This window comes from Rhinopithecus roxellana, chromosome 1, assembly GCF_007565055.1.
Source record: "Rhinopithecus roxellana isolate Shanxi Qingling chromosome 1, ASM756505v1, whole genome shotgun sequence".
In the NCBI taxonomy this organism is placed as follows: Eukaryota; Metazoa; Chordata; class Mammalia; order Primates; family Cercopithecidae; genus Rhinopithecus; species Rhinopithecus roxellana.
Genome location: NC_044549.1, coordinates 53,146,684 through 53,216,626, shown reverse-complemented (window position 1 = coordinate 53,216,626; position 69,943 = coordinate 53,146,684). Strand labels below are relative to the sequence as shown.

The following is a 69,943-nucleotide window of genomic DNA, read 5'->3' as shown; positions in this document are numbered from 1 at the left end:
GTGAGGCCAGAAGTTGAATGCAGGGACTCTGCTCTTAAAACCCCACTTCTTCTTATTACTAACTGTCTTCCACCCAAAGAAGGATTTCTCAGTCAGCCATGGAGACAGAAAACACAGCAGGAAGGGAAATTGAGAGTGAGACAGAGGAGACACAGGAAAGGGGAGTGATATGGTTTGGCTCTGTGTCCCCCCCCAAATCTCATCTTGAATTGTACTCCCATAATTCCCACATGTTGTGGAGGGACCTGGTGGGAGATAATTGAATCATGAGGGCAGTTTCCCCCATACTGTTCTCGTGGTAGTAAGTCTCACAAGATCTGATGGCAAGGGGAAGACTGTTTTGCTTGGCTCTCATTCTTTCTCGTCTGCTGCCATGTGAGACGTGCCTTTCACCTTCCACCATGATTATGAGGCCTCCCCAGCCACATGGAACTATAAGTCCAATAAAACTCTTTCTTTTGTAAATTGCCCAGTCTCAGGTATGTCTTTATCAACAGTGTGAAAACAGACTAATACAGTGAATGAGAGGAGAAATCCACGAAGGCCTCCAGGAGGCTGTGACAGTTGGTTTTGAAGGTTGGTTGGGGGTTGTTTTTTGTTTTGTTTTGTTTTTAGTAACTTCTCCCACCCCCTAACAGAAGCAGCATCAATTCCTTACAGCAACTTGAGTAAAATACTGGTAAACAAAGAAATCAAAACAAACATTTCCTGGAATTCCCACCATCCAGAAATAACCACTGTTGATATAGGTGTATATATCCCTTCATCTTTTTTCTATCCACAAATACTTACTTTGTTACGAATGCAAGCTCAGGCTGTACAGTCTGCTTTATGAGGTTCTAGTTCAGGTTTCCCCCAGAAAGCCGGCAGGCTAAGCCTTCTTGCAGTTTCTTCCTAAGGGAGAAGGATGGAGCATCTGATAGAGGGGGGATATGTGAAGGAACCACACATACTCAGACCATTCACTTGGGTGGGGATTGCTTTCTGCCCTCCAACATCTGGTAGACCAGACATGTTCTCTAATCCGGGAGTGCTGAATTAGTAAGACTCATGGAGCGGGTGTCTAAAACCACTTTCTCTAATCACCCTCCTCTCCATCTGTCTGCTTGTCTCTGTTTCTCAATTCATTCCACATTGTGAAAGGGAAAGGGGCTGTTGTTTATTAACACCCTAAATTGAAATCACCAAATAGTATAAAGAATTTGACATTTTAGTCAGTTTTTCTTAACAACTTTTTAAATGACGGCTTTATATAGCTGCATCATAGTTCACTTGACCATTCCCAAGTGTGGACATCCAGGCTTTCTCCTCAGTCTTTTGAAATAAAATTAATCCTGTTAATCTGTGTGAAAGATGGGAGTTAGGAGGGCTGTGCAGAGCAGCTAGGCTCAAGGCTTGGCAAACCCTTTGTGTAAGTGACCAGAGATAAAGTGTTTTGAGTTTTGCAGGCCAGGCAGTGTCTGTGGCAGCGTGGTGGCGGCAGGGAAGCATTCTGGACACACAACATTGTTCCAGAAACCTAATTCTCTGCAAGTCCGTTGCTGAAACTGCCTGTGGTAACTTGATAACAGTTTTATCTGTAAGTACTGAACTTGTCATAACTCTAGGACTAACTTTGCCCACCACTATTGCTCACCAGCCAGAGCTTGCCAGCGGTTCCCCAGAACCTTACTGGTGCCAATGAACTTTTTCAAAGAGCAATACGAGTCTCCTTTTAAAAAACACCTCCAAAGACTACCCAGGCTGTGTGTATGCCCCAAATTGCAGTTCTTTCTTCACAACTAAGACAGTTTAATTTCAGATATTTGTTTCTGCATTTTTATTTCGACTTTGACAACATTAATAGCAAATTCTAAATGTGTGGCTGTATTCCAAAAACAGGTGGCAGGCTAAGTTTGAGCTGTGGGTCACAGTTTGCCAAACCATGAACTACAACAAAGGTGGGAAAGAGCAGAATGTGTTGGGGAATAGAACATGAGAAAGTACAAAAATATACTCTGCAGTATGTATGTAGAGCAGGAAGCAAAGAGAGACCCATTGATGTCCACTAAAGAACTAGGTGGTATTAACTCCTTGTGGCAGAAACTGTTTCCCCTTCTCCATAGTAATAGCTGGTCACATGGCTACTAGAATATAGACTACACTTTCCAGTGCCGGAATATACACTACATTTTCCAGTATGGCCAGTGGATTGTAACTGAATTATCTAGTGACAGCTTCTGACAATGTTGTTTAAAACACATCTGGCATATGATCTTTGTCCCTTTTTGCTCTTCCTCAGTCCAACTAGCTGGAAGCTAGTATAGAGAGCTCACAGAATGCAAGGTTATTATATGAAAGTCAGTTGTATTCCTTTTTTTTGTTTTGTTTTTTGAGACCGACTATCGCTCTGCCGCCCAGGCTGGAGTGCAGTGGCGCGACCTCGGCTCACTGCAAGCTCCGCCTCCCAGGTTCACGCCTTTCTCCTGCCTCAGCCTCCCAAATAACTGGGATTATAGGTGCCCCCCACAATGCCCGGCTATTTTTTTTGTTATTTTTAGTAAAGACAGGGTTTTACCCTGTTGGCCAGGCTGGTTTTGAACTCCCGACCTCATAATCCATCCGCCTCAGCCTCCCAACGTGTCCGGAATTGGTTCCTTCCGGTGGGTTCTTGGTCTCGCTGACTTCAAGAATGAAGCCTCAGACCCTCGCAGGGAGTGTTACAGCTCTTAAAAGATGATGCCTCCCAAGTTTGTTCCTTCAGATGTTCAGATGTGTCCAGAGATTTTTCCTTCTGGTGGGTTGGTGGTCTCGCTGACTTCAGGAGTGAAACCCCAGACCTTCCCAGTGACTGTTACAGCTCATAAAGGTAGTGCGCACCCCAACTCTGACCAGCAGCAAGACTTATCCCAAAGAGCAAAAGGATAGAGCTTCCTCAGTGTGGAAGAAACCCGAACCGGTTACCGGGGCTGGCTGGGGTGGCCAGCTTTTATTCTCTTAGCCCCTGCCCACGTCCTGCTGATTGGCCCATTTTACAGAATGCTGATTGGTCCGTTTTTACAGAGTGCTGATTGCTGTATTTACAAACCTTTAGCTAGACACAGAGCACTGATTGGTGTGTTTACAATCCTTTAGCTAGACAGAAAAGTTCTTCAAGTCCCCACCGGACCCAGAAGCCCAGGCGGCTTCACCTCTCACCAAAGTGCTGGAATTACAGGTGTGAGCCCCCATGCCCGGTGAGTTGCATTCTTATATACCAGTAGTGTATAATTATAAAGTATATATGTGTATGTATATATATGTTATTTATTTATTTGAGACAAAGTCTCACTCTGTTGCCCAGGCTGGAGTGCAGGCATGCAATCTCAGCTTACTGCAGCCTCTACCTTCCAGGGTTCAAGCGATTCTCCTGCCTCAGCCTCTCTCATAGCTGGGATTACAGTCACCTGCCACTACACCTGGCTAGTTTTGTATTTTTGGTAGAGATGGGGTTTCACCATATTGGCCAGGCTTATCTTGAACGCCTGACCTCAAGTGATCTGCCTGCCTCGGCCTCCCAAAGTGCTGAGATTACAGATATGAGCCACTGTTCCCGTCATATATATAATGTATAACATCACCTATAAAAAGAAATACTTAGGAATAAGCCTTACAAAATGTGTATAAGATCTGTATATGGAAAACACCCTGATGAAAGAAATCAAAGAAGATCTAGATAAATGGGGAGATAGTCTGTGTTCATAGGTTGTAAAGACTTAATATTGTTAAGATGTCAGTTCTTCCCAGTTTGATCTATTGGTTCTATTGGTTCAACACAATCCTAATAAAATCCCAGCAAAGTATTTTGTAGATATTAACAAACCGATTCTAAAACTTCCATGGAAAGGCAAAAACCCTAGAGTAGCTAGCACAATACTGAAGAAGAGCAAAGTCAGAGAACTTACGCTAGCTGATTTCAAGGCTTGCTATAAAGTTATAGTAATCAAGACAGTGTGGTATTGACAAAAGAAATGAATAGGTAAATGGGAAAGAATAGAGAACCCAGAAACATCTACAAAAATATAGTCAAAGTTGGGCATAGTGGCTCACTCCTGTAATCCCAGCACTTTGGGAGATCGAAGCAGGAGGATTGCTTGAGGCAGGAGTTCAAGACCAGCCTGGTAAACAAAATAAGCTCCTCTGATTTCTAAAAATATTAGAAAAAAATATAGTCGACTGGCCAGGCACGGTGGCTCATGCCTGTAATCCCAGCACTTTGGGAGGCCGAGGCTGGCAGATCACAAGGTCAGGAGATGGAGACCATCCTGGCTAACACGGTGAAACCCCATCTCTACTAAAAAATACAAAAAATTTGCCGGGTGCAGTGGCAGGCACCTGTAGTCCCAGTATTTGGGAGGCTAAGGCAGGAGAATAGCATAAACCCGGGAGGCTGAGCTTACAGTGAGCCAGAATCGCACCACTGCACTCCAGCCTGGGTGACAGAGCGAGACTCCGTCTCAAAAAAAAAAAAAAAAAAAAAAAAAAGAAAGAAAAAGAAAAAGTTGTACTTTTTCTGCAAAAAAAAAAAAAAAAAAACTACACACAGATCTTACACCTTCCAAAAAATTAACTCAAAATGAATCACAGGGCCTGGCACAGTGGCTCATGCCCATAATCCCAGCATTTTGGGAAGGCTAAGGCAGGTGGATTGCTTGAGTCCAGGAGTTCGAGACCAGCCTGGCCAATATTGTGAAACCCCACCTCTGCTAAAAATACAAAAATGCATGCGCCTCTGGTCCCAGCTATTCAGGAGGCTGAGGTGGGAGGCTTGCTGGAGTCTGGAAGGCGGAGGTTGCAGTAAGCTGAGATCGCACCACTGCACTCCAGCCTGGGCAACAGAGTGAGACCCTATCTCAAAAAGAAGAAATAAAAATCATAGACCTAAATGCAAAACATAAAACTATAAAATGCGTAGAGGAAAATATAAGAGAAAATCAGTGTGAGCTTGGGTTTGGCGATGAGTTTTTAGATACAACATTAAAAGCATGATTCATGAAAGAAAAAAGTTGGACTTTATTTCTTTTATTTATTTATTTATTTATTGAGATGGAGTCTCGCTCTGTTGCCAGGCTGGAGTGCAGTGGCAGGATCTTGGCTCACTGCAACCTCTGCCTCCTGAGATCAAGCGATTCTCCTGCCTTAGCCTTCTGAGTAGCTGGGACTACAGGCATGCACCATCACGTCCAGCTAATTTTTGTATTTTTAGTAGAGACAGGGTTTCACCATGTTGGCCAAGTTGGTCTCGACCTGTTGACCTCGTGATCTGTCTGCCTTGGCCTCCCAAAGTGCTGGGATTACAGGCGTGAGCCACTGCACTCGGCCCAAGTTGGACTTTATTAAAAGTAACACTTACTGCTATACCAAAGACACTGCTAAGAGAATAAAAAAATGCAGGGGCCATTGAAAACAATATGCTAAGAATAGATAAGGCTCAAGGACAGTATCTCTAGCTAGTTACACTTTTACTAAACTCCAGTAGTCAAGGACAGTATCTCTAGTTAAACTTTTAATGAACTCTAATAGGCGCCAAGAAGGCAGACAAATAAGAAAGAGCTTAGAGACAAGGAACTAAACAGAAGGTTACATCTGGGTGCAGAAAGTTTGTTTTACATTGTGTTATTTTTGCTGACTTGGGGTTTATGGAATATAAATAAAGTGAGGCGGAGGCTCTAGGCGAGGCCGCCGTGTTCTGTGTTTGTCTTTGTCTCTTGTGTCTGTTCATTCTTCACCACCCCCAGCGTGGTCCTCAATAAAAAAAGAAGGCACAGACTGAGAAGCAATAATTGCAAATTACATTTCTGGTAAAGGACTTATATCAAAAAATATACAAATAACTCTTAAAATTCAACAACAAGAAAACAAACAACCCATTTAATAATGGACAAAGATCTTAACAGATAGCTCGCCAAAGAAGACATACGGATAGCAAATACGCACATAATAATACTTAACCTCATTTTTTTTTTTTTTTTTTTTTTTTTTTTGAGATGGAGTCTCGCTCTGTTCCCCCGGCTGGAGTGCAGTGGCGCGATCTTGCCTCACAGGAAGCTCTGCCTCCTGGGTTCAAGCAGTTCTCCTGTCTCAGCCTCAGCTGGGACTGCAGGCACATGCCACCACGCCCATCTAATTTTTGTATTTTTAGTAGAGATGGGGTTTCACCATATTGGTCAGGCTGGTTATGAACTCCTGACCCCAGGTGATCCACCCACCTCAGCCTTCCAAAGTGCTGGGATTACAGGTGTGAGCCACTGTGCCCAGCCAACCTCATTTGTTTTTAGGGAATTGCAAATTAAAACAACAATGAGCGATCACTACACACTTACTCTAATAGCTAAAATCCAAAAAACTGACACCACCAAATGCTGGTAAGGATGTGAAGCAACTGGATTCATTGTTAGTGGGAATGCAAAATGGTACGGTCACTTTGGAATACAGTTTTGGCAGTTTCTTGTAAGCTTACCATATATATAGCTTTACCATAACTTCCAGCCAGCAATCGCATTCCTAGGTGATTATGCAACTGATCTGAAACTTACCTCCACACAAAAGCCCGCACATGAATGTTTATAGCAGCTTTATTCATAACAGCTAAACACTGGAAGCAACCAAGATGTCCTTTGATTGGTGAATGGGTAAACAAACTACAGTACATCCATAAAATGGAATATTCTTCAGCAATAAAAAGAAATGCACTATTGTTGATGATAAACACAGCCAGACATTAGTTAGAGCAGTGAAAACAGATTTTATTCAGTAACTACTGACAGCAGGGGAAAGAGCTGAGCTCCGTTCCAATTTGTGCAGAGGTGATTTGGATGTTTTAAAGGGAGAATGAGGGAGCCAGGAGAGTGGGTCTCTAGAATCAGAAAAGTGAAAAATTACAAAGGGTTGGTCAGTGCAATTAGGCCAGCTCTGTTTGTTCTATCCTCCCTCAGAGAGTGGGAGACAGAGGCCCTAACATCATGAAATGTTACTGATGATTACATTTCAAAGGAATGGCTTTCAGGTCCTTGAGAAAAACTCTTCTGAGATATAAGAGTAACATATTCGCAATTGTAAGCTGTTTCTAGTACATGCTTTAAGAAAGGGAGGTCAGAGGCTTATCATGAGATATTGCCTAGAATAGACGGTAAGTTCTCCAGGCAACTTGAACTTTCTCAGGCATTTTAACAAGGTCTGGAGTCATTCTAGGGATATGTTCTTATGGTCAAATCTCTTAGTGCAGGGGTTTAGATGGATTGTTATATGCCAAGAGTTCTGTCTACCTCCCCTCCCCTCCCCTTCCCTTCCCTTCCCTTCCCTTCCCTTCCCTTTTTTCTTTTCTTTTCAGACCGAGTGTCTCTGTGTTGCCCAGGCTGGAGTGCAATGGCATGATCTTGGCTCACTGCAACCTCCACCTCCAGGGTTCAAGCGATTCTCTTGCCTCAGCCTCCCTAGTAGCTGGGATTACAGGTGTCTGCCACCATGCTCAGCTAATTTTGTAGTTTAGTAGAGATAGGGTTTCACCATATCGGTCAGGCTGGTTTGGACTCCTGATCTCAGCTGATCCGCCTGCCTCAGCCTCGCAAAGTGCTGGGATTATAAGCATGAACCACTGCGCCTGGCTAAGTTCTGCAGTTCTCGTGGAAAGACATAGATGAATCTTAAATGCATATTACTAAGTAAAAGGTGTCAGTCCGAAAAGGCTATATACTGTATGCTTCCAACTATACGACATTCTGTAAAAGGCAAAATTATAGGCCGGGCGTGGTGGCTCACGCCTGTAATCCCAGCACTTTGGGAGGCCAAGGCGGGCGGATCATGAGGTCAGGAGATCAAGACCATCCTGGCTAATACAGTGAAACTCCGTCTCTACTAACAATACAAAAAATTAGCCAGGTGCGGTGGCGGGTGCCTGTAGTCCCAGTTGCTCAGGAGGCTGAGGCAGGAGAATGGCATGAACCCAGGAGGCGGAGTTTGCAGTAAGCCAAGATCGTGCCACTGCACTCCAGCCCGGGCGATAGAATGAGACTCCATCTCAAAAAAAAAAAAAAAAAGGCAAAATTATAGAGACAGTAAAAAGGTCAGTTGTTGCCAGGGGCTCCAGAAGAAGGAGGGAGAGGTGACTAGGTAAAGCAGAGGGGATTTTTTAGGATGATGAAGGTATATACAGTAACTATATATAATACTCTAATAGTGAATTCACAACACTATGTATTTGTCAAAACCTATAGAACTTTACAGCACAAAGGATGAATCTTAACATCTGCAAAGTTTCTAAAATCATTTAGGAGGTCAGGGGATTTCGGGGTGGAAAGTAGAATGTGATGAAACAATGCAACTGTATTATAAATGTATGCAACAACCTCACTGAATGCAGGGTGGGAGAAAGGTGCTGACCTAAGTGATTCAGGCAGATCCCAAAACCGGGGCTCAGTCTGGGAGGGTTCTTAGCTTCACTCAGGAAAGATTTCAAGAGGGAGCCAACAGTGAAGAAAGCAAGTTTATTCGAGCAATGTTGTACAGCAAAATGGCTGCTCCACAGACAGAACAGGGCTATCTTTTTTTTTTTTTTTTTGAGATGGAGTCTCGCTCTGTCGCCCAGGCTGCAGTGGTGCTATCTCGGCTCACTGCAAGCTCCGCCTCCCGGGTTCACGCCATTCTCCTGCCTCAGCCTCCCGTGTAGTTGGGACTACAGGCGCCCGCCACCGCACCTGGCTAGTTTTTTGTATTTTTAGTAGAGACGGGGTTTCACCGTGTTAGCCAGGATGGTCTCGATCTCCTGACCTCGTGATCTGCGCGTCTCGGCCTCCCAAAGTGCTGGGATTACAGGCTTGAGCCACCGTGCCCGGCCCCTAACAGGGCTATCTTATAGGCAGAGTGGCCTAGAGTAGCACTCCTGGATTGCTGGCTAGCTCTATTTATACCCACACTCAATTATATGTGAAATAAGGGGTGGGTTATTCACAAACTTTCTGGAAAAGGGGCAGGGCATCCCCAGAATCATATAAGGTAACTTCTGGGTCGTTGCCATGGCAGCATTTGTAAACAGTCGTGGCACTGGTGGAAGTGACATGCCAATGGAAATAAGCAGTGAGGGTAACTAGAGGTTGTTTTCATGGCCATCTTGGTCCTAATTGGTTTGGGCTGCCTTCTTTGTAAATCCTGTTTAGATAAGGAGGGTTGTGAAAAGATGTCCTGTTGACCTCCTACCTCATAAGTAACTTTGGAAATGAATGGAATCTGCAAAACTAAAGACACAAGAAGATATACACAAGCACTATCCTCTAGTCTGTGAAGTTGTTTCCCATGGGGTACAGGTTAGCCATTGTGATATCACTATATATTCTTGTTGTTGGAGTAGGAGTTATAGTGAAACAAGGGGAGGAAGCTAGAATTATCCATTGGATAATGGATTCAAATTGGACACATCAGTATAAATTTGTGTTTAGCTTAATAGAGATACAAATAATTACATATAGAAATATATAGATATGTGGATATGCATGGATTAGTATACATACATCTATCTCTTTGTCTATCAGCTGAGAGAGTCTACAAGCAATGACACCCCAGTAGGAACAATTATATCTAGCAGCCAAAACTTGATTTCTAATACCATTCTCCAGTAAAAGGAACCAGGGATACTTGGAGAAATGGCTGATTTTCAGGAAATATGCAAGATGAGCCTGAAGCATCTTCTAATGCCAGTAAATAAGGAAGTGCTCAAACACACACACACTCACATGCACACATGAGATCAGGATATGTCAAAGGAACACAGGAACCAACTGAAAGAGTTCCCAATGGCCAAAACTGGAGCAATTAAAAAAAAAAAAAAGTAAAGTAGTATTGGATTAGAACTCGAAGTATAAAATATCCATAAGTCCATACTTATATAAATAGATGGTTAAATAAATAAATGTGGGAGAATAGATGAATATCTGGTGCAGAACAATTTCAAATAATTTATGTAGATAATCCTCCCTTAAGGAAGTGGAGCATAACACCCCACTCCTTAGATGTGGGCTGCACGTAGTGACTTTCTTTTGAAAAGTAGAGTATGGAAAGGGAGGTGGGGGAAAGGAATAACATTATAGTGAAGAAACCTGACAAACACTACCTCAAGCTAGGTGGTGAAGGTTAACATCAACAGTGATAATTCATGCTGATATTATGCACCCCAGATATGTGATGAGAATGATGCTTTACCTCTGTGGCCTTCCTTGCAGGAGCTCATTACCCCAGGCTAACTATAATAAAAACATCAGACAAATCCCAGCTGAAGGTCATTCTATAAAATACTATAACAGTACTCCTCAAAACTGTCAGCATCATCAAGAACAGGGAGAGTCTGAGAAACTGTGATATGGTTTGGTTTTGTGTCCCCAGCCGAATCTCATCTCCAATTGTAATTCCCATAATTCCCACATGTCAAGGGTGGGACCAGGTGGAGGTAATTGGATCATGGGGGCGGTTTCCCTCATGCTATTCTCGTGATAGTGAGTGAGTTCTCACGAGATCTGATGGTTTCATAAGCGTCTCGCATTTCCCCTGCTTGCAGTCACTCCATCCTGCCACTCTGTCAAGAAGGTGCCTGCTTCTCTTTGCCTTCTACCGTGCTGTATAAGTTTCTGAGGCCTTCCCAGCAATGCAGAACTGTGAGTCAACTAAACCTGTTTCCTTTATAAATTATTCAGTCTTGGGTATTTCTTCATAACAGTGTGAGAACAGTCTAATACAAACTGTCATAACCAAGATGAGCCTAAGGAGACATGACAACTAAAGATGGTATCCTGGAACCAAAAAAGAACATTAGGTAGCCAGGCGCGGTTGTTCATGCCTGTAATCCCAGCATTTTGGGAGGCTGAGGAGGGCAGATCACTTGAGGTCAGGAGTTAGAGACCAGCCTGGCCAACATGGCAAAACCCCATCTCTACTAAAAATACAAAAATTAGCCAGGCATGGTGGCGCATGCCTGTAGTCCCAGCTACTCAGGAGGCTGAGGCAGGAGAATCACTTGAACCCAGGAGGTAGAGGTTGCAGTGAGGCAAGACTGTGCCACTGCACTCCAGCCTGGGTAAGACTCTGTCTCAAAAAAAAAAAAAAAAAACCCCAAAAAACAGACAAAAAAAGGACATTAGGTAAAAACCAAGGCAACCTGAAAGAAATATAGTCTTTTAGTCAATAATAATGTATCAACAGTGGTTCATTAATTGTGACAAATATACCATGTCAATGTAAAATTGTTAATAATATGGGGAACTGGATGTGGAGATACAGGAATCTTTCTATTGTGTTCACAATTTTTCCATAATTCTAAAACTGTTCTAAAATTAAAAGATTATTTTAAGAAATGTGAGGAACAAAGAACTAAAAACTGGATAGAAAAATGGGAGAAAGATATTAATAGATAATTCACAAAAAGATATAAAAAGGGCCTCCATACATTTGAAAAAAATCACACTCATAATTAGAGAAATGCAAATTAAAACAACACTGAGATACCGTTTCTCACCCATAAGATTGACAAAGACTAAAATGCATGACAACACATGCATTTGCATAACACATAGGCTGTGGGGAAACAGACGTTTTCCTACATTGCTGGTGAGAATGCAAACTGGTGCAGCCCTTGTGGAGGAGAATTTGGCAGTAGCTAAGAAAGCTACAAACGCATTTACCTTTTGACTCAGTAATCTCTCCCCTTGGAATCTACCTGAAGATAAAAAACATGAGGCCGGGTACAGTGGGTCACACCTGTAATCCCAGCACTTTGGGAGGCTGAGGCAGGAGAATTGCTTGGGAGGTCAAGTGTGCAGTGAGCTATGATCATGCCACTGCACTCCAGCCTGGGTGACAAAATGAGACCCTGTCTCAGAAGAAAAGAAAGAAAATGCATGTTTATAAGGCTATTCATTGCAGCATTATTTATAATTACAAAATATTGGAAAAAAACTTAAATGTCCATAGATAGAAGAGTGGTTGAATAAACTATGACATCTCCAGCAATGGAGTACTATATAGTTGAAAAAATGGAGGAGATCTCTATGAGTTGATATGGGGTGATTTCCATATATACAGTTAAGGGGGAAAGAAAGCAAAGTGCAAAAAAGTATCCATAGCATGCTACTGGTCGTGTAAGAAAGAAGAGGTTATAGGAAAATACACATTTCTGCTCATTTGTGCAAAAGAAATCTAGGAAAGGTAAACCAGAAATTAAAGAGAGTGGCTACCTACAGGGGGTATGTTGGAATGGGGTGACAAGAAGGAAGGTATGGAAGTGACACTTTACTGAGTATACCTTTTTGGTTAGCCTTGACTCCAGGTACAATAGTAATGTTTCACATACTTCCCAGATAAAGAAACAATTAAAACCAACCAGAACGTTGGGGAAACCCAAGCTGGAATACAAACACTAGCAAATAAACCTAACTTGATTCCAAATGACTAACAGACCATACCAAAGGGACAGAAAAGACCTAACTTAAGTAACTGTGGAATATATAATTTGAGCTGGATTCTGTAAGGCTACAGACAAAAAGAACTGCATATAAATACTGCACTCTGGTTAGCAAATTTGTTTCTCACTGGGGTATGGGTTAACAATTCTGCAAGTAGTGTATATGTATACTAGGATTGAACAAATAAGTAAATATAGATAATGAGAACAAGATTTATTACTGTAAAAAAAAAAAAATAGTTACAAATGGCCGGGCGCAGTGGCTCATGCCTGTAATCCCAGCACTTTGGGAGGCTGAGGTGGGTGGATCACCTGAGGTCAGGAGTTCAAGACCAGCCTGGCCAACATGGTGAAACCCTGCCTCTACTAAAAATACAAAAATTAGCCGGGCGTGGTGGCGTGTGCCTGTAATCTCAGCTTCTGCGGGGGCTGAGGCAGGAGGATCACTTGAACTTGGGAAGCAGAGGTTGCAGTGAGCTGAGATCGTGCCACTATACTCCAGCTTGGGCAACAGAGCAAGACTCTATCTCAAAAGGAAAAAAAAAGTTACAAACAAGAAAAGATAGAGGGATAGAATGAACCCTTTGGTGTTGGGTTGAAATCAGAGATCTCAGTATGAACTTGTGGGTTTTTTTATAGATAGAGATGTATGTGTATGAGAGTTAGTGTACACATACATGTTTTATAGCTTTGTCCTCTGAGAGGACCTAGAAGAAATGACATCTCAGTAGCAATGAGCATAGCCAGAACCCAGATATTGGTTTCTAAGTATCACTTTCCAATAAAAGGAACCAGTGCTCCTTAGAAAAGTGGATGGTGATTATAGGGTTAGAACAGGGGAAATACAAGATAAGCCTAGAATATATTTTGTTATAAAAAAATTAAATAAAAGAAAGAAAGGAAATGCTCCAAAAAGAATGGGGGCTTGTCAAAGGAACATAGGAGCCAACTTGAAGGAGCTCTCAATGGGCAAACCAAGAGCAATTTGAGGAACAAAATAAATAGTAATGTTATTGGATTGTAACCCAAAATACAGAATGAATATACAGGAGACCACATGTTTATTTGTGGATTTTTAATTTATTATTATTATTTTACCTCTGAACTTTTTATTGGCCTCCTGCTCCCCAAAGGGTACCCTGCTTCTGCTGGCTTAATGTTTCAGAATTTTGGCGTCGTTGGTCTCAGACACCACTTTGTCATCAACTATCTGGTGGGTGGTGGTTTTCTGGATGGTTTGCATGGAGTTGCTGCTGTCCAGGGCATCAAGATTGAAGTCCTCACCATCTTCCAGCAGGCAGCAGTAGGTGGCAAACTCAGCCACCAGCTTGATCTTGATGTTCAGCAGGGCCTCGTACTCCTGGGTCTGGCTGTCCCTCTGCCCAAGTCAGTGCCAGCTCTGACTCCAGGTGCAGCAAGATCCCATTGAGCTGCTCTATCTGCAGGGTGTAGCGGGCCTCCACCTCCCTCAGGCTGTTCTCCAAGCTGGACTTCAGATTTCTCATGGAGTCCAGCTCAATCCCCAAGGACTGGACTGTACATCTCAGCTCTGTGAGCATCATCTCAGCAGCTCCAACTTCGGCAGACTACGTGGTGACCACTGTGGTGCTCTCCTCAATCTGCTGAGACCAGTACTTGTCCAGCTCCTCTCGGTTCTTCTGAGACAGCTTGTCATATTGGGCTTGGATATCTGCCATGATCTTGGTGAGGTCTTGAGATTTGGGGGCATCTACCTCCACGGTCAGCCCAGAGCTGGCAATCTGGGCTTGTAGGCCTTTTACTTCCGCCTCGTTGTTCTTCTTCATGAAGAGCAGTTCCTCCTTGAGAGCCTTGATCTCTGTCTCCAGCTGCAGCTGAGTGACATTGGTGTCATCAGTGACCTTGCAGAGCCCATGGATGTTGTTCTCCACAGACTGGCACATGGCCAGCTCTGTCTCATACTTGACTCTAAAGTCATCAGCAGCAAGACGGGCATTGTCGATCTGCAGAACGATGCGGGCATTATCCACAGTATTTGCGAAGATCTGAGCTCTCAGATCCTCGATGGTCTTGAAGTAATGGCTCCAAGTCTCTGACCTGGGGTCCCTTCTTCTCCAGGTGCTCCCGGATTTTGCTCTCCAGCCTCTGGTTCTCGGTCTCCAGGCTCTGTCCAGGTAGGAGGCCAGGTGGTTGTTCAGACTTTGCATGGTCTCCTTCTTATTCTGGATGCCTCCCATTCCTGCCAGATCCCCAGCCAAACCTGCGGCCAGGCCCCCGGACCCTATGCTGCCCTGGAAGCTGGTGGAGCGGGACACAGAGATCCAGGAACCAGAGCCCCCAGTGCCTGCACAGACGCTGACCATGCTGCTGACCAGCTGGGCGCCATAGCTGGGCACCTGGACAGAGCCCGGGGAACGGTAGTTGGTGGAGAAGGTGGAGTGATTGCTGAAGCTCATGCTGTTTGGGGAGGAGGACGAGAGGACAGGACTCAGCTTTGCCGACTACCTATTATTATTATTATATATATGTATATATACATATATATTTTTTGGAGCGGAGTCTCGCTCTGTCACCCAGGCTGGAGTGCAGTGGCTGGATCTCAGCTCACTGCAAGCTCCACCTCCTGGGTTTACGCCATTCTCCTGCCTCAGCCTCCCGAGTAGCTGGGACTACAGGCGCCCGCCACCTCACCCACTAGTTTTTTGTATTTTTTTTAGTAGAGACGGGGTTTCACCATGTTAGCCAGGATGGTCTCGATCTCCTGACCTCGTGATCCGCCCGTCTCAGCCTCCCAAAGTGCTGGGATTACAGGCTTGAGCCACCGCGCCTGGCCTATTATTATTTTTTAATAGAGATGGGGTTTTGTCATGTTGTCCAAGCTGGTCTTGAACTCTTGAGCTCAAGTGATCCTCCTGCCTCGACCTCCCAAAGTGCTGGGACTACAGGCATGAGCCACTGTGCCTGGCCAGAGACCACAGATTTAAATAAATAATTGAAAAATAAATAAATGGGGGAGAAATGACCATATCTTCCTTCCAGAAGAGTTTTAATTAATAAATGTAGAAGGAGACTGGATGCAATGGTGCACTCCTATAATCCCAGCACTTTGGGAGGCTGAGATGGGAGGATCGCTTGAGCTCAGGAGTTTGAGACCAGCTTGGGCAACACAGTGAAACCCTATCTCTACAAAAAATTAGCCAGGCATGGTGGCACAAGCCTGTGCTCCCAGCTACTTAGGAAGCTGAGGTGGGAGGATCACTTAAGTCCAGGAGGTCAAGACTACAGTGAACTGAGATCGCATTACTGCACTCTAGCCTGGGTAACAGAGCAAGACCCTGTCTCAAAAAGAGAGAAACAGGGAAATAGAAAATCACCATTCAAGAGTAATATTCATAAAAGAAAGATCCACCAATGGATGCTAAAATTAGTAGGTGGAATTTTGAGGAGAAATAGGATATTTTGGTCATCTCAAAAAATCTCCTCCAAGATATTTATTCGGTGCAGTTTCTTAAGTTAATAAAATTTAAATACAAATTTACAAAAAGTATAAAATTATTAATTACAAAGAGAAACAGAGCAACTTTATAGTAGAGAAACTCAACCCAGACGCAGTTTAGCTAAGTGATCAAGATTAACACCAGCAGTAAGAAGACTTAGTGACATCACAAAGCCCCTGCTCTGATGCACTGAAGAAAGCATAACACTGCTTATGCTGTATTCTAGCCAAAAAATGCGTAACTTCAACCTAATCACGAGAAAAGCCTTAGACAAACCCAAACTGAGGGACATTCTGTAAAATAGCCAACCAGTTCTTTTAAAAAGTATCAAGGTCATTAAAAACAAGAGAAGGTGGAGAAAGAGTCACAGATTGGAAGATACTGAAGAGACCTGGAAACTAAATATAATGAGTAACCCTGAATTGGATCCTTCTACAGGAATAGGACATTGACGGAAAAATTGGTGAAAACAATTTTTTTTTTTTTTTTTTTTTTTGGAGGCAGTCTCGCTCTATCCCCCAGGCTGGAGTGCAATGGCACGATCTCGGCTCACTGCAATCTCCGCCTCCCAGGTTCAAGTGATTCTCCTGCCTCACCCTCCTGAGTAGCTGGGATTACAGGTGCCTGCCACCACGCCTGGCTAATTTTTATATTTTTAGTAGAGATGGGGTTTCGCCATATTGGTCAGGCTGGTCTTAAACTCCTGACCTCAGGTGATCCGCCTGCCTCAGCCTCCCAAAGTGCTGGGATTACAGGCATGAGTCACCACACCCAGCCCACACCTGGCTGATCTTTTAAAAATATTTTTGTAGTGATGCGGTCTCACTATGTTATCGTCCAGGCTGGTCTTGAACTCTTGGGTTCAAGCAACCCTCCCATCTAGCCTCCCAAAGTGCTGGGATTACAGGGATGCACCACTGCGCCTTGTTTGTTTTTGAACTTCACACAAATGGAACCACATATAGTATGCACTCCTGCATCTGGTTTCTTTTGGCCAATACAATATCTTTGAGATTCATTCATGTCATTGCACATGGCAGTAGTTCATTAATTTTCATTGCTATATAATCCATTTTATGAACTACCATAGTTTGTTTATTCATTCACCTGTTGATGAACAAGTACGTGGGTTGTTTTCCAATTTTTGGCTATTCAGAAGAAGGCTTGTCTGAACTTTTTTTTTTTGATATGGAAGTCTCACTCTTGTCACCCAGGCTGGAGTGCCATGGCGGGATGTTGACTCACTGCAACCTCCGCCTCCGGGGTTCAAGTGATTCTCCTGCCTCAGCCTCTGGAGAAGCTGGGATTACAGGTGTCTGCCACTACGCATGGCTAAGTTTTGTAGTTTTAGTATAGATGAGGGTTCACCATGTTGGCCAAGCTGGTCTCGAACTCCTAACCTTAGGTGATCCACCCACATTGGCCTCCCAAAGTGCTAGGATTACCGGTGTTAGTCACCGTGCCTGGCCTGAACATTCTATTGATGAACACATATACATTCATATATCTTGAATATATGCCCCAGAGTGAAAGTGCTTATCTGAATACATCAAGGTAGACACATGCTTAGCTTTTGTAAATATGGACAAACAGTTTGTACCAATGTAGTTTTACCCATTTAAAGCTCCCACTACCATCATATAAGAGAGTTCTGGGGCCAGGTGTGGTGGCGCACTCCTGTAATCCCAGCACTTTGGGAGGCTGAGGCAGGTGGATTGCTTGAGCTCAGGAGTTTGAGACCAGCCTGGGCAACATGGCAAAACCTGTCCTTACAAAAATTAGCCAGGTGTGGTGGCTCACACCTGTAGTTCTAGCCACTTGTGAGGCTTGAATAGGAGGATCGGTTGAACCTGGGAGGTCAAGGCTGCAGTGATCTGAGATCACACCACTGCACTCCAGCCTGGGTGGAATGAGACCCTGTCTCAAAACAAAACAAATAACAAAAGAGTTCTGTTTGTCCTGCATCCTTGATAACCTTGTACACTTTTATTTATTTATTTTTTTGAAAAAGAGTCTCGCTCTGTTACCCAGTCTGGAGTGCAGTGGTGGGATCTCGGCTCACTGCAAGCTCCGCCTCCTGGGTTCAGGCCATTCTCCTGCCTCAGCCTCCCGAGTAGCTGGGACTACAGGCACCTGCAACCACGCCTGGCTAATTTTTTTTTTTTTGTATTTTTAGTAGAGATGGGATTTCACTGTGTTAGCCAGGATAGTCTCGATCTCCTGACCTCGTGATCTGCCCTCCTCGGCCTCCCAAAGTGCTGGGATTACAGGCGTGAGCCACCGTGCCCAGCCTGTACACTTTTATTGCTTTAAATACTTCCTCTGTGTGGAGACCTTCCCCCGTCTATATCTCCAACCAGGAATTCTCCCCTGATGAAACTAATGCATTCAGTTGTCAACATGGCATTTTCCTTGGATGTCTAGTAGGTAATTTCAAGTTAACAGATCAATGCAGTTTTCAAGTCCTCCTTCCCATCAAAAGGTTTCTTGTCTTGACTTCCTCATCCCCATAAAAAGCACCACCATCTACTCAACTGCTCCAACTAAAAACTCATAATTCCTCCCTTTTCCTTACCCATAAAAATATATGACTTGTAAAAACATATGCACTGACTCATAAAATTATTACAAAAATATTATGAAATAGGAAAAGACCTATTAAACTATGTATTTATTTCATTTTCTTTTCTTTTCTTTTTTCTTTTTTTTTTTTTTTTTTTTTTTTTTTTTGCTCAGTTTTTTGTCTGGTTCTCTTGCCCAGGCTGAAGTGCAGTGGCATGATCTTGGCTCACTGCAATCTCCACCTCCCAGCAATTCTCCTGCCTCGGCCTCCCGAGTAACTGGGATTACAGGCGCGTGCCACCACACCTGGCTAATTTTGTATTTTTTAGTAGAGATGGGGTTTCACCATGTTATCCAGGCTGGTCTCAAACTCCTGACCTCAAGTGATCCACCCACCTCAGCCTCCCAAAGTGCTGGTATTACAGGCTAGAGCTACCAAGCCCGGCCTATTTCCCTCCTTTTTATTGAGGCAACAGTTACATATAGCAAAGTATAGCTTGATTAATTTTTACAAATATATACCTGTAATCATCACCCCATTCAACAGTGTGGATTCAATTAGCCAGGCATGGTGGTGTGTGCCTGTAGTCCCAGCTATTCAGGTAGCTGAGGCGGGAGGATGGCTTGAGCCCGGGAGGTGGAGGCTGCAGTGACCAGTGATCATGCCACTGCACTCTAGCCTGGGCAATAGAGTGATACCCTGTGTCAAAAAAAAAAAAAAAAAAAAAAAGTGAATTCAATCCTCAAATGAAACTGCTATATTCTATTTCCACGACATAACCTGAATCTTCCCATCTTCACCACCATTCCCTCAATGCAAACCATCCTCATTCTTTTTTTTTTTTTTCTTTGAGATGGAGTCTCGCTCTGTCGCCCAGGCTGGAGTGCAGTGGTGAGGGATCTTGGCTCACTGCAAGCTCTGCCTCCCGGGTTCATGGCATTCTCCTGTCTCAGCCTCCTGAGTAGCTGGGACTACAGGCACACACCACCATGCCTGGCCAGGGTGGTCTTGAACTCCTGACCTCAGGTGATCTGCCCGCCTCGGCCTCCCAAAGTGCTGGGATTACAGGCATGAGCCACCACGCCTGGCCCAAACCACCCTGATTCTTGATTGTGTGGACTGTTCAGCACCAAAGAGATCTTTCTAAAAAACCAGGCTGGGTGCAGTGGCTCACGCTTGTAATCCCAACGCTTTGGGAGGCCTGAGGTCAGGAGTTCAAGACCAGCCTCCTGGCCAACATGGTGAAACCCTGTCTCTACTAAAAATACAAAAATTAGCTGGGTGTGGTGGCACGTGCCTATAATCCAAGATACTCAGGAGGCTGAGGCAGGAGAATCGCTTGAGCCCAGGAGGCAGGGGTTGCAGTGAGCTGAGATTGTGCCACTGCACTCCAGCCTGGGCAATAGAGCGAGACTCCATCTCAATAAATAACTAAATTAATTAAATAAATAAAATAAACTGATCTGGTTGGGCGCAGTGGCTCACGCCTGTAATCCCAGCACTTTGGTAGGCCGAGGCGGGTGGATCACCTGAGGTCAGGAGTTCAAGACTATCCTGGCCAACACGGTGAAACCCCGTCTCTACTAAAAATACAAAATTCTGCCGGACGTGGTGGTGCGTGCCTGTAGTCCCAGCTACTCGGGAGGCTGAGGCAGGAGAATTGCTTGAATCCAGAAGGCAGAGGTTGCAGTGAGCCGAGATCACACCACTGACTGCACTCCAGCCTGGGTGACAGAGCGATACTCTGTCTCAAACAACAACAACAACAACAACAAAAACTGATCAAGTTACCTTCTTGCTTTATGCCCTCCAGTGTCTATTTAGTGCTCCCACATAAAATATGAACTCCTTGCCTTGGCCTGAGAGGTTTCAAGTAATCTGGCCCCTGTCTGCCTCTCTGTCCTCATTTCCTCAGTTGAAGACTGATCTCATTCCATTCCAGCCATAGCCTACCCTTCCTTCCTCCCTCCCTCCTTCCCTACCTTTTATTTATTTATTTTTTTGAGGTGGAGTCTCGCTCTGTCGCCCAGGCTGGAGTGCAGTGGTATGATCTCAGCTCACTGCAAGTTCCGCCTCCTGGGTTCACGCCATTCTCCTGCCTCAGCTTCCCGAGTAGCTGGGACTGCAAGCGCCCGCCACCACACCTGGCTAATTTTTTTTTTTTTTTTTTGTATTTTTAGTAGAGACGGGTTTTCACCATGTTGGCCAGCATGGTCTCCATCTCCTAACCTCATGATCTACCCGCCTTGGCCTCCCAAAGTGCTGGGATTACAGGCGTGAGCCACCGCGCCCGGACCTTCCCTTCCTTTTTTTTGAAACAGAGTCTACTTTGTCACCCAGGTTGGAGTACAGTGGTGCGATCACAGCTTACTGCAACCTCTGCCTCCCAGGCTCAAGCAATTCTTCTACCTCAGCCCCCCAAGTAGCTGGGACTACAGGCATGTGCCACCACACCCGGCTGATTTTTGCATTTTTTGTAGAAACAGGATTTCACCATGTTGCCCAGGCTGGTCTTGAACTCCGGAGCTCAAGCGATCCACCCACCTCAACCTCCCAAAATGCTGGGATTACAGGCATGAGCCAATGCGCCCAGTCAGCCACAGCCTTATCTTTTTCTTTCTTTCTTTTTTTTTCTGAGATGGATTCTGTCAGCCAGGTTGGATTGCAATGGCGCAATCTCGGCTCACTGCAAGCTCCGCCTCCCGGGTTCAGGCCATTCTCCTGCCTCAGCCTCCAGAGTAGCTGGGACTACAGGTGCCCGGCACCACGCCCAGTTAATTTTTGTATTTTTAGTAGAGACAGGGTTTCACCTTGTTAGCCAGGATGGTCTCGATCTCCTCACCTCATGATCTACCCACCTTGGCCTCCCAAAGTGCTGGGATTACAGGCCTGAGCCACCGCGCCCGGCCACCACCTTGGGACCTTTGCACCTGCTGCTCCCTCTGTCTGGGAAGCTCTTCCCTCAAACCTTTGCCCAGCTGCTTCATCTGTTGAGGTTTTAGCCCAAATGTCTCCTCCTCAAAAAGTGCCCTTCCTGACCTTTGCTAAAGTTGCCCCTCCACGCTCCAGGAACTGTCTATTTTATTTTCTGAAGAGCTCTTATTTTCCTTATCTAATCACTTTCTTCCTTCATGCTTATTTCCTCCACTAAAGTGTAAAGTCCCCAGAGGGCAGGGGCCGTTTGTGTCTAACACCCTGCCGCATTGCATCCCTATTGTATAGATCTGCACTGTCCATTATGATAGCCACTACCCATAGTGAGCTATTTAAAGTCAAATTAATGAAAAATAAATATTATTAAGAATTTGGTTCCCCAGTCACACTAATTCCATTTCAAGTGCTCAATAGCCACATGTGGCTAGTGGCTATCATATTAGATACTATACTGCAGATGTAGAACATTTTCAACATTGCAGTGTTCTGTTAGCTTTGGTCTAGAACCTAGGCACCTCATAATAACAGGTGTTCAAGGGGGGTGTCAATTTAATAAAGATTTATTTTATCCTTATGAGTGAGAAAAACATAGCCCAAAGAGGTTGTTTCATTTTCCCAAGATCACACAGCCAGGAAGCAGCCTAGCCGAGATTTGAAGCCAGGCTTGTCTGGTTCTGAAACACAGAATCCTTTTTTAAGGACTGTTGCCCAGGATATTAAGAGATCTGCAGTCAATCCTGACTCCATCCCAGATTCATTAGCTGTACGACCCTCAGCAAATCCCTTTGCTTTTGGCCTCAGTTGCATTGCTTTAAAAAAATGAAGAAACTGACCCTGCCATCCTGAGGGTTGGGGATGGCAGGCAGGGAGCCTTGTGTGACTGAGTTCATTCCCCAGATCCTGTCTGGCTCAGGGGCAGGCAAGCATCGTGGGCGAGGGAATTGGGTGAGGGGTCCTTTGGTTGGCCTGACCAACTTTGGTTGATAGCTCCTGTTTCTTGAATGCCCACAGATGAGAAAGCTGAGGCTCAGAGAGGTAAAGTAACTTGGCCAAGGCTACACAGCAGAAGAGGCAGAACTGGGATTCGAACCTGGGACTCTGATATCATGTCCTTGCCGCAAGACAGAGCTGGCACTTAGGGGAATAACAACGAGGTGGTGGCCAGGTAGTGAGCTCCCCATCTCTGGGGGATGTGCAAGCCGGCGCTGCACTGTCAGCTGGGCAGGGGCTGGGGCCGGGGCCAAGACCACCGAGTCAGGCCCAGGCCCGCCCGCCTCCCGCAGCCGCCATGGCCAAGGCGTGAGCACGGGGCGGGGCGGGGCGGGAGCTGCTATTTCTGTCTGGTGAGCACAGCCCGCGCAGCTGGCGAGGGAGGGGGCGCCCGCGCCGCCATATTCCCTCCCGCCGGCCAGCCCCGCGGCGCGCAGCCACCATGAGCACCGCCGCCTTCCACATCTCCAGCCTCCTGGAGAAGATGACGTCCAGCGACAAGGACTTCAGGTGCACCCCGCCTCTGGTCCCCCGCCTCTCCTTCCCGCTGTGAAGCTGGGGGCCTTCTTCCCCTCCCGAAGTGCCAGCCCATCCCCCATGACCATGCAGCCCCCTGCCTCTTCTCTCTTCTCCCTGCATTAAGCTGCGCCCCCTCCCCACAGACCCACTCCTGCCTCGTGGTCCCCACTGAAGCTCCGGCTGTTCTCCCCTAGTGGCGGTCCTGCCCCTCCGCGACTCCAGTGCCTGCTTCGTCTCCCACCGTGCAGGCTTCAGCCCTGCCTCTCATCCCCCATCAGAGCCCCAGCTCCGCCCCTCTGTACCCTGCCTCGGCCTCTCCTCCCTCTGTATGTCCGGCCCCCTTCTTCCCCTGCAACTGATGCCCCAGCGCCCCCATCCCCCGCCACCTTCAGCAAGTCCACAGTGAAGCCCTCCGCCTCTCTCTGGGGACCCCAGCACCTCCCTGTCCTCCGCATTGAAACCGGACCCTTCCCGGGACCGCTATCCCCTGCTGACTTTCTCACTGGCACCGTCAGTGATGCCCGCTTCTCAACATCACCCGGACCCCTCCCTCCCACTCTCCCTCCCCTCCTGGGGATTGTTCAGACCCAGCCTCAAGGAGGGGGCTGGGCTGAGTCTGGCTTTCCAGTCACAGGTAGGTGATGGCTGGGGTGGGACCTTCTAGGTTTTGTGTGCCACTCCGCTTCCCCACTCCCTTTTTCCGTCTTTCCCCCTCTCACAGCATCACAGAACTACAGGAATAGGGCTGAAAAGAATGGTGGAAACATCTGGTCCAATGAGTTTCCACCTGCATTCTCCGGGGAAACTGAGGCCCAGGGAGGAAAAGGGATTGGCCAGTGGTCTCATGGCCAGTTCTGGCCCCTCCAGCTGAAAGAAGACCTTGGAGACTCAGTGAACACTTTTTCACTTTGTTCCCATTTTAGAGATAGGGAAACTGAGTCTCAGAGGCATGAAGGGTGTAGGTTCAGTCACAAAGCCAGGAAGTGGGAGACTTAGTCCAAATCCAGGCCAGTCTAATACAGATGCCAAGATCTTAGTGAGGCCCTCTGATTCCAGCCCCCTGACAGGTTAGGAGACTGAGACCTGCTCTGGTAGTCTGACTCCTACTCTTCTCCTGCAGCCCATTCCTCAGTACCCCTCAAGAGTCCCCCACATGAATAGAGCCTGGGATCCAAGGTCTTGGCTTCAGATCCCAGCTGCCATCACTCACTGGCTGTGTGACCAAGGACAAGTAACTTAACCCCCATGAGTTTCCCTGTGCTTTTGTTTCTATAAAACGGGGGTAACGGAACCCATCTCTGAGGATTGGGGTAAGGATGAAAAAGATAGTACATGTGAAATGCTCAGGTTCATGGCAGGCACGGGGTCAGTGCTTAATAAATGGACACTGCTATGATTCTGTGCACATTCAAAATCTGCCATGCCCTGTCCCCTCTCTAAACCTTCACTAGGGGGATTCTTTGCTCTCCCTTGACCTCCTCCCTTCATCTGACAGCTCCTATAATTTTCTGGGATGCCTCTTGACCCCAGGCAAGATTAGGCACCTCTCCTCAGCTCCCATCATGCCTCCCCTCATGTTTCTGCTAGATCACTTCAGCCCTGGGAGACCCTGAGCTCCTGGGCCACTGGGACTATGCACTTTCTCTTAGTGCCCCAGCACCTGTGCTGGGTATACAGTAGGTACTTAGTGAATGTTCACTGGGTCCCAGGCTCCCTACTGTGCACTCCACATGTAATCTCAGTCCACCCATGGGTGGTAGTGATTGTTCTTCCTGTTTTCCGGAGGCTTGGAGGAGTGCAGTGACTTGCCCAAGGTCACATAGCTGGCTAGTGGCCTAGGGGATTTGTGCTACTGTCTCAGGCCTCAGGTCCAGTCTCTGGGAGAGGGAGTTGGCCCTGCCAGCTAGAGCCCGAGAAGTCCTTTCAGCCTGTCTCTGCCAGTGACCTGGAGAACACTTAAAACCACCCCAAGCATGTGAGAATGGTGTCTATTTTTAAAGTCCGAATACCAGGGTGCTGGGTCCTGCAGACCAGCTGTCCAGGCACCCGTGTGGCCAAGGGTTTCAGCTGAGTTGCCTCTAGGGTTTCTCTGTAATGAAACTGAGACTATGTCCTCTGGTTCCTGGAGGGGGGCAGTGACTGCAAATGAGGGTCCCAGGTTGGGTGGAGGAGACTTTGATTCCTGTTCTTCCTGGGCCCTGGCTTTATGGGCAGGAGGTGCCCCTTTACCACAGAGGCTCCAACAGTCAAAATGAGTACACTTGCGGGTCTTATTCTTGAAAACACAGTAGTAGTGATTGAGAAGCCAGGAGACGTGTGGTGGGCTGGTTTTCTGCCCAGTTTGCTGTTACCTTAGGCAGTTTGTGCAGCCTCCCTGAGCCTAGTTTTCTTACTACCTCATGCTAAGAGCTGGTTGTCCTATTGAAACCTCCCAAGGATACTATGAGGTAGGGCAAAGAAAAGTTCCCATTTTGTATATAGAAAATATGAGGCCCAGAGAAAAGGAGGTAGTTGCCCAATGTCACCTAATTGATAAATGGCAAGACCAGTATACTCACTTAAAGCCAAACTTCGGTGCTCAAGCTCTTATCCACCAAATTATATACTTTTCCTTCCCTCTCCCATCCCTGCACACATAACACGTATAAAATATGGCTTGCTTTCTCTGAGAGCTAGTGTCTGCAGGAACCAGGGGTGTCTGAAACGCTGAGGCGTGCTTCAGAAGAGTTGGTTTCTGAGTTCGGGCTATCTGGCTGTAAATTCTGTTAAGGGCTAGCTCTCTTACTACCTCTCCTCCTGCCCTCACCCTCCCCGACAAAGCCCCCTGCAGACCTGTTCTTTGTTGAGCCTGGAGTCCCAGAGATAAACCTGATGGGCCTCTGCCCTCAGTGAGTGTACAGTCCAATGGAGAAGATGCTCTGGTGGCCAGACTTGTATTGCAGTGTGAAAAGTGCTATAAAGGAGGGATGCAGAGTGCTCTGAAAGGATCCTGTCAGAACATTGTGTTTAGGGGCTGTGAATGTGGGGGTAGGGCAGGGTGGTCAGTCATCCCTGAGCTGGGACATTTGAGCTGGGCTCTTGATGGCTGAATAGGAGGAGCTGAACAAGTGGAGAAGAGGAGCGGGGGCAGGAGGCCTATCTTGGGCAAAGAGGCACATCACCTGGGTTGCCAGGCTGAGCTGGGCCCCCATGGACTGCAGCAGAAACACAACTTGGAGACCCTGCATGCCATCTCAGAATGTCCCCTCAGCTGAGCAGACATGGGGGTGCATGTGCCCACCTCAGGCCTTGGCCTGGCTCAAATCCAAACCTCCTCCTTCACTTTACCTTTGCCCAGAGGTGGGCACAGTCCTGCCATCCTGCCCGTGCTGCCAGCCCATCCTCCTTCTCTCTCCTAGCAACTGGTGGCTAATCTACCTGTTAAAAATAAATAGGACATCGACCAGTCCACCCCTGGTAACAGAGCACTGTGGGCTGCGGTGACATCCAGGAGCAGGTCTGAGTCTGCACAGATGAGAACCAGAATCCCAGCTGTGATAGTTTTTGCCACAGGAGGCTGGGGTCAGGGCTCTTGGTTGATTTGCTCAACCATGCTGGAAAGCAGGGCCAGTGTGGGGCAGCGGAGTGGCCCAGCAGGGCCAGCAAAAGCTGGAGGCTCTCTCCGAGGCAGCCTCGTGGTATCTCCTCGCTGCTCTGTCCTGTTTTCTTCTGGGACTCCGCTCACGTGCCTGCAGGAGCCAGTCAGTGGGTGAAGTGGCCCTAGTGGGGACCAGGTAAACTGGGGAGAGGGCAACCACAACCTGACTATAGTCAGGTATTGTCACCAGGGATTGTAGGCCCCGTTGTACTCAAATACTATGTTTTCAAGATAATCTGGAAGTCAGGTTTTTTGTTTGTTTGTTTGTTGGAGTCTCACTCTGTCACCCAGGCTGGAGTGCTGTGGCACGATCTTGGCTCACTGCAATCTCTGCCTCCCAGGTTCGAGTGATTCTCCTGCCTCAGCCTCCCAAGTAGCTGGGACTACAGGCGTGCACCACCACACTGGCTAATTTTCCTATTTTTAGTAGAGATAGGGTTTCCCCATGTTGGCCAGGCTGGTCTCAAATTCCTGACCTTAAGTGATCCACCGACCTTGGCCTCCCAAAGTGCTGGGATTTTACAGGCATGAGCTGCTGTGCCTAGCCTGGAAGTCAGCATTTTATTTTATTTTGAGACAGTCTCTCGCACTGTCACCCAGGCTGGAGTGCAGTGGTGCGATCTCAGCTCACTGCAACCTTCGCCTCCCAAGTTCAAGTGATTCACCTGCCTCAGCCTTCCCAGTAGCTAGGATTACAGGTGCTCACCGCCATGCTCGGCTAATTTTTGTATTTTTAATAGAGACAGGGTTTCACGATATTGGCCAGGCTGATCTAGAACTTTTGACCTCAGGTGATCCACATGCCTCAGCCTCCTAAAGTGCTGGGATTACAGGTGTGAGCCACCATGCCAAGCCAAAGTCAGTATTTTTATGTGAACTCTCCCAGTGTTCAAATGTTGACAAGTAATTTAAATTTTTGAAAACACGTTTGCAAGCTGGACATAGCTGAGGGCTACTAGTTTCAGACCTCTGCTCCTACCCTCTTAATTTTGGCAGGAATGGTGCCTAATAATGGCCCCAGCCTCAACTTTCCATGGCTTCCAGCTTAGACTCCCACTGCAGTTTCAAATGCCTGGAACGGCATCAGGATTTGTGGGGCCTGACACCAAAAGCCTGATTTTTCTGGGTGGGTAGCCCTTGCCTCTGATGCCCACCCTAGGTCAGTGAGCCAGTCAGCTATTGGTGCTGGTTTCCAAAATATTCCCATGCCCATCAGCATGGTGTAGGGCAGTGGTTTTCAAACGGTGGTCCCTGACCCTCAGCCTCATCCAGGAATTTGTTAGAAATGCGGATTCCTGGGCCCCAACTCAGACCTGCTGATTCAGAAACTCTGGGAATGGGGCCTAGTATTGTTTAATAAGCCCTGCTGGTGATTCTGATGCTGACTATAGCTGGAGATCCACTGCTCTAAGGGCAGGGACTGAGCCAGTTCTCTGAGGTGGGAGTGGACAGGGCTCGCCTTCCTCCATCTGTTTGGTAGGCCTCTAGCTCTGAGTTGGACACAAGGTATCTGTTCAACCTTCTGGCATCCCTTGGCCGGGCGCGGTGGCTCACGCCTGTAATCGCAGCACTTTGGGAGGCCAAGGTGGGCGGATCACGATGTCAGGAGATCAAGACCATCCTGGCTAACATGGTGAAACCCCATCTCTACTAAAAATACAAAAAATTAGCCGGGCATGGTGGCAGGTGCCAGTAGTCCCAGCTACTCAGGAGGCTGAGGCAGGAGAATGGCATAAACCTGGGAGGCGGAGCTTGCAGTGAGCCGAGATTGCGCCACTGCACTCTAGCCTGGGCAACAGAGCAAGACTTCATCTCAAAAAACAAAACACAACAACCTTCTGGCATCCCTTTGTCAGCTGTTGTGGGATGTGGATGATGTCATTATAATAATGGCAGTGCCATTTACTGAGCGCTCACCATATGCACTTAAAACCCCATGAGGCAGATACTAGTCTCATCCCCGTTTTCAGACAGGTAAGCTAAGGCTTGGAGAGGTGAAATGACTTGCCCAAGTTCACACTGCATAAATGGTCAGGAGCCACCGACCCTGAAGCATTATGCATTTAGCCAGCATGCTGGGCCATTCCTAGTCTGCCACCATGTGGCAGTTGGTGTCACACATGTGGGTCTCCTTGTAGCCCAACCATACCCACTGCCCAAATAATCCACTGTCATGTGGCACTTAACGACAGGGAGACATTCTGAGAAGTGCATCGTTAGGCGGTTTTGTCCTTGTGTGAACCTCATAGAGTGTGCTTACACAGCCTAGATGGTAGAGCCTACTACACCCCCAGGCTATATGGTGCGGCCTGTTGCTCCCAGGCTACGCACCTGTATTGAGTACTGTAGGCAGTTGTAACAGAGTGGTATCTGTGTGTCTAAACATAGAAAAGGTACAGTAAAAATAAGGTAGAAAAGATTAAAATGGCGTGCCTATATACGGCAGCCTCACTATAATCTTACGGGACAACCATCATATATGTTGCCTCTCATTTACCAAAACATCATCATGTGACACAGGACTGCATTTGACCTCGAATCTTTGTATTAAGGTCTACTTCTAGGGGAACCCTGAGGTACTGCCCAAATCCACCAGGGCCCAGGAGCTGCTCGGTAGTCCTCCTCTGCCCTCCCTGCACAGGTTCATGGCCACCAGCGACCTGATGTCAGAGTTGCAGAAGGACTCCATTCAGCTGGACGAGGACAGCGAGCGCAAGGTGGTGAAGATGCTGCTCCGGCTCCTGGAGGACAAGAATGGTGAGGTGCAAAACCTGGCTGTCAAGTGGTGAGTGTCAGCCTTGGTGGAGCAGGAGAAGGGGCCCTACCTGGTGTGGGAGCATTCTGGGGACCCCTGTCCCTTTGGGGTACAACCTCGCAGAGGGGACCTGCTGAGCAGCTCTTGTTGAATGGTACCTTAGTCTTGAGTTTCCCCAGAAGAAGATGCTGAGACAAGGATTCAAATCTACGTTTATTTGGGAGGTGATCCCAGGAAACATGGTGGAGGAGTAGGGAAGTGAGGCAGGAGAGGGAAGAGGACCAATCAAGGGTACGGTACAAAGCAAGTGACCACAGTGGGCCCGATGAACTTAACCCCATGGGGACCTCTGGGACACAGTATAGGACATGCCCCTTGGACTTTTCCCACTTAAAGGATGAGGGAGCTGGGGTATTAGTCCACCAGCTCCCTGGTAGTCATTGGTTAAGGGCTGCTTCTGGGGTGGGACAGGGTTGTCCACTTTCTGCCACCTCCAGCCAGAGAAAGCCCTCAGACAGATGTAAATGCTGGGAAGGTCAAGCTGATACACATCAAGGTGGTAAAGGCTTAAAGGCTGGGCACGGTGGCTCATGCCTGTAATCCCAGCACTTTGAGAGGCCAAGGTGGGTGGCTCACCTGAGGTCAGGAGTTCGAGACCAGCCTGACCAACATGGTGAAACCCTGTCTCTACTAAATAATAATTTTTTAAAAAATTTGCTGGGCATGGTGGCGCATGCCTGTAATCCCAGCTACTTGGGAGGCTGAGTAAGGAGAATCGCTTGAACTCAGGAGGCAGAGATTGCAGTGAGTCGAGATTGTGTCATTGCACTCCAGCCTGGGCAACAAGAGCAAAAACTCCATCTCAAAAATAAAAAACAAAAAAGGCTTAGGGCACACGGGATTGGGAGAGGCCCTAAAAGCCCCAGCCTTAGATCACTGTGAGGCTGTGATCCTGAGATGTTGGCAACTTATCTCCAGAGTAGAAAAAAACAAGACAAGGGCATGTGCAGAGCACGTGGGGATGCTTGGGTGGTAGGGTCATTCTCACACCCACACCTGAGAACCACTCGTGTAGGGCAGAGGTTGTCAACCTTGACTGCAGGTTAGCATCACCTGAGTAATTTTAAATAGAATGCCAGGGATCAAGGATCAACAGGGTGAGAGAATTGGGCGCTGTCTCTTCAAACCACTGTCTGTGAGCTGGGTCCAGGCATTCTTCTGGGGCATGTTAAAGAATTGCCCCGGTGGAGCAGGAGAAGGGGCCCTACCTGGTGTGGGAGCATTCTGGGGACCCTTGTCCCTTTGGGGTACAGCCTCGCAGAGGGGACCTGCTGAGCAGCTCTTGTTGAATGGTACCTTAGTCTTGAGTTTCCCCAGAAGATGTTAAAGAATTGCAACGTGATCCCAAGAGCAGAGGGAATTCAGTAAAGGGTTTTCTGTAGGAAGGTGACATGGACAAGTTTATGAGTTGGGAGTGTCTTTCTGGTCATGGAGTAGACTTAGGATGGAGTGTGGTTTCCCACCAGCAGAACCAATACCTTTTTATAACAAATCATTTGTAATACTGTTTTCCTATTAGGAAATGAAATTCGTACATTATAAAACCTACGGCTACACATAATGCCCTAACCTTAACCATAAAGGCAAACTAGAAGGAATGTAGCTTATAGTAAAGTAGTGTGTGTTTCCGTGTATGCGTGCTGGGGCACTGTGATGGTAGAAGTGATGAAGTCACGAGAAGCCTGCACCTGCATGTAAACTCATCATGAGTACTCATCATGAGTACAGATACCAGATACAGACAGGGGGTGTTGGGACTTAGGTTTCAGAATTGGAGGCACTGCTCTTAGTGGCAAGATTTTCTCTTTTTTTTTTTTTTTTTTTTTTTTGAGACAGAGTCTCACTTTGTCACTCAGGCTGGAGTACAATGGCACAATCTCAGGACACTGTGACCTTCTCTTCCCAGGTTCAAGCAATTCCCATGTCTCAGCCTCCTGAGTAGCTGGCATTACAGGCACACACTACCACGCCTGGCTAATTTTTGTATTTTTAGTAGATGCGGGGGTTTCACCATGTTGGCCAGGCTGGTCTTGAACTCCTGACCTCAAGTGATCTGCCTGCCTTGGCCTCCCAAAGTGGTGGGATTACAGGCGTGAGCCACCGCGCCCAGCCAGGATTTTCTAAAGTGAGTGACCATCTCCCAATAAAGTTTCCCAGAAAACAAAGTATACTTTTCCTTCTATTTACCTGAAAATTGCATTCTTAGAAAATCTAGAATGCGGTATATTAAAAGAATGTAAAAATATTTTGTGTCTATGTATAAACTGAAATGTTAGACTCAGATAATTAAAGGCCTTTTACCTATACAAATGCCCACTGGGATGTTAGAATCTCTTGCGGGGCATGGGCAACGCTTTGTTTTGCATTGTTGTCTTTCTGTGGTTCCTGCTCCCCACTCCCTTAAAGGCCAGAAGTACTAACTCAATAGTTATGATGACCAAGGACACCCATAAATTGCCAAGGCGGTATTACTCCTAGTGGGAACCAGTGCTATAGGAGGTAGGTTGGAGGATTCCATCATTATGTGGATAGAGGAGCTATGGAGAAGGAAGCTGAGAGAGCCAAGGTTTGAAAAGCATGGTGCGCATGCCTGTAGTCCTAGCTATTCTGGAGGCTGAGGCAAGAGGATCACTTGAGCCCAACAGTTTAAGACCAGCCTGGGCAACATAGCGAGACACTAAAAAAAGAAATTAGCCAAGCATGGTGGCTTGAATATGTAATCTCATCTATGTAGGAGGATTGCTTGAGCCCAGGAGTTCGAGGCTGCCATGGGCTATGATCACGCCATTGTATTCCACCCTGGGCAACAGAGCAAGACCTCATCTCAAAAAAAAAAAATCAAGAAAAAAGAAAACCATTGTGCACTGCAGTCACCTGAAGCCCTTGTTGAAACTCTGTATTCCCTGCCCAGGGATTCAGATTCAGGGGATGGAGCAGGGAGGGAGCTGGGGCAGAGGATGAGACTATAGCACCCTGGAATCTGCATTCTGATGCAACCAATATCTGAGAACTACTCAGGTAGGGCAGAGGTTGTCAACCTCTACTGCATGTTAGAATCACCTGGGGAATTTTAAAAGCCCGCCCTCCTCCAGGCCGCACGTGAAACCAATTAACTCAGACTCTCTGAGAGCATTTTTCAGAGGCCCAGGTGATGGCAACTAAGACTGAGAACCCGGGCGTCTAGTGCAGCTGTCTTTACACTTTCCTGTGCATTGGAATCACCTGGGGACCTTGTGGCGCTACAGATCCTAGCTCAGTGGATCTATACGGCCTGAGATTCCACATCCTGAACAAGCTTCCGAGTGGTGTTGCCAATGCTAAACCACCACCAAACTTTCAGAAGCAAGCCTCTAAGGCAGAGGTTCTCCAAGTGTGCTCCCTGGACCACCTACACTATCAGCCTCAACTGGGAGCTTGCTAGAAATGCACCCTGTTAGGCCCCACCGAGAAAGCCCTCCTGACTCTGAAACTCTAGGGCTGGGGCCCAGCAATCTGTTTTAACAAGCCCTCCAGGGGATTCAGATGCACACTCAAGTTTGACCACCCTTGTTCTGGGGCACTATTTGGGCATTTCCTGAGATGTAAAACAAGAAGAAATGTAGGTTTGGGAGGTGCCAGGAACAATTTTGGCATAGCCAGAGAGTACCTCTTTCTGGCCAAACGGGCTCCCCTGGTGATCTGAGGCCTTTTCCTCAGCACATGTGGTCCCAGGAGCATGAAGGGACATAAAGGGGCAGCCTGACTCAGGCTGAACCTTGGGACCTTGGACTCACCTTCCCACTCCCTGCTCAGCCTGGGTCCTCTGGTGGGCAAAGTGAAGGAGTACCAGGTGGAGACCATCGTGGACACCCTGTGCGCCAACATGCGGTCAGACAAGGAGCAGCTGCGAGACATCGCCGGCATTGGCCTCAAGACCGTCCTCTCGGAGCTCCCCCCTGCAGCCACAGGTACCCAGGTCCCCAGGACTAGGTACTGTTAGTATTTGTCCTAGTTAATGGTAAAAAACAAAAAAACATTGAGGCACAGAGAGTTGAAGAGACATACCTGAGGTCACTCAGCTGGTAAGCAGGGCAAAGAATTCAGGCCCAGCTCTGTTTAAGTTCATGGTTCTGTGTCAGTCAGGAATGCTTTTAGCTCAAGTGATGAAATCTAACCAACAGCAGTTTAAAGAAATCAGGGGTGGTTTTTCCTCACATGGCAATCCTGGAGGAATCAGCCACACCATTTTTGTAGCAATTCATTTAGTAGCTCAATATTGACAGGGTTCAGGTCTTGCCCCATGTCCCCTCCCTTTATAGGGAAAGCAGACGTTTTCCCAGAAGCCCCCAGACGACTTCCACTTATATCTCACTGGCAAGAGCTGGATCACCCAGCCACTCCCAGCAGCAAGGGTGGCAGGAAAGGAAGTGTTTAACTTTCCCTGCCTCCCTAGAGGAATGGGGAAAAGGAAGAAGGGCTTGGGTGTGTGAGTGCCACCCAGCAGTTCGGCCATTGGCTCTGCAGCTCCCCTAGCTGTCTCCTTTACTTTGGCCAGACTCTGGGTCAAACCTGGGACCTCTGGAGCCCTGGCAAGATTCCCGGGGATCTGGGCTCAGGAACACAGCCAGAGCAGAGGCAGACCAGTGGTAAAGGCTGCCTTTCCCCCAGGCCAGGGCCTCACTGTGCCCACCTTGTTCCCTGTGCAGGCTCCGGGCTGGCCACCAACGTGTGCCGGAAGATCACGGGCCAGCTCACCAGTGCCATTGCCCAGCAGGAGGATGTGGCCGTGCAGCTGGAAGCCCTGGACATCCTCTCTGACATGCTGAGCAGGTGTGGGAGGCCACCCTGGGTATTGAGGAAGAGTGGGTAAAAGGGGACAGGAAGGGACTCAAATCACAGAGCTAGCACCTACTGCACACCAAGCCCTGTGCTCGGGGCTCCTTAATCATCCCAGCAGCCTCGTAAAGGAGAACTCAATTGTCACAACTTTACAGGCTCTGAGAGGTGATGTGGTCACATGGTCAGTAAAACCTCCCACGACTTGAACACCTGCTCTAACCAGAAAAATGTCAAGTGCTGGCCTAGTGTTCGGAACATGCGGTTAGATCAGTCTTGGTTGTTCCTAGGGAGGAGTTCACAGACATGTATAAAACTGTGAATGGAGTAAGCACAACAGTTAAGGATAAGAACAGGGCTGATAGGAGCTCAGAGGAGCCCCCAGCCCAGCTGGGAACGAGGAGCCTTCTAAAAGAGGGTGCTGCTAGAGTTGAGCCTTCGAGGAGGGGCAGGACTTAGCTGAGTTTGGGCAGGTATAAGGAGGATGCTAGAGGGGAGACTGCCCCCAGTCCGGAAGGCAGAGACAGGGGAAGACTTGGGGTCCCAGAGTCTGCCAGGGGTCGTGGGGCAGGCTGTAATGTGGAGAGGTGGGTATGGAGAGATGAGGTGGAGGGCTGACCAGGAGCCATGGGGTGGGGGTGAGTATTTGTGTGTTCCACTCTGATCTTTCTCTCTGCAGTGGAGAGTAGATGGGAGGGGATTGAACAGGCAGGGGACTGGTTAAAAGGCTACTATAGGGAAAGCAATTCGGGTTGTATTCAGGAGGTAGACTCCACAGGACTTGGAGTAGGCAAGAGAGGCGGGGACTGGAGGCTGACCCCTAGTGTTCTGCCTTTAGTAATTGGCGGGGGCAGACAGAGGTGCTGTGATGGGGTGCACTCGGAGCCAGGAGCAGGTGTGTGGGGAGGAAAGTGATGGATTCAAGCTGGGGCGTGTTGAACTTGAGGTTCCTGGGAGGCACCCACTCAACCACACACTCCATAAGGGCAGGTCCCGGGAACAGTCTGTCTTGTTCACCCTGGCTTCCAGTACAGTCCCTGTCACTTAGCAGGTGAATAGACAAATCCAGGAGAGAGGGTTGGGTAGGGCATAGATATAAGGGAGGGTGAGGTCAGTGTGTTTGTGTAAAGTGAGAAAAGGTCTCAGGATGTTTATGGGACAGAAAATGCACGGGCCTCGTTTGAAGTTGTGGATAGAAGCTGCTGAGGCAGGCAGGGGCTGTGCTGTGTGTGCGGAAGCTATTCTCAGGTGGTGCCTCTTGAGCCCAGAGCTCAGCGTCTCCAAAGGCACTAGGGAGCCATGGAAGGAGTTAAGCAGAGGAGTGACCAGGTGAGAAGTAGATTTTATACTGCTCTGGTCTCAGCGAGGAGGATGGACAGAGGAGGATGGTATTGAGGCAAGGCCTGGACTTACAAGAAATAGGGACAGCCTTACTCGATCGCCTATGCTTCCCCCATCAGGTCCTTCTCCCTGGTCTGGGAGCCAGGCTTTGCACTGCTGAGAAGTACCTTTCTCTCTCCGCTTTCTCTCATGTAACAAAAGTAATTAAAATAATTCCTCCTCACAGTTGCAGGGCACCTCTTTTGCAAGGACCATTGAGTTGCCATAATCCTGGGAAGGAGGCCGGGAGAGAATGGGGAGAGGGGCGGAGCCTGGCCCAGGCTGCCCGCGGGGTGCGACCGGCCTGATGCCACCTCGTGTTCCCCAGGCTGGGTGCCCCGCTGGGCGCCTTCCACGCTAGCCTCCTGCACTGTCTGCTGCCACAGCTGAGCAGCCCGCGCCTGGCGGTGCGCAAGCGGGCGGTCGGAGCGCTTGGCCATCTGGCGGCCGCCTGCAGCACTGACCTCTTCGTCGAACTCGCTGACCACCTACTGGACCGGCTACCCGGCCCACGGGCGCCCACCAGCCCAGCTGCCATCCGCACCCTGATCCAATGTTTGGGCAGCGTCGGCCGCCAGGCCGGCCACCGCCTGGGTAAGGGGGCGGGGAGGGGCAGGGCCTGGGATGGCATGTTGGGCGGAGCTTAGGGGCGAGCCAATGACTCGATAAGGGGGTGGAGCTTGGGGCGCCGTGCAGCGCGGGTGTAAGAGTGGACCGCCTCCTTGGTAGGGAGGATGGGGCGGGGCCTGGACTGACGTGGTGGGTGGGGCCTGGGGCGCGCTGCTTCCTCGGTTAGCTGGTGTGGCTGAAACCCTTGGAACGCAGAGGTTGGGGCCGGGCACGGCTTGAGAGGTGCGGGGCGGGCCCTGAGCTCCTGCCTAGTGCAGATGGTTCAGAGAAGGGGGTTGGATCAACCACTTCTGAGACCTGGGGACTGCCTGGTAATTACAATTTTAAGTCATGCCACTAAACTGTTAGACAATATTCTGTTCTCCCACTTTGACAAAGATATCTTAGTAACAGCCCGTGAGCCAAGTTTGAATTTTTAAGAAACAATTTAATGTGCATACAATAAACCGCACTAAAGTGTACAATTCAGTGTGTTTTGACCTTTGTGTATATCCGTGAAACATTTCCATCACTCCCAAAAGCTTCCTTGTGTCCGTTTGCAGTCCAGGTCTCTCTGCCTTGTCCAGGCAGCCACTGGTCTGCTTTCTGTCACTATAGATTAGTTTTTTAGAAATGGAAAGCTGCAGTCAGGTTTGACTGTATCCTCAGACACCTTGGAATTCTGACTATACCAAGACAGTTTGGATAGAATTGGCCTATGGTCAGCCTCTCCTAACCCCTGGCTCTCTCACTGCAAGCGGCCTTGCAGGCACACATGGGGACAACCCCAGCTGACATGGCCACACCCTGTCCCATTTCTCCCAAACAGCAGCCAGCCCTCAGCCATCCTTGGTTGCATGGACCCGGGAAAGAGGCCTGTGCAGGCTCGGACAAGGGGTCAGGATCCGTTGGGCGGGAAACTCTGGGGTCCCCAGATACCCACCCAGACAGAATGGAGTCTAGGAGTGCTGGGGGTCTCTAGGTCAGCATGTCTCTTCTTGTACTGTGAGGAAGGATGTGGCTGGAGAAGGGCATGAGTGGGATGCTCTAAAACCTAGAGACCAGGCAGGAACAGGAACCCCTCTTGCCTGGTCTATTAGGGCAGTACCTGCCTCCCATTTCTCATATCCAGGGACTTACAACCTAGTGAAGGAAATTAGGCCAGGACATGAATAATGGTTTTGATAACAGATACTACCTATCGAATGATTGCTTGTGCAGAACCTAGACTAAACTTATTTATTTATTTTTTTGAGACGGAGTCTCACTCTGTTGCCCAGGCTGGAGTGCAGTGGTGCAATCGCGGCTCACCGCAACCTCCACCTCCCAGATTCAAGCGATTCTCCTGTCTCAGCCTCCAGAGTAGCTAGGACTACAGGTGCACGCTACTGATACCTGGCTAGTTTTCGTATTTTTAGTAGAGACGGGGTTTCACGATGTTGGTTGGCCAGGTTGGTCTTGAACTCCTGACCTCATGATCCCGTGATCTGCCTGCCTAGGCCTCTCAAAGTGCTAGGATTACAGGGGTAAGCCACTGCGCCCAGCCTTGGACTAAGCTTTTCTAACTTTATTTTTTTTTTTTCAGACTGAGTCTCGTGTCTCGCTCTGTTCCCCAGGCTGGAGTGCAGTGGCACAATCTCTGCTCACTGTAACCTCCACCTCCCAGGTTCAAGCGATTCTCCTGCCTCAGTCTCCCAAATAGCTGGGATTATAGGGGCGCACCACCACATGCAGCTAATTTTTGAATTTTTAGTAGAGATGGAGTTTCACCATGTTGGCCAAGCTGGTCTCGAACTCCTGACCTCAGATGATCCATCTGCCTCGGCCTCCCAAAGTGCTGGGTTTACAGGTGTGAGCCACCACGCCCGGCCTAAGCTATTTATTTTTATTTTTATTTACTTATTTTTTTGAGATAGAATCTCACTGTGTCCCGCAGGCTGGAGTACAATGACGCTATCTTGTCTCACTGCAACCTCCACCTCCCAGGCTCAAGCAATCCTCCTGCCTCAGCCTCCTGAGTAGCTGGAACTACAGGTGTGTGCCACCACACCCAGCTAATTTTTTGTATTTTTAATAGAGACAGGGTTTCACCATGTTAGCCAAGGATGGTCTCGATCTCCTGACCTTGTAATCCACCTGCCTTGGACTCCCAAAATGCTGGGATTACAGGCATGAGCCACCGCGCCTGGCCTAAGCTATTTATCTTTTTTTTTTTTTTTTTTTTGAGACGGAGTCTCGCTCTGTCGCCCGGGCTGGAGTGCAGTGGCGCAATCTCGGCTCACTGCAAGCTCCGCCTCCTGGGTTCACACCATTCTCCTGCCTCAGCCTCCTGAGTAGCTGGGACTATAGGCACCCGCCACCGCGCCTGGCTAATTTTTTGTATTTTTAGTAGAGACGGGGTTTCACCGTGGTCTCAGTCTCCTGACCTTGTGATCCGACTGCCTCAGCCTCCCAAAGTGCTGGGATTACAGGCGTGAGCCACCGCGCCCAGCCAGCTATTTATCTTTACATAATTTATCTTCACAAAATCTCTGCCCAGGAGGCATTGTTATCCTTGTTGTGAAAATCAGCTAAGGTCAAAGAAATGTTGTGACCTGCCCAAAGTCCCATAGCAGTTGGGTGGCAGAGTCAGGGCTAGAACCCTGAACTGTGAAACCTCTGAGTTGAATCTGCAGTGGTCAGGGCTATAGGTGTGGCAAGGCTATAGGTGCGGGGGGACAGGCTGAGTGCTGCGGGCTCGGGGAACTCCATGAGAGTGTCTGGCTTGGGTTCAGTGACCCACCTGGCCCTGCAGGGGCTCACCTGGACCGCCTGGTGCCCCTGGTGGAGGATTTCTGCAACCTGGATGATGATGAGCTCCGGGAGTCCTGCCTCCAGGCTTTTGAGGCCTTCTTGAGGAAGTATGTATGGTGGGATTGCCTGGGGACTTCTTTGGGAAGTTGGTGGGGATGCTGGCCTCAAAGCAGTAAAATTTCAGGACTCCCGTTGGGCCCTACCCCCTACTCCCATCCTGACTGAATCCAGCAAAGCATTCCTCATCCTACCCCACAGGTGCCCCAAGGAAATGGGCCCTCACGTGCCCAACGTGACCAGCCTCTGCCTCCAGTACATAAAACATGACCCCAACTACAACTACGACAGTGATGAGGATGAGGAGCAGATGGAGACAGAGGATAGTGAATTCAGTGAGCAAGGTTGGTGGATAGCCCATCGTTGGGGTTGGAGGGTGGAGGTGAGCACAGCCTTCCTGGGATCCTCCAGCCAAAGACAGTGGTCACATTTGATGCCCCTGTCCTGATGCCAGCTCTGCCTCAAGCTCCAGTCCCACCTGCTGTGACTGCATAGACCACAGTCATGATAGTAGTCATTGCTGTCATTTATTGAGCATTTGCTGGTTGTGTTCCTCACAATAACCCCAGAAAAACAGATATTATTACCCCGTGTTGCAGACAAGGACACATACTGAGAAGAGAGTGGCCTGAGATAACACAACTAGGAATTGGCATAGCTGGGCCTTGGAGCCAGGTTTGTCAGACTCCCCCACCTCTGCACTGCCACTGTGTACCCTTTTATGAATGGCTTTCGGGAGATAATGTCTTTAACCCAGCAGAGGAAAGCCCTGATGGTGGAATGGCAGGCACTGGCAGAGGAGTGAGATATCTCAATGGGGGTGGACTTGATAGCTTCTTTCCTCCTGTGCCTGTGGTCCTGTCATTCAGATAGATTTCCAGGGCAGAGATGCCACTAGGCCTGAAGGCAGGGCATAGATGGAGACGATGGATTTAGAGCCTGATGGGGTACTTGGAACAAGATGGGATGGTAGATGAGATTGGATAGGCATGTGGGGGCCTTGAATGCCAAGCCAGGGAGGTGGGACACTTGTCAGTAATAGGGAGCTAAAGATGTGTGTTCATGGGTGGCCTTCTGTGGGGGTGACAGTGGTCCATCAGAGGGGATGGCTGCTGAGCTGCCCGGTGGCTGTGGCCCACTGTGGCTGCCCAGACACCACCCTGTGGGTCCAAGTGGTCCACAGAGTGGTATGGGCAAGGCCATGCTGGACTCTGAGCCTGTGCCTCGGGGCGCTCCCAGGCAAGACTCTCCTCCTCTGAGCCTCCCGAGTGCCTCCCCAGGTGATAGGGCTGGGCCTCGTGGGCCTGAATCTCAGCTCTGCTGTTCCTCGCTGTGTGCCCTGAGAGTCTCACCCCCTCTGAGCCTTAGTCTTGTCATCTGTAAAATGGGGCTCGGCACTACCTTCACTTCTGAGGTGATGGTAAAGACTGCATGAGCCCTTGACTTTCAGGGAGATTGTGGGGTAGAAAGCCACACAAACCCAGCATTTCCTCTTTACTAGTCCTGCCTGGAAGCCTTGAAATCGGGACCCTTGAGAGGCAGAGATCAGGCGAGAGAAGAGGCCAAAGGGAGGCTCTGTCCCTTTTCCCTTCTGGAGTCCCAGTAAACGAAGCATCACATAGCGAAACCTGATGCCAAAAGATGAGTTTCGTGCCCCAAATTGATTCTCCAAGTCTACACGACGACTTGGAAGTCTGTTTTTTCCCTGGTACAGTCCAGACAATTAAGGGTCTGGAGGCAGGGAGGACTCTAGTTTAACTCCAAGTATTTCCTTAACTTGGAGCAATCCATTTCCTCTCTCTAAACCCCAATTTCCTCACCTCTATAATGGGGAAATAATCCCTGTCTCAAAAGGTCATCATGAAGCTAAAATAAGATTATGGGTTTGACATGCTTAGCCCCATCTGTAGCACACAGTAGATGCCCGTTAAAAGGTAGGGAATGTTCCCCATAGGGTATCTATAAAAGCTGATCAGCAAAAGGTGAAGCACAGTGCCCGGCTTCCTCTCCTCCCCATCCCTTCTCCCCCGAGCTGCAGACCTGTCCTGGGAGACAAGGGTTCCACGTGTGTCTTGTTCCTGCCCTAGAGAGTGAGGATGAATACAGCGATGATGATGACATGAGCTGGAAGGTGCGCCGGGCAGCTGCCAAGTGCATCGCAGCCTTGATCAGCTCGCGGCCTGACCTGCTGCCTGATTTCCACTGCACCCTGGCACCTGTGCTCATCCGCCGCTTCAAAGAACGCGAGGAGAATGTCAAGGCTGATGTCTTCACCGCTTACATCGTACTGCTGCGGCAAACGCAGCCTCCAAAGGGATGGCTGGAGGCCATGGAGGAACCCACCCAGACCGGCAGCAACCTCCACATGCTACGTGGACAGGTGGGTGTGCCTTCACCTCCACCTTTACCCCCAATTTGCCCACCCAGCCACTCACTGTTAGTGTCCCTGGACTTGGAAACTCACCTGGGGAGAACATCCAGCTGTGGAAGGGAAGGGGTCCCCGGGGTGGGGGACGAGAGCCAGCCAGGCTTCTGGAGTGTGGTAGTGACAGCCAACCTGCCTGGGTGACCTTGAGCAAGTTGCTTGGTCTCTCTGTACCTGTAAAATGGATGCGGGAAATATGCCTACCCTCCAAGGGTCTGTGTGCAGTCACCAAAAGCCTGGCACAGAGTGAAGGATGAGTGCTTGGGAGATACCTTGATGCCGACATCCTCCCTGGGGATGTGTCTGGCAAAGCCTCCTGGTAGTGGGCAGCCTGGGAGGTTTTTTTGGTGGTCCCTGACCTTGACTTCCCCCTCCTGTCCACAGGTGCCCCTTGTGGTCAAGGCCCTGCAGCGGCAGCTTAAAGATCGGAGCATCAGAGTGCGCCAGGGATGCTTCAGCCTCCTCACCGAGCTGGCAGGCGTCCTCCCCGGCAGCCTGGCTGAGCACATGCCTGTGCTGGTATCAGGTAGGCTGGACTGCAACCAGGTATCTGCTGTTCTGGGCCACTTCCAGAACCCAGACCCCACCCCTGAGTTGAGCCTCCAATTTCTGAGAGAGTCTGGGACCCAGTCCCAGGCTCAGTCCCTGGTCAAGAGTCTCCAGTGGCCTCCCACTACCGGCAGTGAGAACAAGGCTGGTTCCAATGAGTGCCCTGGACATGTTTCCCTCAACCCTGGCCACTGGTCAGCGCTGACTTCTTGGAAACTTCTGTAGAAGAGTTTAGGTGCTTCAGTCCAGCTCAGGCACCTGTAGGTACCCCAGCCTTGCTTCCAGGGAGGGCCGCGTTGCATCAGAGGTGGTGGCCTCATAACCCTTGCACTCACCCTACAGGCATCATCTTCTCGCTGGCCGACCGCTCCAGCTCCTCCACCATCCGGATGGATGCCCTGGCCTTTCTGCAGGGGCTGCTGGGCACCGAACCAGCTGAGGCCTTCCACCCACACTTGCCCACCCTCCTGCCACCTGTGATGGCCTGTGTGGCTGACCCTTTCTATAAGATTGCAGCCGAGGCCCTGGTGGTGCTACAGGAGTTGGTGCAGGCCCTGTGGCCGCTGGACAGGGCTCGGATACTGGATCCTGAGCCGTATGTTGGAGAGATGTCTGCGGTTACCCTGGCGCGACTCCGTGCCACTGACCTGGACCAGGAGGTGAAGGAGCGGGCCATTTCCTGCATGGGCCACCTTGTAGGCCACCTGGGTGACCGGCTTGGGGATGAGCTGGAGCCTATATTACTGCTCCTCCTGGACCGCCTGCGGAATGAGATCACCCGGCTGCCCGCCGTCAAGGCGCTTACGCTGGTGGCTGTGTCCCCACTGCAGCTTGATCTACAGCCCATCCTAGCCGAGGCACTGCCCATTCTGGCCTCATTCCTGCGGAAGAATCAGCGGGCTTTGCGACTGGCCACACTGGCAGCCTTGGATGCCCTGGCCCAGAGCCAGGGCCTCAGCCTCCCACCGTCTGCCGTGCAGGCTGTACTGGCTGAGCTGCCTGCCCTGGTCAATGAGAGTGACATGCATGTGGCCCAGCTGGCCGTGGACTTCCTTGCCACAGTGACCCAGGCCCAGCCAGCCTCTTTGGTAGAGGTCAGTGGCCCTGTGCTCTCAGAGCTGCTGCGGCTGCTGCGTTCGCCCCTGTTGCCAGCCGGGGTTCTGGCAGCCACTGAAGGCTTCCTGCAGGCCCTGGTGGGGACCCGTCCCCCATGTGTGGACTATGCCAAACTCATCAGCCTGCTCACTGCTCCTGTTTATGAGCAGGCTGTGGATGGTGGGCCTGGCCTGCACAAGCAGGTGTTCCACTCATTGGCCCGGTGTGTGGCAGCTCTCTCAGCTGCCTGTCCCCAAGAGGCGGCAAGCACAGCCAACCATCTGGTCTGCGATGCCAGGTCGCCCCACTCCAGCACAGGGGTCAAAGTCCTGGCATTCCTGTCGCTGGCTGAGGTGGGTCAGGTGGCTGGGCCAGGCCCCCAGCGGGAGCTGAAGGCAGTGCTCCTGGAAGCCTTGGGGTCATCCAGTGAGGATGTGAGGGCTGCGGCCTCCTATGCACTGGGCCGCGTGGGTGCTGGCAGCCTGCCCGACTTCCTGCCCTTCCTGCTGGAGCAGATCGAGGCTGAGCCCCGACGACAGTACCTGCTGCTGCACTCACTTAGGGAGGCCCTGGGGGCCGCCCAGCCTGACAGCCTGAAGCCCTACGCTGAGGACATCTGGGCCCTGCTGTTCCGGCGCTGTGAGGGCGCCGAGGAGGGTACCCGGGGGGTGGTGGCTGAGTGCATTGGGAAGCTGGTCCTTGTGAACCCTTCGTTCCTTCTGCCCCGCTTCCGGAAGCAGCTTGCTGCAGGTAGGCACACAGGTGTGGGCAAGGCAACCCAGTGCGGAGGTGGGCAGTTTGCCACTGAGCATCCAAGCAGCTGGGGCAGAGTGAGCTATTTCAAGTCATTGGGTACAAGAATCATGGTATCTATGCAACAGAGGCAAGGAAGCTACAGAGGAACACACAGTGATACCTGAGACTTAAAGGCTTCCTTCTATGGGACTGTGGGATAGAAGGGACAGAGTCCTTGATAGGTCCCTACCACAAATACACTTAAAAATCTCATGATGTTGGCTAGGCATGGTGGCACATGTCTGTAATCCCAGCACTTTGGGAGGCTGAGGTGGGTGGATCACTTGAGCCTAGGAGTTTGAGACCAGCCTGGGCAACATGATGAGACCCCGCCTCTATAAAAAAAAACAACCAAAAATCTCATGATGCCAACTTCATAATCCTTGATGTGGACAGTAGCTTAGTGCTGCACACAGAGGTCAACAAAAACAGTTTTTCTGCAAAAAACAGTTTCCAGCCATAGACTGCAACCTGCGGAGGGTCAGCTCTTTTCAGCTAGCCTGAGCTATGAGCAGATGTCAGTATGGACTGGGACAGGCTGACATGCCCCTGAGGCTTGGGGAGGGCTGGGCAAAAACCAGGAGGGGCAGGCGTTTTAGTTTGTCACGTTTTGGCACACCAGGTATCTTAGCTTCAGGAGGTGGAAAGCAGGCAGGTGGGGTTGTGGGGCTCCTAGGAAAGGGAGAGTCCCCAGAATGAAAGGCCAGTGGGCTTCAAGCTGGCCAGCTGGCCCCTTACGGAACCAGTGGATGCTCTGGTTGACAGAACGCAGGTACAGTGTTTGGTACGCTGTGTGGTACCTACAGTAATTAATAGTAAGTTGAGAGCTGCTGCTGTTACTAGGTATGTTAGTGATTTCAGTTAAGGCTTTCTTGGGTTGCTGGGTTCATAAGAAGCAGTTGTCTGGCCTCATGACTGTAGATGGAAGAACATTGTTGAGAACACTATCTATTACATCACACAAAGAACCTTGACAGACGAGAGTCTTAAGATGCAGAGGAGCCCTGTTTTGCCTAAACACCTATTTGTTTCTGTCCCACGTATTCTGTTGAACCAGCCACCTGGTCACATTTCCTTTTTACCACCAACTGCTGGGAAGCTTAGAGCCAGATGAGTGTCCTGCTTCTAGTAGGTTCCTGGAACTTCCTAACTGATGCTGCCTGTACGTCTTCCTTCTAGTCTCCTTCTCACCTCCCTGCCTTCAGTCGTCCTTGGCCTTGTTCTTGTTTTCAGTTCACTTAATCTTACTCTCTTGTGCCTGTCTTCATCAGCCACCCTAAATCTTCCTGGGAGCCAGTCAGGCTGGCAAGAGAAAGAGGTAAAAGCTAAAAGTCTGAGTTCAGTAACTTCCATTCATTCATGCCTTAGCACCAATTGGTAAACATTTCCTTGAGGCTGAACGTAAAGCCTGTGTAGTGGAAGCACCTTAGCCCGCTCGCTGCAGTGTGCTGGGGGTTGGGTGGGGGGGCAAGGGGGGCAAGCCACTGAGGAGAGGTTCAGGCAGGTGGAGCATCCACCCATTTGTTTCTTTCATTAAGGGAATGTCCTCCCCCTCTTTATTCGGCTTCTCTACTCCGAAAGCAAGCAGCAGAGCACAAGTAAGCGAGCTCTTCATGACCGAGCCTGGAGATGATCAGAGTTCTGTTAGGCCCCCCTGACCACCAGCCAGAACGCAGGCCCAGGAGGAAGGGCCCAGCCAGGAATTCTGGATCTGCTGTGTGGCCTTAGACATGAACTTATCCTCTCTGAGTCTCTCTTTTCTCATGTGTCAAAGAGATTATTTTTATTGGTGATTTTAATACTATTTTATCATTATTAATTAATAGGATCATTGTTAGGACTCATTGAGATAACATGTCTGAAAAATCCCAAGGCCTGAGGGAAAGTCTTTGTCGGAGCAGTTCCTGTCTTGGTTATCGGTTCCCTGTTTGCAACCTGTGGTGTGGTTACCTAAGCACTGGCAGTCCTACTGTTTCAGCTGCAGCATGAAGGATTGAGGGGAGATTCAAGGCTGCCAAGGGAAATGGTAGAATCCACTTTCCCAGAGATGGGGAGGGGGTACAGGTCTGTCTTCCAGGGAAGCAGGGGGAGGAGCCTCAGCACCTTCTGACCTGTAAGCATCCAGGTTTGCCCCCTGCCCCTCACTGACTCACCTCCACCTCTTCTTGTTCTGCAGGTCGGCCACACACCCGGAGCACCGTCATCACAGCGGTCAAGTTCCTTATCTCAGACCAGCCCCATCCCATTGACCCCCTCCTGAAGAGCTTCATCGGTGAGCACCTCCCTGCTGCCTCCTCCACCTTGTTCAGTGCCCCCAACCAGTCCTTGAGCTTGGGCTGATGTTTCCTACCCAATAGCCAAGGGCAGTGGGAGACCCGGGAGGCATGCCCATGATGGGCAGCAGGGCCTGGCCCTCCAGTTAAAAGGCCTGGGTTCACATCCCTGCCTCCCTACTGCCACTAAATCATGGGTGGGCCTGGCATGTCCATCACACCTCTAAGCCTTGCTTTCCTCATCTGTCAAATGGACGTGAGAAACTCCTTTTTATCTGCATCTTCTAGAATTGTCCTGGGGGCCCATGGGCAACTGAGGGAGAAGATGCTTCATAAACATATAGACTCTTGGGAATGGAAAACCACCAGCCTCTCACATGCCTTAGCTTTTGTGGGCCCTAAAGTGGGGCAGGGAAGAGTGCTCCCCCTGCCACCCTGCCCACTAGATCGCCTCTGTCTGAGGGATCTTCTGGCCTGAGGAACCCAAGCAGCCTTCACTGTGAGGAGAGGAACTGAGACCTCCCAACACTTTAGGAGGCCAAGTGGATCACCTGAGGTTAGGAGTTCAAGACCAGCCTGGCCAACATGGTGAAACCCCGTCTCTACTAAAAATACAAAAATGAGCCAGGCGTGATGGCGGGCACCTGTAATCCCAGCTACTCTGGAGGCTGAGGCAGGAGAATCACTTGAACCCAGGAGGCAAAGTTGCAGTGAGCAGAGATTGTACCACTGTACTCCAGCCTGGGTGACAGAGCAAGACTCTCTCTCAAAAAAAAAAAAAAAATTAGGCATGGTGGCAGTGGGAGACTGCCACCACTAAAGAAAAAAAAAAAAGTGTTGATCCTCATCTGCCAGGGGCCTGTTGTGTGAGACCAAGGGGTCAGCAGATGTGACCACGTTCTGCACTGGAGAACATGTGCAGAAGTTCTAGCAATGTCATCGGCAGCAACTTTGTCCCTTGCCCTAGTGCAGTGGGCACGTGCCCCACCCCCCCAGCCTGATTTCCTCCATCATGAGGGAGCTGCCCTTGATGGGCACCACCAGCGATTTCACCTGGGGTTCCTGTTTGCTTTAGAACATTTGAACTGGTTTTTGAGCTCTCACTGTGTGTCAGGTACCACATCGGACCCTTTAATATACCTCATCACAGTGGTGCTCACAGCTTCCTGCGTGGTGTGTAGGACTGGCCCCATTTTACATGTGAGGAAACGAACTCAGAGCGGGGATGTGAACTCGGGTCTTACCAGTTCCCCACAGCTGTGTTCTCACAGAGAATGGGGAACCTGGGAGCCAATGCGGCACCATTGAAAGGGGCCCAGAAGAGGCTGCTGGCTCTGAGCTTGCATCCTGTTCTGCTGGGAGCCTTCCTGCCCTTCCCAGTGCATCACATCAGGGGCACATGGAGGTGGCTTGTCCCCTGACTGGTGATGGTAACTTTGATCACCCAGTTCAGATGGATACTGCCAGGGTTTCTGTCTACTCTAAAGTTTCTCTTTTTTCCTTTGGAATGAATACGAATTTTTGAGTACATAAAATAAGTATTTTATGTAAACATCCTTGTTCTCATCCATTTTTTGCCCACTAGGTTTAGCATCCACGGTTGTGTCTTGCCTGAGTCAATGATTACTGTGATATTTGCCAAATGGTGACTTTCTAGTTCCATTATTCTTTCCATAGTTATAGGTTTGCATTCTACTGTCTGGAAGAACTTTTTCTTCTCTTGCATTTATTTATTTATTTATTCATCAATGTATTTGTCATTAGAGACTCATGGCCTCTTCCTACTTCATTCTGTGGGTTATAACCTATTACTGTCTTTAATTTTGATGCTCAAGATTGTCTCAGATTTGGCCATTGGGAGCGCTTCAAGCTGGTTCCTATTTTCTATTGACATGTTTCCTTTTTTTTTTTTTTTTTTTTTGAGAGACAGAGTCTCACTCTGTCACCCAGGCCGGAAGGCAATGGCACAGTCATACCTTACTGCAACCCTTGCCTCTCAGGCTCAAGCAATCCTCCCACTTGAGCCTCCCGAGTAGCTGGGACTACAGATGTGCGCCAGCCACCACGCCTGTCTACTTTTAAAAATTTTTTTTGTAGAAACAGGGTTTTGCTGTGTTGCCCAGGCTGGTCTTGAACTCCTAGGCTTAAGTGATCCACTCACCTTGGCCTCCCAAAGTGCTGGGATTCCAGACGTGAGCCCCCGTGCCCAGCCTCCATCATTCTCTTAAGTGTATCCTTGCTTTTGGCACGATGAGATGCTCCAGATTCATCGCAGACCTTTTCTGCACCAGTCCTGGAATCAGCCATTTCTCCAAGGAGTCCTGATTTCTTTTAGTGGAGAATGGTATTTAGAATCCAAGATCTGGACACTAGATGAGCCTATTGCTATTGGGGCCTCATTGCTTCTAGGCCCTCTCAGCCGACAGAACTAGAAAATGCACATCTGTATGCAGAGACACAAACATGCACGTGTATATCTGTGCTTCCAGATGCACATTCATGCACATCTTTCTTTGTCCCTCCTTCTTACCCTCCCTGCCTCTCTTTCTGTCTTTCTCCTCCCTGTCTTCTACCTACCTACCCACCTATCTTGAAAACCTTGAGTTCATAGCTGCTTCCTATTGCAGTCTAGCCCCTTTTCCATATCTGTAACTCCTTTCTCTTACAGTAAGAAACCCAGCTCCCATTATCTACAAGGTATTTATTTTCTTAATCCTGAAATACACAGAAAGTAGTCTGAGAATTGCTGACTCTTATCTCTGTGAAAATTAATATTCATGGATAGTTTTTTTGTCTTCCGCTAGAGGGCAGCTAGTCAAAATACTCAAAGTGGCTTGGTTTGTTTTCTCCTTCATAACCTGGGTGGTTACGTGGATCATTTTAAATACAGTTTTGTTTGTTTGTTTGTTTTTGAGGACGGGTACGGTGGTTCACTCCTGTAATCCCAGCACTTTGGGAGGCTGAGGCGGGAGGATCACCTGAGGTCAGGAGTTAGAGACCAGCCTGGCAAAACCCCATCTCTACCAAAAAATATAAAAATTAGCCAGGTGTGGGCCAGGAATGGTGGCTCACGCCTGTAATCCCAGCACTTTGGGAGGCCAAGGCGGGTGGATCATGAGGTCAGGAGATTGAGGCCATCCTGGCTAACATGGTGAAACCTTGTCTCTACTAAAAATACAAAAAATTAGCCGGGTGTGGTGGCGGGCGCCTGTAGTCCCAGCTACTCGGGAGGCTGAGGCAGGAGAATGGCATGAACCTGGGAGGCGGAGCTTACAGTGAGCTGAGATCGCGCCACTGCACTCTAGCCTGGGCGACAGAGCGAGACTCTGTCTCAACAACAACAACAACAACAACAACAACAACAAAAAAAAAGCCGGGTGTGGTGGCACACGCCTGTAATCCCAGCTACCTGGGAGGTTGAGGCATGAGAATTGCTTGAATCCGGGAGACGGAGGTTGCAGTGAGCCTAGATTGTGCCACTGTACTCCATCCTGGGCAACAGAATGAGACTGTCTTTTTGACTCAAACAAACAAATAAATAAATAAATGCAGTTTTTTGCATTTTGGTTTTATATTTAGGGATTCCCCCATCCTTGATTTTCTTTCTTTTAAAGTATATAAAACATTAACAATTCTAAAATGTTTCAACTATAATGGCTGGGCATAGTGGCTCATGCCTGTAATCCTAGCACTTTGGGAGGCTGAGGCAGGAGGATCACTTGAGTCCAGGAGTTCGAGACCAGCCTGGGCACCATAGTGAGACCCCCCCATCTCTAAAAAAAATTTTTTTTCCCAAACCAACATGGCACATGTATACCTATGTAACAAACCTGCATGTTGTGCACATGTACCCTAGAACTTAAAGTATAATAATAATAAAATTTTTTTAAGTTTAAACTCTATATTATAGTCCCTTTTCTGTTACTATAGCAGAATACTACAGATTGGGTAATTTATAAAGAAGAGAAATTTATTCCTCACAGTTGTGGAGACTGGGAGGTCCCAGAACATGGCACCAGCATCTGGTGAGGGCCATCCCATGGTGGAAGGGAGGGCAGAAGTGAGTATGGGAGACAGAGAGACGAGATGGGGGCTGAGCTTCTCCTTTAACAGGAGCTCCCTCCCATGAAAACTGACCCACTCCTGTAGTGAGGGCATTAATCCATGCCTCAGGGCTTCACTTTCACGACCTAATCACTTCTCAATACTATTACCATGGCAATTAAGTTTCAACATGAGTTTTGGTGGGCACATTCAAATCATAGCACTGTACAAGTCTGGGCACAGCCTGTAATCTCAGCAATTTGGGTGGCCAAGGTGGGTGGATCACTTGAGGTAAGGAGTTCGAGACCAGCCTGGCCAACATGGTGAAACCCCGTCTCTACTAAAAATACAAAAATTAGCCGGGCATGGTGGTGCATGCCTGTAATCCCAGGTACTTGGCAGGCTGAGGCGGGAGAATCACATGAACCTGAGAGGTGGAGGTTGCGGTGAGCCGAGATCACACCACTGCACTCCAGCCTGGGCAAGAGAGTGAGACTCTGTCTCAAAAACAAAACAAAAACATAGCACTGTACAAAAAGGAGTATCCTGAGAAGTGCTGGTGACTTGACCGCTCTGATCTTTAAAAACCTCACCTGCAATATCAAGTTAACATTCACAGAGTTCATCCTCTGTGCCAGGCACTCTGCTATGTGCCTTCAATGCATTACCACATTAAAAAATTTTTCTTTTTTTTTTTCAAGATAATGCTGAGGCACCACATTTTAAATTGTAAAAACAGTCCTATAGCATAGGTTCTATTATGACTCCCATTTTACAGATGAGGACATTGAGGCTCTCCAAGGCCCCACAGTTAATTAGTAGAGCTGGAACGGAAGCCAGGTTAGCCTCGAGCCCACATTCTTATCTGGTCTTTGAAGGGTTGTTTGTGCCTGGCACAAAGTACATGTTCACCACTCCCAGCTTACCCCCATTCAGCCAGTTCTGCACATGCACAGTAACCTGATGGCCAGGGCGGTGAGGGGGGTGACTTTGTGCTGTGGCTATGCATCCCCCGCACCCCTCATGTTCTTCTGCCAGGAGAGTTCATGGAGAGCCTGCAGGACCCAGATCTGAATGTGCGCCGTGCGACTCTGGCTTTCTTCAACTCAGCTGTGCACAACAAGCCCTCGCTAGTCCGGGACCTGCTGGATGACATCCTGCCCCTCCTCTACCAGGAGACAAAGATCCGCCGGGACCTCATCCGAGAGGTGTGGAGCAGAGCTGGGGACCCTGGGGAAGCTGGGGGTGATGCCACCTCTCATGCCTCACTGGTAGGGCATTATTATCTCATCAGAGCAGGTGCTGGGGCCACATGCCTTGGGTCAAGTCCTGCCCTGACTCCCAGCTGTGTGACCCCAGCCAGGGCAACCTGATCATCTCTGAGCCTCAGTTACTCTTCGTGAGCACATGAGGGTGCTAACTGTGTCTGCATCATAGGGTTGCTGTGGCAATTCGGTGAGTGAGGTCCTGTAATTGTTTAGTACCACCGCAGGCGCACAACCAGCGCCCAGTAAATGTTGACATTTGGCAGGTGTTCACTGAGCATCTGCACTGAGCCCAAGTGCCAGGACTTAGGGTTGAACTTGATTTGGTTTCTGCCACCAAGGAGCTCATCACGGCCCCCTAAAGGAGAGAGATGCCCACTCTGCTGATTACAGATAGCCCCCTCCTTACAATGGTTCAACTTTACAATGGTGCAAAAGCAGTAGCATTCAGCAGGCTCCTCACCTTATGATGGGATTGTCTCTGGAAACCAACTTATGATGGACCTATTGTGACATAATCCCATCATACACCAAGAATGCATTTAACTTAGAGCCCACCTGGTAAAGTAAGGATTCAAGGGGCAAAGGTTAAAGGTGATTTAATAAGTTTCAGCTATGGAATACTAGCAGCATTGAGGCCCTTTAAGCTGGGCTTTGAAGGGTGAAAAGGTGTTTACCATTAAAACAGGGCTTCATGGTTGAAAGCTTCAGAAAGGCCTCGGTGTCTTTTTTGTTGTTTTTTTGAGACAGGGTCTTGCTGTGTCACCTAGGCTGGAGTGCAGTGGCACAGTCACAGCTCACTGCAGCCTCGACCTCCTGGGCCCAAGTGATCCTCCCACCTCAGCCTCCTAAGTAGCTGGGACTACAGGCGTGTACCACCACACCTAGCTAATTTTTTGTATTTTTTTTTGTAGAGATGGGGTTTCACCATGTTGCCCAGACTGGTCTCAAATTCCTCCTGCCTCAGCCTCCCAAAGTGCTGGGAGGACAGCCATCATGCCCAACCTACCTGGATTTTAAATTCCAGTTCAGCCACTTACAAGCAATATATCCTTAACCTGTCCAACTCAGTTAATTAACCTGCCCAACTCAGTTTCCTCATCTGTTAAATGGGATCAATAATATTTATTTTTGAGATGGAGTCTCGCTCTGTCACCCAGGCTGGAGTGCAGTGGCACGATCTCAGCTCACTGCAACCTCCGCCTCCCTGGTTCAAGAATTCTCCTGCCTCAGCCACCTGAGTAGCTGGGACTACAGGCATGTGCCACCACGCCCGGCTGATTTTTTGTATTTTTAGTAGAGATGAGGTTCACCATGTTAGCCAGGATGGCCTCAATCTCCTGACCTCGTGATCCGCCTGCCTTGGCCTCCCAAAATGCTGGGATTACAGGCATGAGCCACCGTACCTGGCCAGTAACATTTACTTCTGATGGCATTTGTGATGCTTGAATGAAACGTCATCCATCAAGCACTCAGTACAGTGCCTACCACTGAGTGCCTGCTCAGTGGATTATAAGAATAATTGTTCTTATTGTCACTATTATCACCACGGGGAAAGGATACTGCAGGCTGAGCAAAGGCATGGAGACTTGAGAGTATAAGGCATGATTTGGGGCCGGCGTGCAGTGTGGAATAGAGATGTGGGGTTTATAGCAGAAACTAGAAGAGGTGTCCTTGCACCCTGGGGCCATATCCCCAACCTTCATCCTTCCTGCAGGTGGAAATGGGTCCCTTTAAACATACAGTGGACGATGGGCTGGACGTGCGGAAGGCGGCCTTTGAGTGCATGTATTCACTGCTTGAGAGCTGCCTGGGCCAGCTGGATATCTGTGAGTTCCTGAACCATGTGGAGGACGGGCTGAAGGACCACTACGACATCCGGGTAAGACCAAGCCCCTGCCAGTTCTATGTGCCCCGGTACCAAGTGATAGTCAGGCACCACTGGGGCCATGCTTATTTGTCCTTGCTTGCTACTCCAGGCACCCAGTGAAGATAGCTGCATTGTTGTTTTCTGATAAGAAAAGGAACCTGTGCCTCAGATACCTTTGGTGGGAGTCTACACTGGGCAGGCTCTTTGGAGGATGGTTTGGCAGCAACCAGAAAAAAAAAAATTGTCCAGGTGTGGTGGCTCATGCCTGTAATCCTAGCACTTTGGAAGGCTGAGGCAGGAGGATGGCTTGAGCCCAGGAGGTTGAGGCTGCAGTGAAACGTGATCGCACCACTACACTCCAACCTGGGCAACAGAGTGAGACCCTGTCTCAAAATAAAATAAAATAAATAAATTAATTAATTAATTAATTAATTCCCAGATGAAACTTTTGACCCAGCAGGGCACTTTGAGCTGTGGAATACTAGCAGCATTGCGGAGCGGGCTGCATCTCTTCACGTTGTGACCTGAAAGAGCTCCAAGCCCCGCTGTTGAGTGGCAAGAGCTAGTTCCAGAAGTCAGGGCCATTTTCTTACCAGAGAGAATGAGGCTGGGGCTGGTGGAACAGCGCGGAGACTTCAGTTTCTTCATTTTATATCTTTCTATATCATTTAAAAAATTTTTTTTTATTTTTTTTGAGACGGAGTCTCGCTCTGTCGCCCAGGCTGGAGTGCAGTGGCTGGATCTCAGCTCACTGCAAGCTCCGCCTCCCGGGTCCACGCCATTCTCCTGCCTCAGCCTCCCGAGTAGCTGGGACTACAGGCGCCCACCACCTCACCCGGCTAGTTTTTTGTATTTTTTAGTAGAGACGGGGTTTCACCGTGTTAGCCAGGATGGTCTCGATCTCCTGACCTCATGATCCACCCGTCTCGGCCTCCCAAAGTGCTGGGATTACAGGCTTGAGCCACCGCGCCCGGCCCATTTTTAAAAATTTTAAAGTTTATTCACATATATAATAGAAATCATTTCTAACTGTGAAATATTAATAATACAAGTTACTATCTTCACTTTTTTTTTTTTTTTTTGAGACAGGGTCTTGCTCTGTTACCCAGGCTGGAGTGCAGTGGTATGATCTCAGCTCACTGCAACCTCTGCCTCCCAGGTTCAAGCGATTCTCCTGCCTCAGCCTCCCAAGTAGTTGGGACTACAGGTGCCCACCACACCCAGCTAAATTTTTTTTTGTACTTTTAGTAGAGACGGGGTTTCACCATGTTGACTAGGCTGGTCTCGAACTCCTGACCTCAAGTAATCTGCCTGCCTTGGCCTCCCAAAGTGATGTGATTACAGGTGTGAGCCACCATGCCAGGCCCCGTCTTCACTATTTTTAAGTGCACAGCGCAGTGGTATTAAGCAGATTCACATTGCTTTGCAGCCATCACCACTGTCAATCTCAAAACTCTTTTCTCCTTCCCAAACTGAAATCTGCACCCATTAAACACTATTCTCGATGAATTTGATTACTCTAGGATTCTGCCCTTGTAAGTGGAATCATACAGTATTTGTCCTTTTGTGACCGACTTGTTTCACTTAGTCTGATATCCTCGAGGTTTATCCATGTTGCAGCTCATCAGAATTTCCCTCTGTTGTATGTACAGACCACAGTTTGTTTACTCACTCATCCATTGCTGGACAAATATTTGGGTATTCCCAGCTTCTGGCTATTATGAGTAATGTGACTGTGAACCTAGGTGTTCCAATATCCTTTGGAATCCTGCCTTCAGTTCTTTTCACTTTACCCACAAGTGAAATTGCTGGATCATAGGGCAATTCTGTGTTTAATGTCTTAAGGAACTGCCATACTACAACTTTATTTTTAAATTTTTATTTATTTGTTTGAGATGGAGTCTCACTTTATTGCCCAGGCTGGAGTTCATTGGTGCGATCTTGGCTTACTGCAACCTCTGCCTCCCGGGTTCAAGTGATTCTCCTGCCTCAGCCTCTTTGAGTAGCTGGGATTACAGATGTGCGCCACCACGCCTGGCTAATTTTTGTAATTTTTAGTAGAGACAGGGTTTCACCATGTTGGCTAGGCTGGTCTGGAACTCCTGACCTCAGGTGATCCACCCGCCTCGGCCTCCCAAAGTGTTGGGATTACAGGCGTGAGCCACCACGCCCGGTCCCACATTACAACTTTAAAAAATATGTACTGTAAGCATGAGTCACTTTTTATAATGAAAAAGTAATACAAAGTAATCAAAAGTAACCCATACTTGTTTTAAAAGATTCATGAAAACAAATAAAGAAGCGAGTAATAATCATCCAAAAGCTTCCCCCCACCCAGCGAGGCCTGCTGTCAGTATCAGTGTTTCCTGGGATGATGCACGTAGACCCTCATTCATCAGCCAACTGATACTAAGTGGGTGCCACCACGCCGAGGTCAGTGTGAGAGGTGGGGTCCCTGCTCTGAAAGCCGTGGAGATGAGTGTATGAGATCTGTTTTCTAGAAATGGGATCACACCACACATGCTGTTTTTTCCCCAGTCTTTTAACTTACATTTACTGTATGTTATTTGCTTTGCTTTTCAGTATATATCAGTCCTGTCATATTTCACAGCTGCAGGAGTTCCCATTTCCGTTGCACTCACTGCTACACATGTAGATTGTTTGCACATTTTCACTATTACAGACAGTGCTGCTGTGAACACCCTGGTGCATTACTGATCCGTGGTGTGATCGCTGGGCTTCTAGGGTGGAGTGCGTGCTCCTGCTAGAGCATCTGATGCGCGTGGTGAGGCCGCACCTCCTGCAGTGGGTGTTCCTCTGACCACTCCAGACTTGGAGCTGCGGGGATGCTCCTTCCTGCACTCCCTGTCTGCCTGTTTCCTCCTTGGCTTTATTATTGCTTTAAACTCTTGCTTCCCGCCAATCCCCAAGAAAGAGAGAAGAAGGTTCCAGCCCCAAGGTCTTGGTTGAGAAAGGGGGTTGGGTTTTCCAGTGTATGCCATGAGAACTAGTGAAAAATGATGGGGCACACAAAGCTGAACAGGACTTCCACCACAGGGTTCCGGGAGGCTCCAGGCGGGAGGGGTGTACTCAGCTTCTCTCATTTGGGTGTGCCTGGTATTAGGCATCTTGTGGGGCTCAGTAGATGCCCAGAATACCCCAGAACACAGAGTGAGGAGTTCTGGGCTGGCCCAAAGCTCCAGCTTCTCAGGATCGAGCAAGTCTGTTCTTTCTGTCCAGTCTGGCCATATCCTCTCATGCCTGCCCTCAGGACCACAGGACAGGGCCTAGGCACCAGTGCAGCCTTGGAGCCCACTCTGTTGCCACCCCCTGGGGTGAGGAGGGTGGGTGTGACAGTTATAGAGCCCACAGCCTTGCATCATCAAGTCTTCAAGTGAGCCTTTAGAGAGGGAGTGACCACCACCCAGTTCACAGGGGAGACAGGGAATCTTGTCTAGTTCGAGGGCACAGGGTCTTGGAGGAGCCACGAGTCATAGCTCATGAAGTTCAGCACTGCTGCTCCTCGCTGCCGTGGGCTGGGCCTCTTCCTTTGCTGTAGGGTGTAGGGGTCAGCGTGTGGGGATGGGTAGGGCATGGGGATTTCAGACAACCACTCTTTATGCTGTGCAAGGCTTCTTTGTGAGGACTTGACCATTTCCAAAAGACATGACAGTTTTTCTCCCACAGGCTGAATCTAGGCCTGCAGTCATGTTTAGTTGGTGTCAAAGTTTTTGTTCGGTTTTGAAATCAGGTGTCAACATTTAAAAATCGAGACTTTTTTTTACATGAAAATTGGGATTTCTTTTGAAAACAGTTCAGTGGCCCCAAGCCACATGTCTGCATTCCCACCTGGCCACAGTCAGCCAGAGCTGCCCCAGCAGCCCCCTTCACTCATCCCCAGCATCTGCCTGACTGGTGCGCATCTGAGCTTGAGTACGACTCCCTTCCTGGTGCTTATCTGATCCTCCTTGGGTCAGCCAAGTGTAGCTGGCAAAGAAAGTGTCACCATTTGAGGAAACAGACCCAGAGAGGGAGAGACTCTGGCAGGACTTCATGGTGGTCTGAACTCGGGCATCAGGTTTCGGGTGTGGGGCCTCTGCTCTTTCCCAGGGCTGGCTGCTGCTCTTGCTCCTGCACCATTTCACTAAGAACTGTCTCCTGTCTCCTTCCTCTGGGCAGATGCTGACCTTCATTATGCTTGCCCGGCTGGCCACCCTGTGTCCTGCACCTGTCCTGCAGAGGGTGGACCGACTCATTGAGCCACTAAGGGCCACTTGCACTGCCAAGGTAAGTCCCTGGCTCAGCCCTAGCCCAGGCCCTGGAGCACCTACTGAGTCCTCGGCCAGTTGTTCAGTTACCCCTTACTGAGCACTTCCTGCAGTGCAGGTGATATTGTGAAAGTGCTTCATTTAATCATTATCATTGCCCTATAAAGTACTTCTTACTGTCATTTTATACACAGGGGAACAGAGGCTTTGAGAGGTTGTTATTGGCCAAGGCTACACAGCCAGTAAATTGCAGAGCTGGATTCAGACCCACCTCTGTCTCTTCTTCCATTCATTAAACACTTCCTGGGTGCTGAGCCTCATGGGAGATACTAAAGATATAACATTGAGCCTGATAGGTTCCCTACTGTCAATCTCTCACCTCCTTGTTGGGAAGCTGGGTCACATGATTGATCTAGGGCAAAGCTGCTGCTAGACTGGAGTGCCTGAAGGGTCTGGAGGAGGGATCTGGAGTGGAAGCTCTCATGGAAAGCTGGTGTTGGGAGCAGAGCCTGGCACACCTAGATGGTACCTGGTAAATACCTGTTGAATGGAAGAATACATTTGGGTTTTTTAAGAATGGGAATCATTACCAAAAGGAGAGCAGTGTTTTAGATTGGCGCTTAATGGCTGGGCGCGGTGGCTCAAGCCTGTAATCCCAGCACTTTGGGAGGCCGAGACGGGCGGATCACGAGGTCAGGAGATCGAGACCATCCTGGCTAACAGTGAAACCCCGTCTCTACTAAAAAATACAAAAAAACGAGCCGGGCGAGGTAGCGGGCGCCTGTAGTCCCAGCTACTTGGGAGGCTGAGGCAGGAGAATGGCGTGAACCCGGGAGGCGGAGCTTGCAGTGAGCTGAGATCCGGCCACTGCACTCCAGCCCAGGCGACAGAGCGACACTCTGTCTCAAAAAAAAAAAAAAAAAAAAAAAAAGATTGGCGCTTAAAAAGGAGAGATACCCATAGAGTGGTGATTTTCAAAAATGAAATCTTCTGTGGATAAAACATTAACATTGGTAGTTTATTCATAGAAACCTGCCTTGTAAGTTTACATTTTTAACATATGCTTACTATTGAGTCAATCCAAAAAAAATGCTTCTATAGGGCCAGGCCAGTTTTGACAGTCTCTGTGGCCAAATCATTTCTAGTTTTCTCTGAGCTCTATGGCACCAAGAAAAGTCCCAGTTCTGGCTCTGTCACCCAGGCTGGAGTGCAGTGGCGCAATCTCGGCTCACTGCCACCTCCGCCCGCCTCCTGGGTTCACGCCATTCTCCTGCCTCAGCCTCCCGAGTAGCTGGGACCACAGTACAGGCACCTGCCACCACACCCAGCTAATTTTTTGTATTTTTAGTAAAGATGGGGTTTCACCGTGTTAGCCAGGATGGTCTTGATCTCCTGACCTTGTGATCCGCCCACCTCGGCCTCCCAAAGTGCTGGGATCACAGGCGTGAGCCACCACGCCCGGTAAAAAGTCCCAGTTCTTAAGAGGGGAAGTATATATGGCACTGCAGTGCCAGAACATTCTTGCAGTAGGATGAGGTGGCAGGAGAAGCTCTGCTCTGAGTTTCTACAAGAGCCACTTTTCTGGCCATGCAGAGGATGCTGTTGGGCATTGGGATGAGCGTGGATACATCCACACCCACAGTCCTTACCCATGATTCTGAATCTACCAAGCTCTGACAACCAAAAGCTTTTTAGGAACCTGTTTGTCACAAAACTTGACTTGAAGTGGCATGAGGCTATGATCTTTAATTCTCGCCAATGTACCACTTTTATACAAGGGACTTAAACATCTGAGGATTTTGGCATCCACTGGGATCCTGGAACCAAACTCCCATGGATACTGAGGGACACCTTACTACTCACCGTACTCATACATGTAGTAGAGTATTCATGTATTTGATTACACGGTATTGTACAAGACCCCCCCGGAATGTAATCTGCACAGTATTACCTTTCTAAAACCCAAAATGTCCTGGATTCCAAAGCACATCTGGCTCCAGGGGTTTCAGAGAAGGGAGTGTGGACTTGTGTCAAGCTGTTTAATCCTCTTGGCAACTCCTATGAAGAGGCAGCTGTTACTTATAGATGGGGAAATGAGGCTCAAAGACGTAGTTACCTGAAGTCACAGCTCTTGGGGGCAGAGCCATTTGAATGCAGGACTCTGCAACTCCAATGCCAAGCTGTTATCCACTGCATTGAATTCTTTAGGAAGAGCCCAGCATAAGGAATTTGAACCTTAGTCCCTAAGCAGTGGAGGAACTGCTGAGCTCCTCTGCCTAAGTGGGAGATGGTGGGGGAAGAGGAAACAAACTGCAGGAGGTAGTTTGGGGTGCTTACTCTCTGGCTGCATCTGTAGAACAGATTGGATTGCAGGGCAGGGACTTGAGTGCGGGGGGGAGGCTGCTAGAAGACCATCACAGTGATTCATTCATTCAGTCTAGTCATATGGTGCTAAGAGCTGGTTTTAAGCACAGTATAGGCTGGATCCCTGCAGTCTGTAGGAGGTAAGTATGGGAACACAGTACTTGCCACTGTCAATCAACAAAAAGTGAGCTCTTTAGATTGGCTGCTCTGAGGCCCCTCAGGCTGTACTGAAGCTGATTTGAATGGCAAAGAACCTCTGTGGGGAAACTAGCCAGTGTAAAAGCCCAGAGGTGGAGTTAGGACATAGCTGGTGAGACAGAAGCCTTGGGAGACCTCGCAGCAGGGGATTTATGTTGGGTAAGATGATGGGGCAAAGAAGAAGCCAAAGACCGGTGAGGAGGCAGTGGTGCGGGCCAGGCTCAATAAAGGATGGCTGCTTCTGCTGTTTCCTACTTTAGGTCAAAGCTGGTTCCGTGAAGCAGGAGTTTGAAAAGCAAGATGAACTGAAGCGCTCTGCAATGAGGGCAGTGGCTGCCCTGCTGACCATCCCTGAGGTGGGGAAAAGCCCAATCATGGCCGACTTCTCTTCCCAAATCAGATCCAACCCTGAACTTGCTGCCCTCTTTGAAAGCATCCAGAAGGATTCCGCTTCAACCCCCAGTACAGACTCAATGGAGCTCAGCTAGTTCCCCCAGCACCGAGGTGGGCCCTCACTTAAGAGAAAGAAGCCCACCCAAGCCCAAGGCCTCCCCATCCCCCACTGCAGGTCTCTACTTTTGCCCTTCCACCATCTCACTGGGGGCCCTGCCGCTCCTGGTCGGGGCTTACAGTGCCTTCTCTAGGGATCCAACTCAAAAGGCCCCCAGCCTGAGCTGCGAGGCTGCCAACAGTTGGGCCCCTTCCTTAACTCAGGACAGTCATCCAAAGAAATAGGGTGAGGAAGTTTTCCAGTGACTTCACACTGTATCCCTCCATAGTCTGTCTGGTTCCTTCAGAGGGTGTCTCTGCCTCACAAACTAGTAGCATTTAGAAATAGGCTGTGCTGTCAGCTGTAAAAGGTCAGGAGGCAGCAGACACCACTCTGGTTTCTTCACTGCACTCAGCAATGCCTGAAGTTAGTGCTCAGGCCGGGCATTTCAAAAAGAAAAGATACTTGAGTCATTAACATTTTAAAATTCAAAACGGTTCATTTCTAAGTGGCAGCGATGAATCAGAAATTTGGATGTGTTTCTTTTCCAGGGAGGAGAAATGGGTTGGGTAGGGAACTGGACAGGTTTGGACCTCGTTTCATTTCTAATTTCAAAATACTTATTAGCAAATTGGGCAACAATGAATTACACATCTTCTATGCCACCACCCAGGCATAACCCGTTGGTTTGTTTCCTTCTGAGGAAGGTTTCAAATGTGTCTAGTGTTTAGCATTGAGGACAAAGAAATGCAAGTGGCAGGCCCAAGTATTTTCTGTGACATCCTAAGTTAATAAAGATTAGATTCTAAGTTACTTTTCTCTACACAACTCGTGTCTAATTGTGAGACCAATATCTTGAATGCACTTGTCAATTTGTAAGAAATCCCAAAAATGAGGCTAGGTGCAGTGCCTCACACCTGTAATCCCAGCACTTTGGGAAGCTGAGGTGGGCGGATCACCTGAGGTCAGGAGTTTGAGACCAGCCTGGCCAACATGGCGAAACCCTGTCCCTACTAAAAATATTAGCTGGGTACGGTGGCAGGCCTGTAGTCCCAGCTATTCAGGAGACTGAGGAGATTCAAGAGAATCGAGTCACCTGAACCCAGGAAGCAAAAGTTACAGTGAGCCACGATCAAGCCACTGCACTCCAGCCGGAGTGACAGCATGACAGTCTCCAGGAAAAAAAAAAAAAAAATCCCCAAAATCACCAGTTTACATTATAAATATTTATGACTAGGTTTTGAACAGGAGACAATCTGTAAGATGCCTATCTACTAGAATGAGACTAGACCTAGAAAAGCTTTGTTGTAACCAGCACAGCATTTCTGGTAGTTGACTGGATGGTTACGGAAAAACATCCTGTAAGCATTTCTATCTTGTAAGTACCACATCCCATATCCCTCATGACCTATATACACTACGTAAGGTGCCTGTAATCCCAGTACTTTGGGAGGCTAAGGAGTTCAAGAGCCTAGGCAACATGGCTAGACCATCTCTACAAAAAAAAAACTTCAAAACCCAGGTGTGGAGGTGTGCATCTGTAGTCCCAGCTACTTGGAAGGCTGAGGTGGGAAGATCACCTGAGCCTGGGGAGGTCAAGGCTGTAGTGAGTGTGCCACTGCACTCTCAGCATGGGTGAGAGCAAGACCCCGTCTCCAAAAAAAAATCGGGGTCACATGTCACTAAATTCTAAGAGTACCAGTCAAGAGGCTCAATTGTCACCAGTTAGGTCCCCGCCTTGGCAAACTGCTGTAACATACCTGAAGCAGCAACTGGTGGGAAGGTTATAGGAGACTGAAAGTGCTTTTCCAGTAACCGTGGTGGATTACCTGGAAGAGCAATTTGTACATCATCCTGTTCTTTCTGGACAGAAGTTACAGGATGCAATTTAGGCATCCCATAACAATCTGTTTAAGAAATTCATCTGGGTATTTCCATGCATATTTTCTCAATTCTCACAAGCATCACACGGAATAACCTGTCACCTAACTTTACAAAGCAAGATTAAGAATGACTACTTGTGGCTTGGGACCCACAGCTTCTCCAAGTGTCTTAGAACCTACCAAGTCTGTGCCCCTCATCCCCAGCCTCAACTGTGCACTTGAGGCCACGTTCCCCTGTTCAAGGACCGAGTGTCCTTTACAAATCCCCTCCAAATGGGAGATTCCAAAGGGGTTTGAGCAAAAGAACGATCTCTGTGACCAACTAAGTTAGCCAAGAAGCTGAAGACTTAAAACTAAGGGAGGAAGATGCGAGATGGCAGTTTTTACATTTATTTAAACAGAAAACGTGCACACCAGCTGTCTACTCATTTTCTTCACTGCGCAGCCTGGCATTGGGGTTGGTGACTCTGATGGCCAGCTGGGCGGCTCTTTCCACGATGGCTTTGCGGTTCTTGGAGGAAACATTGTGAGCAATCTCGGCACAGTAAGATCTGTAAGAGAATCAAGTAGGTAAGGAGCAAGACAGCCCTGAACACACTTGGAAAATTCCATTAAGAAGGCAGTGAGTTCCAGCACCAAGCTAAGAGAGGGCTGCTTGGTATGTGGCTGTGGAATGACACCTACATGCCCCCAAATCCTGACTCCCAACTCTATGGTTCCCTGGTGATGACAAGAACACTTTCATTTACAAAGTACCCTCACTGTTCCCTCTCATCTAATCCTTACAGCAGCCTTGTAATCCAGGCATTACCTCCATTTTACAGATAAGGAAACCAAGGCCCACAGCAAGCAATGGACAGGGATCCAGGGTGAACCCAGGCCCACGCTCCAGGTTCAGTGGTTCTCCCCCAGTTGCAGGGTGCTTTACCTTGCCCATGAAGTTTCAGAACTCTGCAAAGTGGTCAAGAGCAGAACCCAAGAGTCTGAATGGAGCCAAAAGCACCCAGTTTGACTGCTGAGGATACAAAGCAAGTAGAAGCAACAATGCTTAAAGTCACCCAGTCATAGCCATGCCTAATACCTGAGGACTTGGTGTGCCAGATCCAATTCTAACCCATTCCTTACAACTTTTTAAGAGGCAGCTACACTGTGCCCCATTTGATAACCAATTGGCCTAACAAGCACACTTCAGTAAGGAGGTGATTTATGAAGCCACCCACAGTGGGTTAAGAACAGACATTCCACTCCTGAAGCATTTTCAGCAAAGCAGCAGCAGGAATGTGAGGAGTGATTAAGTGAGGCAGTGGACACACAGCTCTTTTCAAGAACCCTGCCTTAACAGCAAGACAGCAAATCCAGACAATTCTTGTTTTACATGAGTCCACTCAAATTCAAAGCAACTATGTTTTTAAATGTTTCTATGTTTCAAAGGCTTAGGTTTATATTACACTTCTCATCTGTCCTTTTCAAAAAACTCTCCTGTCCTTGTCCATCTACATATTTGATAATTACAGAGTGTACCCACCATTTTAAATGTGTCCCCTAGCTTGGGCATTTTCCATACTACAACACTCCAATCATTTTGAATAGACCCACAACATTCTATTCAGCACTCTACAATTCTCTCATTATATTTTCAGTTGTTTCCAGTTGTATTGCTGCAATAACTAGCTTTTGTTTCCCTGCTTTTCCATTCCTTAAGGACAAATGCCCAGAAATGGAACTTAGAGATCAAAGGTCAGAGATAACAGAGTATTTCCATGGATCTTAAAGAGACTGCCAAGCTGCACTTACAGAGCATATGGCAACCAGCCAACAGGGGCACTGTAACTGAGTAATCATGTTGGCCTGTTACAGTTCAACTGTGGTTTCAGTGCCCACCATTAATTCCTATGCCCATCTTTTTCTAACAGAAATTTTCAGCATTTCAACGCCTGGTTAAATTTCCAGCCTTGGAAGGTAACCAAGTTAGAATACTGCTCTTGTTCATTTTTATTACTTATATCTACAACCACTGTAGATAAAAGATCTTTGTAAACATAAACACAAACATCCTATTACTCACACACACTCCATGTTCTTTCTAGTTTACTTAGGAAAATTCAGCTTTTTGGCTTTCATTTACCAATAAGTGAAGAAAATAAACTGTCACTTCCCATGAGAATTTTTCATTCCACTGCCTAGTTTTGGTCTAAGCAGGTCACCAAGTCTCTTATACACAGAGCTCACCAAGTGTCTAACTTACTCAAAACACCTAGAACTAGCTGGGTGTGCTGGAGCATGCCTGTGGTCCTAGCTACCAGGAAGGCTGAGATGGGAAGAGACAGCTTGAGCCCACCTTGAGTTTGGGGCTGCAGTGTGCCATGATCACAGCTGTGAATAGCCACTGCACTGTAGCCAGGGCAACATAGATGCTGTCTGTCTCTCTCAAATCAAACCAGGCCAGGTGCAGTAGCTCATGCCTGTAATCCCAGCACTTTAGGAGGCTAAGGCAGGCAGATCACTTAAGGTCATGAGTTCAAAACCAGCCTGGCCAAGATGGTGAAACCTCATCTCTACTAAAAATACAAAAATTAGTCAAGTATGGTGGTGCACGCCTGTAATCCTAGCTACATGGGAGGCTGAGGCAGGAGAAACGCTTGAAACTGGGCGCTGGAGGTTGCAGTGAGCCGAGGTCATGCCACTGCACTCCTGCCCCGGCAAGAGAGCGAGACTCCATCTTAAAAAAACAAAAACCAATAAAACCCACCTAGAACCAATGCCCTGCAAACTCTCCATGCGCTTTCACTTCTACACCTTTGTGTAAGCACTCTCTGCCTGCCAAGTTTCCTCCTGTTCTCCACCTAATCCAAACTTGGTTGGTTCTAAAGCCCTCCTGTCCCTGAAGATACCCCTTACCACAGCACAGACTAAAGGGTCCCTTAAGGCCTAAGGTCCATGTTTGATCTTCTCCCTACCCTCCTTGTAAGCCAAAAATAAAATTCAAATGCCCCCAGCGACCATCTGAATGCACTCCCTCCTTGAATAGGGTACGTACTCTTGGTTTCCACAACCTCTTACCATAGCCAAGACATTCCTTTCTAGTGATAACCAATTCCTGATGAGAAACAGAAAATCTATTCAAAACCTGGAACTGCCGCCTTTCTGGACTAAACCAATGTATGCCTTAAGTGTATTTGATTGATGTCTCATGTCTCCCTAAAATATGTAAAACCAAGCTGCTCCCTGCCCACCTTGGACCCATATTCTTAGGGTCTCCCAAGGGCTGTGTCCCAGGCCATGGTCAACTCATATTTGGCTCAGAATAAATCTCTCCAAATATTTCAGAGTTCAACTCTTTTGGCTGACACCTTCATAAAGAAAGCAACGTTCTGGAAACAACAGCCAAAGGATATTGTAGTAGTGGAAAGTGGTTATTATTGCAGTGTTCACAAAGCAGTCTTTTCCTGGTCTTGGGTCTCTACACTTAGAAGACCAAGTCTCCTCCCTCCGGTAAAGGAAACACCTTGAACTCCCCAACTTCTTTACTCCCCAACAAGCATTCTCTAAAATCCTGCAAGGAACAACTTCAGATTCCCTCAGAAAATGTACAACCCCTCCCCACCAAAACGCATCCCAAGAGTTTCTAGAGTTCCTGCCAGAAGTGCTCACACAGATGCAAACTTCGGATCCCTGAAAACTAGAGGTGGGCCCAACTCACTTGTTGCACATCAGCAGCACTTCCAGCTCCTTGACGTTGTGGACCAGGAACTTCCGGAATCCACTAGGCAGCATGTGCTTTGTTTTTTTGTTGCTCCCATAACCAATGTTGGGCATCAAGATCTGGCCCTTGAATCTTCTACGAACCCTGTTGTCAATGCCTCTGGGTTTCCGCCAGTTCCGCTGAAGGAAATAACACACAGGTGGGTTAGCGTCTGTGCAGAGTGCCAACTGTTCCTTTGGAGAGGGCAAAAGGACCAGATGAAAAGGAAGTATGCCACACAGTAGTTGCCTTTGGTGACAGAACTTCACTATTTCCTTACTTTTTTGGTGGGAAAAACCACGACCTCGTGGCTTTAGCCACTAGGAATGCAGGCACCCCCACCAGTCCTACTCCCAAGCAATGGAGGAGGCACCAATGGGATGCGAGGGGACTGTGTAGATACTGAGATGGCGAGCACAGCTGCAGACACGGCTCTCAGCACCTTTGAGTTTTCTTGTCTATAAAATAGGGATCCTGCTGTCATAAGGCAACCCAAAATACACGACACAAATGCAAAGCCCTCTAAACACATCGAAACAGCCAAGTGTCCCTTCTCATTTAAATTTCACTTAACACATCAAGAGATGTTAAGTACCAGCACTAGGGCACAATGGGGGAGACCTGTATTTCTACAGAAAGCTCTTCCACAAACCAGTTCATCGGTCAAAGGTAGTCCCGACTAGATGATGTCAGAAACCGACAGCCTGTTGGAAACTTCTTTCTTCACCCCACACCCATTTCCATCCCAGGACCACATACCTTAATTTTGACATATCGGTCTGACTGGTGCCGGATAAACTTCTTGGTTCTTTTTTTGACGATCTTGGGCTTCACAAGGGGTCTGAGGGCGGCCATGATGCCTTTTGGGAAAGGAGCAGCCCCTGGTGAGGAAGAATCCTGAAAGGAGGCTTGGAAGGAGGCTTTCCCGCCCAAGGACTGAACACTGTGGCAGACTGTCTTCCAATCGCCAGCTACGGAGCAAGCTGGGAATGGAATGGGTGCCTCTGCCAGGCTTGCTTTCCCTCCCTTTCCGAAGCTGGCAGAATACTAGGCACTCTCCAGACGCGATCCCAGGAGGTCAAAGGTCAACTCAACCACTCAGAGCCCAAAGAATGCCAACAGCTGAGCAAACCAAAACCGACCCCAAGACACTCTCAATTTGCAAGGGGCAGCAAATCCCACCTCGCCAGTGTCCGAACCCCGAGATGGCCTTGACCATCTACTTGGACCTGAGTCTCAGTTTCCTCACCTGTAGAATAGAGATGACACTGCACGCTGAATGCCTGCAGTGCCTGTCACAAGGTAAACGTTTAATAAAGAAAAACCTTCTAATTCCCTAGGGAGCTGCTGCGCTACCACACCCTTAACACACACAAAACCATCATACCGTCTTAAGATGCCTCAAACCTGGAGATTTTGCAGTATCAACTCACACCTTCCTCAGTGTGGTCTTCAGAGCCATTCATTTATTTCCTACAGCAGCACCCCTTCTGTTCGCAGCCATCAACTGGCACAGAGTGGGTACTCAGTGAACCACGTATTCAAAACGACTTTGCCTTCTGGCCCATGATATCCTCGAAGGCAAGGTGGGGGCAGTTGCATCTTATTTCCAGAGATACTACCAGAATTTCTGCCTGCAACTGAACCAGCAGCCGCAGCAGCCCTAGGGCCAGAGACTGCAGCGGAAGAAGCGGGCCATGGCAATGAACGAATACACGTGGGCCGACATCGGTGAGCGCTGGGATCCACAGATCCCAGCTGACGGCTGTCAAGCTGGGACACCCCTGATCGTCCCACGGCCCACAGGAGACCCCGCAGTCTGAGCTCAACTAGCACCCTCCACCGCCAAGGAACAAACAAGCAGCCCGCAGCTCTGACTACAAGCGGAGAGCAGGAGGCTCTGGGACGCAAAGCCCCATCAACCCGGGCTGCTTCGTTCTACTCCTGTACACCCCCCAGTAAGCTGACAATAACAACACCCACAGCCACTACCGCGCCGAAGGGGAGGCCCCCGCACCACTGGGCGACGGGGCCAGATGAATCCCGCAGGAATGCGGATGGGCACGGATTAAGACTTACCGAGGAGGAGATGGCTGCCACCTCCGTAGGCAGCGCCGAGGAAAAGAGAAGGGACAGTGGCACGCAAGGGCCGATGGGACGTAACCCCCTGGGTCCTGGCAAGGAAAAGGCAAGCACTTCCGGTTCGGCTCTTTCAAATAAAATAAAGACACGTTAAAAAATAATGCCGCAAAATATTCTGAGTATACATGTTTTAATAGACCGTAATATCTAGGAATATGACTGAAAAATGTATTCTACCTATCCTTGGGTCTACGTAGAAATTTGGAATTCTTTCTGAGCTAATAAGACCTGGTGGAGGGAGGAACTTAGTTCCGCCAGAAGTTGAAGCCAATCCGCTTTTGGGCTATTTCCGCCCGCGTTTCTTCTACTCCGAAGTGCGCCTCTTAGTGGTCAGAAGAGAACAAGACAGAGACTTCCTAATAATTTCGTCACCGAATTTGACAGTAAATAGTAACGAAACTGTAACAGCTGACATGCGATGGAGTTCACTATGCCTACCACAACTCTATAACGTACCCCTATTATGTCTCCATTTTGCATATGTGGAAGGTGAAATTTGGAGACTTGACTCCAAACTCCATGCCCTAACCATTATGCTAAATGGCCTAGTTTTTGTTTGTTCATTTTTTAGAGATGAGGTCTCACTTTGTTGCCCAGACTGGTCTCGAACTCCTGGGTTCAAACGATCCTCTCGCCTCAGCCTCCTGAGTAGCTGGGATTACAGGCACGAGCTACTGCCTAGTTGTTTTTTGTTTGTTTGTTTGTTTTGTCTTGTTTTTTGTTTTTTTTAGACAGGGTCTCCCTCTGTCACCTAGGCTGGAATGCAAAGGCGCCATCTCACGGCTCACTGCAGCAACTGCCTCCCAGACTGCCTAGTTTTTAAAGTTACTCTTGATTCGTTTTGCTTAGCTTTTGTATTTAAGATTATTGTGAAAATTGGCAGAGCATGTTTTCTGAACACCATGGTTCACACCTGTAATTCCAATACTTTGGGAGTCTGAGGCAGGAGATTTGCTTGAGCCCAGGAGTTCAAGAACAGCCTAGGCAACATAGTAAGACTCTGTCTCTACAAAAATAAAATAATTAGCTAGGGCTGGTGGCGCATGCCTGTAGTCCCAGTTACTCGAGAGGCTGCACTGGGACGATCATGTGAGCACCCAGGGGTTCTAGACTGCAGTGAGCTGTGATAATGCCACTGCACTCCAGCCTGGGTGACAGAGCAAGGCTCCGTCTCAACAACAACAACAACAACAAACCTATAAAGACAAATAACCCAATTGAAAAATGGGTAAAGAATCCAAATAGACATTTATCTGTGGCCAATGAACACATGAAATGATGATCTACATCATTAGCCATCAGGGAAATACAAACTGGAACTGCAATGAGATACCATTTCACACTCACTAGGACGGAGACATGGGAATCTCCGTACAGTGCTAGTGCAAATATGAAATGGTGCAGTCACTTTGGAAATGAATAGCAATTCCTCAAAATGTTAAACGTAGAGTTACTATATGACCCAGCAAGTCCACTTTCAGGTATGTGCTCA

At 48.6% G+C, this 69,943-nt stretch overlaps 2 protein-coding genes, 1 non-coding gene and 1 pseudogene across 7 annotated transcripts; 1 reads left to right on the top strand and 3 right to left on the bottom strand.

The window, feature by feature from the left end:
- Positions 1-13,613: 13,613 nt before the first annotated feature.
- Positions 13,614-14,940, bottom strand: LOC104661489 (annotated as a pseudogene).
- A 7,859-nt stretch (positions 14,941-22,799) lies between these two features.
- On the top strand, positions 22,800-61,497 carry CAND2 (cullin associated and neddylation dissociated 2 (putative)). Of its 3 annotated transcripts, XM_010362140.2 has the most exons (15): positions 22,800-22,933; positions 29,221-29,364; positions 33,187-33,341; positions 34,080-34,203; positions 35,918-36,183; positions 38,993-39,098; positions 39,250-39,392; positions 41,136-41,428; positions 41,858-41,999; positions 42,365-43,867; positions 46,089-46,184; positions 51,268-51,437; positions 53,212-53,376; positions 57,544-57,651; positions 60,455-61,497. In XM_010362140.2, exons 1-15 carry the CDS (start codon positions 22,866-22,868, stop codon positions 60,680-60,682), a joined length of 3,711 nt encoding a protein of 1,236 aa, XP_010360442.1. In that variant the 5' UTR covers positions 22,800-22,865; the 3' UTR covers positions 60,683-61,497. The 3 variants fall into 3 exon arrangements, with proteins under 3 accessions (XP_010360442.1, XP_030783218.1, XP_030783260.1); XM_030927358.1 differs by lacking the exon at positions 22,800-22,933 and having other exon boundaries at positions 29,279-29,364; positions 33,091-33,341; XM_030927400.1 differs by lacking the exons at positions 22,800-22,933; positions 29,221-29,364; positions 33,187-33,341; positions 34,080-34,203 and having other exon boundaries at positions 36,002-36,183; positions 38,973-39,098.
- A 1,437-nt stretch (positions 61,498-62,934) lies between these two features.
- On the bottom strand, positions 62,935-68,460 carry RPL32 (ribosomal protein L32). Of its 3 annotated transcripts, none has more exons than XM_010362143.2 (4): positions 68,389-68,460; positions 67,069-67,190; positions 66,268-66,449; positions 62,935-63,118 (listed from the first exon to the last, which is right to left on the bottom strand). In XM_010362143.2, the coding sequence occupies exons 2-4, from the start codon at positions 67,162-67,164 to the stop codon at positions 62,989-62,991; spliced, it is 408 nt and encodes a 135-aa protein (XP_010360445.1). In that variant the 5' UTR covers positions 67,165-67,190; positions 68,389-68,460; the 3' UTR covers positions 62,935-62,988. The 3 variants fall into 3 exon arrangements, with proteins under 3 accessions (XP_010360445.1, XP_010360444.1, XP_010360446.1); XM_010362142.2 differs by having other exon boundaries at positions 67,069-67,169; positions 68,389-68,454; XM_010362144.2 differs by having other exon boundaries at positions 67,069-67,280; positions 68,389-68,433.
- On the bottom strand, positions 67,251-67,389 carry LOC115892198. Its single transcript, XR_004052082.1, has one exon. It is a non-coding gene; the product is annotated as a small nucleolar RNA SNORA7 (small nucleolar RNA).
- Positions 68,461-69,943: the final 1,483 nt, after the last annotated feature.

Excerpts from the sequence above, each read along its gene's own strand:
- CAND2 (XM_010362140.2), top strand. The coding sequence starts at position 22,866 with ATGAGCACCGCCGCCTTCCACATCTCCAGCCTCCTGGAGAAGATGACG. Across the intron at positions 34,204-35,917 it reads CTCTCTGACATGCTGAGCAG|GCTGGGTGCCCCGCTGGGCG; the intron begins GTGTGGGAGGCC and ends CGTGTTCCCCAG. Across the intron at positions 57,652-60,454 it reads GGGCCACTTGCACTGCCAAG|GTCAAAGCTGGTTCCGTGAA; the intron begins GTAAGTCCCTGG and ends TTCCTACTTTAG.
- RPL32 (XM_010362143.2), bottom strand. The coding sequence starts at position 67,164 with ATGGCCGCCCTCAGACCCCTTGTGAAGCCCAAGATCGTCAAAAAAAGA. Across the intron at positions 66,450-67,068 it reads ACCGATATGTCAAAATTAAG|CGGAACTGGCGGAAACCCAG; the intron begins GTATGTGGTCCT and ends TATTTCCTTCAG. Across the intron at positions 63,119-66,267 it reads GTGCTGCTGATGTGCAACAA|ATCTTACTGTGCCGAGATTG; the intron begins GTGAGTTGGGCC and ends ATTCTCTTACAG.